Source organism: Astatotilapia calliptera, chromosome 9, assembly GCF_964374335.1.
Source record: "Astatotilapia calliptera chromosome 9, fAstCal68.1, whole genome shotgun sequence".
Lineage (NCBI taxonomy): Eukaryota > Metazoa > Chordata > Actinopteri > Cichliformes > Cichlidae > Astatotilapia > Astatotilapia calliptera.
Genome location: NC_137430.1, coordinates 3,093,496 through 3,165,584, shown reverse-complemented (window position 1 = coordinate 3,165,584; position 72,089 = coordinate 3,093,496). Strand labels below are relative to the sequence as shown.

The 72,089-nt window shown below is 40.4% G+C and overlaps 4 long non-coding RNA genes across 4 annotated transcripts; all 4 read left to right on the top strand.

Moving 5' to 3' along the window:
* The first annotated feature begins 20,520 nt into the window (after positions 1-20,520).
* On the top strand, positions 20,521-22,079 carry LOC145431025 (uncharacterized). Its single transcript, XR_013911403.1, has 3 exons — positions 20,521-21,754; positions 21,850-21,906; positions 22,032-22,079. It is a non-coding gene; the product is annotated as an uncharacterized LOC145431025 (long non-coding RNA).
* A 10,675-nt stretch (positions 22,080-32,754) lies between these two features.
* Positions 32,755-34,003, top strand: LOC145431022 (uncharacterized). The gene is made up of 3 exons (XR_013911399.1): positions 32,755-32,875; positions 33,016-33,244; positions 33,458-34,003. It is a non-coding gene; the product is annotated as an uncharacterized LOC145431022 (long non-coding RNA).
* Positions 34,004-34,628: 625 nt separating this feature from the next.
* On the top strand, positions 34,629-35,439 carry LOC145431026 (uncharacterized). Its single transcript, XR_013911404.1, has 2 exons — positions 34,629-34,725; positions 34,818-35,439. It is a non-coding gene; the product is annotated as an uncharacterized LOC145431026 (long non-coding RNA).
* Positions 35,440-36,245: 806 nt separating this feature from the next.
* On the top strand, positions 36,246-38,943 carry LOC145431017 (uncharacterized). The gene is made up of 6 exons (XR_013911392.1): positions 36,246-36,314; positions 36,403-36,497; positions 36,853-36,979; positions 37,918-38,035; positions 38,277-38,353; positions 38,451-38,943. It is a non-coding gene; the product is annotated as an uncharacterized LOC145431017 (long non-coding RNA).
* Positions 38,944-72,089: the final 33,146 nt, after the last annotated feature.

Genomic DNA, 72,089 nt, shown 5'->3' with positions numbered 1-72,089 from the left:
GAGTTGATTTGCTTCTGTTGGTTTGTGAACACTCTTGTTGTGCTGAAGCTGTTTTCCTGAAACAATTATAACCAGATTTTTAAGCATGAATTTATTTTGCATTTTAAATATTTGCTTCCATTTTCAGACCAACATTGACATTTAGCCTCAGCTCTATTAAACTGCATATTAGAGAAAAGCAGTTCATTATGATGGAGTCACTGATTCTCACTGGTCTGACATAACCAGGCAGCAATCAAACATAACCTTTGATCAGCTTTGCAGTGTCACACCTGATCTGTGTGTTTATACACTGTAACTTATGCTGTTTAACGGTAAAAATAAAGCTATACTGTATATCCTACAGAAATATTTCCACAGTTTTTATGAACAAAGCTGCAGAGATGTCTGATGAGGGTCCAACTTTATAATAATTGGTTCTTTAAAAGCGTTTAGATGGAGCAGGACTGAAATGTACTTTACTCACAAGGTGGAGACAATGGTTCCAACATTTTATTTCCACTCTGACATTTATTTTAAGTAAATCATTAAATGTTAGAAATTACTTGACTTACCAAGTAAAGTAGAACATTTAGACTGTTGTCAGTGCAGCTGTAAGCATAGCAAATAAACAGTAACAGCTTATATCCCCTATGCAGGTTTATTTAAGAGAAAAACTTATTTTATTTATTTGAGATGATGGGTAGTTAATTAAAAAATCGTTATTTATTCACTTTTCAGTCCTGAACACAGACCTGCTGACATGTTGAGAAGCAACTGATAAATTTGTAAAAGTTTACTTTGCTTTTTTTTTTAGTCGGCTAAAACACCTGAAGCTTAACCTACTTTGTGACACGTTTTATTGTTTTATTTGTTTATATATTTGTTCACGATTTAATTTATTTCTGTATTGACCACAACTGATGACGTTCTATCAGCGCCATCTGGTGGAGACTAATAACAAGCAAAGGTTCCTTCTTGTTCTTAAACATGAGTGTTTCCTAAAGTAGCGCCCCTACAGGTGGCAAGAGACAACACAGGAAGATAACATGAGATTGCCTAAAAGTCACTATTTTGATGGAGCTCAAAACATCTATAGGTGAAGGAGCATTTCTCTGGAAAAAAAAGACTGAAATTACAATTTCTGACCCGTGTCTATGTTGAGGAGACAAATTTTCTTACTTGTTGAGATCAAGTAATTTAAAATAAAGCCTTTGTTGGATAGGAACACGTTTGGAATGAGCACAAGGATGACCTGTTACACCTACTCTCCTAAGTGAAAGTATTTAAGATTCCTAAGAGTTTCTCCAGGACAGCAAGAGTAGTAGCTGAATGAAAACAGTGATTGAGTGAGTAAAATGAGTGGAAGACTGATCAACAGGAACGCCCTGTGGTAGCTGGGATTGGATAAGTTAAAGAAATTGTCTGTATGGATAGATGGAAGCTAGCATGAAGCCAGGTTAGTCTGGCTAGTTTTTTTTATTTATTTTTTGTTATTTATTTATTTTTTAAATGTAGTCTTTGCACAAATGTAAAGACTCTCAATGGGAGATAACATTGGTGCAATAACATCTGGAGAAAAAAACCCCATTTACAATATAAATATGTGAAGGCCATTCTAATGCCTTTTTTTCATTTTCTTTTCTGGCAACACTTTAACATACATGAGGCTTGCTTGGTACAAAAAAACAAAACACATTCATAAAAGGATAGAAACTGGGTCACATTTTCACATAACAAAGCAGCATCTTTACATGAAGCATTCAGTAGTTCTAAAGATGAGGAAAAAGATGGTTCCTCAAGCCATTTACACTTATGGATGTGCTATTTGCCCATAATTATTAGAACGTTGTAAAGCATGACAAGTTCCTTAGAGTCAGTGGGGTCATCCCAACTATTCTTACGCTCATCCAGTTTACCAAATCCTGCAGGAAGCTAGTCATTACTGAACAGGAAAAAAACACCTGGTCAATACTTTCTTCTTCTTGTAAACAAAATGGGTCCACCTCAAACCCAAACCTTTCTTTAAGCCTTTCTGCTGCTGGGTAATATCCATTGATTATTTTAAATGACATTTCTTTAACTTTGGGGGGGGGGATAGGATAGGTTTCAAAAATGTGTTTATTTGTTTGTTATTTTAATATTACTCCATTTTTATATTGTGTTATTGTTAAAATTGTAAAATTTTCAAACATTTTATTTATGATTTTATAACCACACTTTAGTTTAATGAATCTTATTTAACTGTAAAGAGGGTAAACTGGTTTGTCCTTTAGAGTGATTTAAATGATTTTGTATCAAACTCAACAGAGATAAAGGGATTGCATTAAAAACTTTATTATATTCTCTACGGGAACACTGAATATTAAACTGGACAGTAAAGTAAAGTAAATCTGTTATAAAGATGTTGTTTTGTTTTTTTTGTTTTTTCCCATTCGACTCTTTAATGAATAATGACTTCCTATTAATTGTAATGGTCCTGTTATTCCACAAGGTGGAGCCATGTGGCGTGAAGTTATGGGCTTATGAAATCCTGACAGGATATCATAAGCAAAGCATAAGGATATCTTGACAGGCAACTTTAATATATCAAAATGATTAGTCTGGCTAGTTAGCTTATTGAGAATGTTAACTGGTTACATTAGTATAGCTAGTCGTGTGGCGTAATAAGTTTTATTGTGAAAGGTTTAACACGAAGTGAACGTCGGGTGAAGCGGCAGCTAAAGAGAGAAATAGTTCGTGGGGATTAGTGATGGTAAATTTGATTCTTTTTACTGAATCGAGTTTTAAAGAGTCACTCACCAAAGTGAATCGGGTTTTTTGAGTCATTTGATTCACTGAGTCAGTCGACCAGAGTGTGCAAAAAATTTACATTTTCACTCAAACTTAATTTGTTTCTCTTTTCATGTAAATCCTACTGCTAAGATGAATGATTCTAAAAGAAAACAACTATTTTATAGAGCAAAAAAGAGCAAAAACATTTATAAAATTAAGCAATTTTCTATCAAAATTTTATTTTAATATATTTTTATTTATTTATTTTATTAGTATTTTCCTTAAATGTGTTAAATATACATTTTCTCATCTAAATGTCCACTGAGCTGTGAGCCAGGGGGCGGTAATGCGCCTTAACATTGGTTGCCAACCAAGAAGAAGAAGAAGCTGTGAGCCAGGAGGGAGGGGGTGAGCGAGCGAGTGAGTGAGTGATTCGTTCGTTCTATGATTCAGCACAGGAGGGAGGGGGTGAGCAAGTCCTGAGTGATTCGCACACGCTTACGAATCAGCACAGGAGGGAGGGGGTTAGTGAGTCCTGAGTGATTCGTTCGCTCTATGATTCAGCACAGGAGGGAGGGGCTGAGTAGCTCAAATGTGCTGTTAGCATGTTAGCAGAGCGATGCTACTGTGAACCGAGGAGCTATTTTCTTGATGTGAGCTTCTACTCAGGGTTTTTTCTTCCAGTTCAGAGCAGAATTTTTTTTTTTGTTACGATACTGGATGTTGTGTTTTTCTCCACAATTTTAATTATAAGCTAGATCATTGCTGCTAACAGCAACAGGGATGAGTCAGTGAGTCAGTTGGGCTTGTGAATCACGAGTTAGTAAAGTGATTCTCGAGTATTGAACGATTCGTTCATGATTCGCGCGTCACTAGCGGGGATTTTGAAAGTACCAGTTTGAGTTGCTCTACAACAATAAGATGTCTGACGAAGAAGCGGAAGCTAGCGCGACAGCTACACAGCCTCGCACGCCACCGCCCCAAGCAAACACCGGGGGACAGGGGAAGAGGCCATACGGCTAGAGAGTCGGCTACGAGATTAGCTAAACTAAGCTAGTGAGACAGTAAAGACACGGTGAGTTAATACTTTGGTTATAAATTAGCGTGTGAGTACACAGAGTGTGCAAGTGAAGATTACACTATGACATAAGAAGATATGTACAACTTTTTCATTAAATTGCTATGCAGATAAGCTACACAGAAACACCACTGTGTGTTGGAACAAGAAACAGGAAGTGACACTCAACTGCAGAGAGAGCGAACACCAAATGACAGCGCCACCCAACTACAGAAAAAAACCAAAACAATCATAAAGTATGTGTAGTCATTACTAAAATGTCTGTCGAAAATATGTGGTGTGACCTCTTAATTCAGAATGAATTCGGGTATGAATTCCATGTCTATTAGTGGCATCACACTGGATCCACTGGTGCGGCTGATCCTGTCATCTTCACAGGCCTGCAGGAGGTTGTTGTTGCGGTGTTTATACGGGCACTTAATTTCCACACATCCTTTACCACAACATTCACATTTTACGAGCGCATCAGGGGTGGCACCCAATTCTGGGAATGAGGGGTTGATTATGAAACCACACTTATCCACTTTAAGTTCTCTATGCCGCACCTGTGTACCACTCTCGTGCTGTGTTTTCACTGTCTCTTCCCCACTTGAATTGTTGCGGTTCGTGGTCGGAGAGCTGATGTGACAGTTTTTGTGGGTAGCACACTTTCTTAACAGTTGACAATGCAGGAGTGGCAATGGAGGTGGACACAACTGCATGTATGTTTGACGCAGTGATTCTTCCTGCTCGTGCTGTGTGCCAAAGGTCACATTTGTGCTGCTCCCTGGTTTTCTCTTCCAGTGCCTCTGCCTTTGAGACAACAACACAGTGCTTCAGACGATCGCAGTGCTGCAGAAGGACAGATAGCTGACATGCATGAGATCTGTGAGAGGCTTTAAATCGGCCAGTGTACGCACTTGTAGCGAACTGCCACCAGTGCGAGTCCGGATTTTGGGATTTGGAGAACAGTCACTTTGTCCAGCACTGAAGGATTGGTCGAGTGCCCTTTTTCTTGCTGCACTGGTGGTGTAGTCAATTGTGTGTCCAGGTACTCCTTGCCCTCTCTTGATGTTGGAGGGCATTATCCAGTAAGCTTGGACATCTGTTGGCGTGATATTCCCTCGTAGACGCACAGCTGTGTCAACTTTGTAAAGGAGAGCCGCTACATGCACACACTTCTCTGCCACACTTCCCATGCATGTGCAATGTGCACTTTCAACATCCCCATTAGATTGCTGAATAATCCAGGGCTGAAGAGGCTTCTGTTTGAGGTGCATGGAGTGATTTACCTGAAACAGTCAGTGCAGAAAAACGTGTTTGTGAGGACAGAATGTACAGTAAATATTAGGCTTGGCATAAATTGTGAATTGTCCTGACACAATATTGCGTTTCGCTTCTGTTATTACCATGGTACATTGACAAAAACATATACTTTTATTCACAGGATATATGACAGATTTTTGTATCACTAATTGCCCTGTACAATTACAGCATATAATATTATGCACTCACTCCAAGAACCGTATAATTATAAATCTGAGCGTGGTGAAAGTTGGGCAGCACGCTAACGTCTTTTGTTCATTCTGTCTGCTCATAAGGGTCTAACCCTTTCACTCCTTTGATTTTTTTTTTTCTTGTATCTTTTCTTTGCCTTTTCGTCGAGTCTGTCTTTGTACGGACCGACATTGTTCTCCTTCGTTTTGTACCTACCTTTTTTGGGGAGCAAAGAAAAACCAAGAAGGTATTGGAACCGGAGAATGAACATTTTGTGGTGCTGCAAATGCTTACATTTGATGCGGCGCTTGGATTGTTTTGCCACGAGTTCCCGGCATGCAATGCGCAAAAGTCACATGGTCTGTCAATCGCTATACTCAACCAAGTAGGAGAGGGACTAAGGCTACGTTCACACTGCAGGTCTTAATGCTCAATTCCGATTTTTGATCAAATCCGATTTTTTTGTCTCCTCGTTCACACTACAAATAAAATGCGACAGAAAACGCGCTCTAGTGTGAACGCTCAAAGCGGCCCGCATGCGCAAAAGAAGATGTCACACACAACGCGCTCTGTTTAGACCAAGAACAAACAGTATTGTTTGACTGATGGCCGTTAATATAAAGACTTCGGACTTTACGTTTCCCAATTTTTGCTTTAAGTTATTTACATAATAATGTAAATAACCTAATAATGATCCTTATTGCTGTTTAAGAGAGGAGCGGTGCTTCAAAGGATAGCTGCAGATTTCTGTCAGAATCTGCAGATTATACAGTACAAATAAAATGTTTACGTTGTCTTCCCAACAGTTTCACTGACATCTACACTGGATGGCTAGGAAGCGTTCGCGATGTCTTCTCGGGCGCTGATAATTGGCTTCAGTCTTGTGTCGGTGACGTAAAAGGCGGATTTAATGCGACTTGACCGTTCAAACAGCAGTCGCTTTCTAAAACATCGGATATGTATCGGATTCAGTACCACATACGAAAGTGACCCAGATCGGATTTGAAAATATCGGATTTGCGCCGTTCACACTGTCATAGCATGATCGGATATGGGTCGCATAGGGTCAAAAAATCGGATTTGATGCGCTTTCGCCTGCAGTGTGAACGTAGCCTAAAGCTCTGTGGTTTAGATGAGGTGTGGGCACCCCCTCACCAGATGTGCCAGCAGCTCTTACAAAGGATGTAAGTAAAGTTGTAAAAGAGGCTCACACTCGTTCTAAAAATATATATATTTTTAGTTATGGTATCTGTTTCTTGTGGACGAAAGAACCCCACTTTTTGTAGATATGCAATAAGCCATAGACACATTTGCAGTGTGCAAAGATTACTGCATCAGCAACTTTGGTTATGTGCATTGTTACTTTTATCATAAAAGCATTTTGTATAATTATTTGATGTGTTTCTTTTTTCCAGGTGGATGCAGACTTCCTTGTGTTTGCCTTGTTACCTCCCTTCAGTAAGGAAACTCCAATCAGAAGACACTGAGAGATGCGTGTCGTCAATTTTCTTCAGGGTTTCTTGCTTAAGTTGGAAGATGACGATAAAAGCACATAAATATCCACCTTCTCTGGAAGTACAGGAGTCGGGATCTGAGAATGTAGGAGGGTCCCTGCAGGCAGCAGTGTCAAACCAGCTGGTGAGTCTGGTGTAGTGATGGGATTTCCGGCTCTTTTTAGAGATCCGGCTCTTTCGGTTCGGCTCACTAAAAAGAGCCGGCTCTTTCGGCTCCGAACCGGCTCTTCAGGTTGTTTTGTTGCTTTAATTAATTTATTATTAACAACAATATAAAATTATGCACAAAAGTAATTACTAATGTAAAAAAAAAGGTGGTTTTATTTATATATGTTTATATATAAATATATGTGGTGGCCCCTAGAGACAAAACACGTACAAACTCCAAAACACATTTCTAGCATGAACTGAACTTCCAAAGCAGAGCTACCTACATCACTTAAATTACACAATTGAAAGCATGTGTGTATTGTTTGTGTATTTATACATAGGCACTCATATACAGTGGGGCAAAAAAGTATTTAGTCAGCCACTGATTGTGCAAGTTCCCCCACTAAAATGATGACCTCTGTCACAGAGGTCATCACTAAAATGATGACCTCTGTCATCATTTTAGAGATGGGTTAATCTGTGGGAGAAACAAACCGAAAAGACAAGACACAGATGCCTCAGTCCAATGGGTGAGACACGGTGTTGGGCCAAGCATGATGCCCTCCAAAAAATCTTTGGACATTTTGGAAAACCAGATGATGGCCTCTTCGTTGATGTAGTGCTGACGATGGAAGCCATTGAAAAGAGGGAAAAAGAAAAGCCAGCTGTTCGTGCCAAAGCACGAGGCTCTAAAGAGTGTCTCTTGAAGCATGAAACTGTGTTAACAGGACAGATATTTCTTAGAGTGTTTGAGCAAACAACTCCTCTGTCGAAGTACCTCCAGTCAAAGGGGATGGACATTCTCTCTGCCCATCATATGGTGACTGCCACACAAGATGGCCTCAAAAGTATCGCCAGGAACTTTCCAACTGTGAAGACAGCTGCAGACACATTTGTGAAACAGACAAATCAAAAACTAGAGGAGAGGGAGAACAATACAGACATGGAAGTGGAGGCTGAACTACCTAAAAAGAGAGCCAAAAAGAGAAAAGTTATGGCCGGAGAGATGCCTGAAGATGAGTTGCAAATCAATGCAGAGAAATCATATGAGGTGAAACTGCACAACATCATCCTGGACACAGTTATTTAAGCAATCCACATACGATTTGTTATACATGGCCCTCTTCTTGCCGATTTGGCATGGTTGGACCCCAGAAAGTTTAGCCAGGTCAGAACAGTTTCTCTTCCAAGTAATGCATTTCAGAACCTCAGCGCCTGTCTACTTAAATTTGACAGCAGGGCTACAGTTAATAACCTTCAGTCAGAACACAAACGTTTTGCTGAACAGTGGGAAAGGCTTAAGACATCACATGTAGATGAGTACACGACCAGAACAGCAAAGGACAGATCTGAAGAATGGGACGAAGAAAGTGAAATTGTGACCAAAAGCTGTGGTTCTTGCAAAAATTGCCCACTGTGCTGCTATCAAATACTCAGGCGGTTCAACGTGCTGTCTGATGCCTATCGTCTCCTTGGGCTGGCATACAAGTACCTGCTGACCCTCTCCCTCACTCAGGTTGCCTGTGAAAGAACATTCTCTACACTCAAGTTCATTAAAAGCAGACTCCGAAGCAGCCTGCCTGCAAACAAGCTGGAGATGTTTATGCTGATGGCCACTGAAAAGGACATTCTCATGTCATTGGACTCTGACATGGTCATTGACAGGGTAGCTGAGAAGAGTGACCTGCTGAGAAAGCTCCTTTTGTAACCTGGTGAGGTGAAATAAAAATGAGCAAAACATTCCTAATTATCTATTGTTAATATTAAATTCAGCTTTATTGTTATTGCCTAAATGAATACGTTTAGTATCTACCTTCACTTCAAACAAGTCAAGTGATTGGTAAATGCTTAGAATTTGTCCATCTTAATAGATAGAATAAATATGAGATTGGAGTATTAGGCATTTATAAACATATATTCTTACAGTCTTAATCTGTCATTGTTTCATTTCAGATGCTGTCAGTCATTTTAGGAGGACTGAAGTGTGTTCATTTTAAGTAAGTACTATATGGAATATGATTCAACCATTTTTCTAGAGTAAGCATACCAGTGCTGTCATCCTCTGAAAAAATCTATTAAGTACAATTCTTTCTCAACCTTCACTGTCTGTCCTTTCACTTCTTAAAGGTTTCCATGTCTTAAGATATGTTCAGTGTTGCTGCTGTGGAAGTGTTGTAGGTGACCTTTTATTGATGAGTGAATAGTCTTTGGTGATACAATTCAATCATAATCTGTCCTTTATAGATTTTAATATTCATCTAATCTTTATTCCTTTCTGTCCTGTTTGTCAGGGTCTGATCATACATTGTTTGTTTGTTTGTTTAAGAGGTTCGAGACCATTCAACTTTTTAAGTTCATCAACGTAAGTACTAGTGTATATGATTCCTCTAATTCCTTTGTGGAATAAAGATGCCAGTACTGTGATCATCTGAGCAAGTCCATCAATTGCCATTCACAGATCTTTGTCCTTTCACTTGTGTCCTCTTTTTCAGGGTCCCATATAATTTCTTCAGAAGTCCATCCATCCATCCATCTTCATCCGCTTTGTCCGGGGCCGGGTCGCGGGGGCAGCAGCCTAAGCAAAGAGGCCCAGACCTCCCTCTCCCCAGCCACCTCCTCCAGCTTATCCGGGGGAATACCAAGGCGTTCCCAGGCCAGCCGAGAGATATAATCTCTCCAGCGTGTTCTGGGTCTGCCTCGGGGCCTCCTCCCGGTGGGACATGCCTGGAACACCTCACCCAGGAGGCGCCCAGGGGGCATCCTTGTCAGATGCCCGAACCACCTCAGCTGGCTCCTTTCGATGTGGAGCAACAGCTGCTCTACTCTGAGCCCCTCCCGGATGGCCGAACTTCTCACCCTATCTCTAAGGGAGAGGCCAGCCACCCTTCGGAGGAAGCTCATTTCTGCCGCTTGTATCCGCGATCTCGTTCTTTCGGTCACTACCCACAGCTCGTGGCCATAGGTGAGGGTAGGGACGTAGATCGACCGGTAAATCGAGAGCTTCGCTTTTACACTCAGCTCCCTCTTCACCACGACGGACCGGTGCAGCGTCCGCATTACTGCAGCTGCAGCCCCAATCCGTCTGTCGATCTCCGGCTCCCTTCTCCCATCACTCGAGAACAAGACCCCGAGATACTTGATGTGATGGATGCATGCAACCACACAACTGAGATACTTAGGTAATATTCATGTGGTCTTTTGTATTATGTTTACGTTAAGCTCTAAAGCTTCTGTGATCATAAGTTAACTAATTTGATATTTTGAGTTACCTGTAATGCATGACAGCACTAGCTATAGCCCAAATGGTGGCATAGACTTTGCTTTGCATTGTTTGTTATTTTATATAGGTATATGTTATATTGATTATATTTCTGCTCTTTCTGAGTTACCTGACCTCCGCTCCAGTCCTTCCTGGTTTGGCTGAAAGAGGAGGCTGAGGGTGGAGCTGGTTTAAATGCAGAAGCCAATAAAGTGGACTGAACCATCTATTGTGATCATGCAGGGGGAATGGGGTTCTTCTTGAATGATGGTTGGCTGTTATCTCTTTAGTTTTCACCTTTGGTGTATATAATGGTTTATTCATTTGCTATATAACTGGAGCTGTTTCTCATTTGAGCAGGTCAGTTTGTTGAGTTATGTTTTTGTTAAGTGACTTTTGAGTAGCGTTATGTTATGTTAACCTCTTTTACGGGCCCACTTGGTTCTTAAAAACTTTATTGTTGATATCTTGAATTTTTGTAATCATCTTGTCCTTTTTGGGGGTATAATAAAACCCATTTTTTGAAGATTACATTTGTGCCTGTGTGTTCCTGGCTGCTTGGATCATGACACTTGAACTCCTCCACTTGGGGCAGGAACTCATCCCCGACCCGGAGTGGGCACTCCACCCTTTTCCGGCTGAGAACCATGGCCTCAGATTTGGAGGTGCTGATCCTCATTCCCGCTGCTTGACACTCGGCTGCGAACCGTTCCAGTGCGAGCTGGAGGCCCTCACCCGATGAAGCCAACAGAACCACATCATCTGCAAAAATCAGAGATGAGATTCTGAGGCCACCAAAGTGAAAGCCCTCCGCCACTTGGCTGCGCCTAGAAATCCTGTCCATAAAAATTATGAACAGAACCGGAGACAAAGGGCAGCCCTGGCGGAGCCCATCACCCACCGGGAACGAGTCCGACTTATTGCCGGCAATGCAAACCAAGCTCTTGCAACGGTTATATAGGGATCGAATGGCCTGTAGCAATGGGCCAGACACCCCATATTTCCGCAACACCTCCCACAGGACACCCCGAGGGACACGGTCGAATGCCTTCTCCAAGTCCACAAAACACATGTAGACTGGTTGGGCAAACTCCCATGCACCCTCAAGTATCCTGGAGAGGATAAAGAGCTGGTCCAGGGTTCCGCGACCAGGACGAAAACCGCATTGTTCCTCCTGTATCCGAGGTTCGACTAACGGACGAACTCTCCTTTCCAGCACCCTGGCATAGACTTTCCCAGGGAGGCTGAGGAGTGTGATCCCCCTGTAGTTGGAACACAGAAGTAAGTACTGTATATGATGCCAGTATTTTCCCATATTTTCTAGATACTGTATTAGTACTGTGTGTAAAATGCCATCAAAAACTCAATTAAGTGTTATTCTTATTCTTCTTTCTCACCTTTCTTTCTCTGTCTCCTTTCATATTTAAAGGTTGCTGTGTTAAAAAATATATTGTGCTACCATGCTGTTTTGTATTGTTTTGGTAAATAAATACTTTATGAAAATATCCCTAAATCTGTCATTTATTAATTTTAATATTAATTAATGATCATGTCTCACCTCTAGTGTTCTTGGTCTTAATTTCAGGTTTCCACCATGTGTTGTAGATAGTTCAGGAGGTTAACTCTACCAAGCAGTCTTTTTGTTTCCGCTATGTACTGTTTAAAATCCAGAATAGGGAGAATGGTGTAGGTTTTGTCACGGCGGGGCGCGCCGCCGTGAGGAATGAGGTAGACCCAAGAGCAGACACGGTGGAGACAGAACTAGGTTTCCAAAATAAGGCAAGCCTTTATTGTGGCTGCAGGCATAACAAAAACACTAGGGGACACTGAAACTGGGAAAACTAAGAAGACAGAGAACACTGTGTAAACTAAGAAGGCTAAGGCACTCTGTGAAGGAACTATGGAAAAAACTATAAACACAGAGTAACTAAGCAGGCTATGAACACAGTGTCACAATAAGGGAAAATACGAGGTGAGGATAACAGACGATCTGACACTGACACAAAGACACACTGGGCTTAAATACACTGAGGCAGTCATCAAGAAATTAGAGACAGAAGGGGAACACAGCTGGGAGGAATAAGACCTGATAAGACAGAAGGAACAAAGCTAGAAACACTGACATAAGACGGGAACATGAGCCTTCAGAGTAAAACAGGAAACAAGACACCACTAAACAAACACGCAGACACGACACAGAGAGATAGACTAGACACTGAACTAAACCTGCAATAAACATGAGAACACAAAAACCTACGAACTAATCCCTAAACAAGAATAACCGAAACAGAGTCATAATCATCATTATCATCATAATAAGAAAAGAATCCAAAATGCAAAACACACCAAAAGCATAACTCAAAATACTGGGTCAAACTGACCCAGAACCATGACAGGTTTAAGTTTATTAGATTGATACATATATACCAACAAGGCAGTGTACACCAAAGCAGTTGTTTTCATGCAAAGGCTTTATGGTTTTTCCTATAGCAATTGACAGACCACGTGACTTTTGCGCATTGCATGCCGGGAACTCGTGGCAAAACAATCCAAGTACCGCATCAAATGCAAGCATTTGCAGCACCGCAAAACGTTCATTCTCCGGTTCCAATACCTTCTTGGTTTTTCTTTGCCCCCCAAAAAAGTAATGTACAAAACGAAGGAGAACAATGCCGGTCCGTACAAAGACAGACTCGACGAAAAGGCAAAGAAAAGATACGAGGAAAAACCAAAGGAGTGAAAGGGTCAGACCCTTACGAGCACACAGAGTGGACAAAAGACGTTAGCGTGCTGCCCAACTTTCACCACGCTCAGATTTATAATTATACGCTTCTTGGAGTGAGTGCATACACTCATGAAGTTTAGTAACTTCAGGTCACTGCAACAAGCCCAGGTACAGTTTGCCAACGGATGGGTACAGGACCTTGAAATGCACCGTGCAGATCGAAAGACCATCGTACGAACAAAGGTAAGTTTACCAGTCTCACAAATCGTCTTCATAAATACACATTCGTTAACCGTTTATTAATAGGACCTTTGAGCTCAACGGTAATTAATTAGTAGTGGAAATAATTTCTGGTTCGCATTACAGAAATGTAGCAGTGACAATAATATTGTATGCTGTAATCGTACTGGGCAATTAGTGATACAAAACAACTGTTTTATCCTGTGAATAAAAGTATATGTTTTTGTCAGTGTACCATAATAACAGAAGCGAAACGCAATATTGTGTCAGGACAATTCACTATTTATGCACAATAAACAAAGGAGCATAGCGCGACAATTTCTGTTCAGCGCCAGACTTGCTTGTAACCTATATCACCAATTATGTTATGAAAATGACGTATTAACTACTAAAAAACACTGACCTTCGTGTAAATGCTTGGAGCAGACTAACCTGTGAGCTGGAGTGTTCTGGGACGTTATATTTGGTATATCCAGGCAATCCGTCGCCTCTTTGTTACTTCGGAAACATGGCTTAAAAAATTTCTCTTCCACGACGTAATCCGATAACAACCGATCTCTTTACCTGTCGGCTTCCCGTGGCTCTCATGCAACAGGTGTTGTGCCAAAAAGTGATTGCCTGCCAAAAACTGATTTCCAATGTTTGCTTGTATTTTTTATGTGTAATATCTTTACGTGTGTTGGTAAATAGACTTTAGTGAACAGCGTTTACAAAGGGACTATATATGGAATTTAAAAAATTATGTTTTTTCAAGTATCTTTACAACTCTGTGTTATTGTACTTACATTATAACCAATCCGGTCCTTTATCCCCACTTTAAATATTTTTACAGAACTATTGTAATATTTGAGCCATTTCTGCTGTCCAACTACTTCTTACAAAAGACATTTTTAATGTTAATTAGATTTTTTTAACGGCATAAATAACGGTTATATAAAAGTCACTGCCAAAGACTGATTGCGGCTTCTACCTTGTTACACTAATGTTGTTTATAGCTCAATATGACTTTATGTCATCCATGAGGGATGCATTTGACATATGTTTCACATATTATAGCCCAACAAGTTACTTATAGCAATTTAAATACCAGCAATCAGTTTTTGGCAAATACCGGAAATCAGTTTTTGGCAGACAATCACTTTTTGGCACAACACCGGCTATTGCAGTTAATAATACAACAGCTTCTTGCCATTTTTTGTGTTTCTTTTTATCCAACACGTTCTCACTCCCAACTCGTCAAACGTGTGACGCATGGTCAGGCTCCCTCTGCTTTACTTATGGACGCGCAGGGTACCCCCCTTGCGTCGGGAATTGACGTGAAGGGTCCTCCGATTGAAGAGATTGCTGCGGAAGTGCCTGTTGTCGGTATATTTAGACATTTTCCAAATCACATTGTAGTGACGTATACAGAACACAATAAATTATATAATGTAAGCAACTACCTGAGAAACAGCAGATACAGCAGATATATTAATTATAGGCTATTACTTTTGTATCGTTTATTGCATTTATGGAGGGAGTGGTGTATGCTGGGTAATGGCACAGCTAGCGACTGGGTGACTTTATTCACCCGCTTCGGCTGTTATTAGTCCATACAATGGGCGTTATTAGCACAAATCAGTCCCATAGATATAGGCCATCTCCTGCTAGATTGTTCAGAAGGTTGTTCTCATCCATCCAGATGGAGGATCACTAACAGGAGCGTGGAAGACTCCAGAATCCACTCTGGCTGGAATCCGGTGGATATGCAGTGTGTACAGGTAAGACCATTTAAACGGACAGCATTTATAGAATGACTATTAAAAGTCAGCTAGTGTCAATAATGTGGTTATCTTAGTAATACACAGAGTGCTAATATAACAGCTTTAAGATGCATTTGTAGATATTATTACGTGTTTTACCGTCTTTATGGTGCTAGCTTAAAGTTACGGTGTAAACGCTAGCTTATATTACTGGTGTCAAGCCAGCCTCCAATTCGAGACTTACAGTCAAGCCAGCCTCCAGTTTGTTTTACGTTCCCTGTGTATTCAAAGTATTACGGGAATGGATGTGGAAACCGGATTTCAAAATAAAAGCCAACTTCGAGTGAATTAACAGATGTTTTTTTTTGTTTCGTTTTTCTTTTCTACTTTCTTTTCTTTCTATTTTTACTGCACTTTACATACGTCAACATGTCAAATTGTTTGCAATCTATCTAAAAAGAAACCAATTCAAAGCACGGGCATGGAGGACTTCCTGGAAAGTTAGCTGGGAATTTTTTGGCTTCAATTTCACACATATTTGAAGTGCTTTGAGGAAGTTGTGCATTTACTGTCTTTTAAGTAACTCACTCTTGGGATCCGCTTGAATGTATGCTAGTTTCTTTCCTAATTAAATCATGTGAATGTCACCTTGTGGCTTGGTATTCTCAGCAAAACCATGAAGGTAGGTGTTGTGGAAAGGACAGAGAGGAGCAGCATTATAAACAGTAGGTGCTGTAATAGGTGGTGTTTGGCAGGTGAGTCAGTGGCTCCTAATATAGAGCCAAGTAGTAGTTGTGGGTGTTAAGTGTTGGAGGTGTGACTGGACTTTTTTTTTTTTTTTTTTTGCCTGTCCCGTTTGGCTCTTTTGCCATCAGAATTGTCTAAAGGCAAAGAAAGATGCCCAACGGATTTACTTTACCAAATTGACCATCCCAGCCTTGCCGTAATGGTCCATTTGATTCACCTTTTATTGTTTATTTTATTTTTACTTGCTGAATACGGGACAGACTTGACTGGGGGAAAGAAGGGGAGAAAGAAAGAGGGAAAGAGAAACAGCTGAGAAGAGGGACGGGGAGAAGGGCAAAAAAACAAAAACCAACAGAATGAGCAGAAAGAAAAAAAATTCATCTAATTAACAATTAACAGGTATGTTAAGAACATAATAACATATAATTTAGGCTTTTTTATTTTATTTTACAAACTCTAATGAACAATCTATATGACACAGCCTTGTACCCTAATTGTGCCCTGTCACTATCAAGGCCATCTTATTTTGGATTTCAAAGTAAAAGCCCTGTGAATCTTCATTTTTGAACTACTCTTTCAATGACTTCATAATGCTCTTAAAAGCAAAAGTCGTATTTCCAAATACTATTTGAACTTTGTATCAACACTTTCCAACCGCAGTCTTTTCACAGTAATACCATATCAATATCAAGTCAGTCTGGTTTTGCCTTTCATAGTAATGGCCCTTTCAAATTGCCGATATTTGACTTAATCTTCTAACGATTCAAAATGCTCTAAAATGGAAAATTCCTGGTTCCACAGGGTAATTCCACTTTAGATCAACAGTATACAACCCCACAGTGATACCATATCAATATCAAGTAATTCTGATTTTGCTTTCAAAAATAAAAGCCCTTTCAAATTGTCCATAATTGACCTACCTTTCAGTGATTTCAAAATGCTCTAAAATGGAAAATTCCTGGTTCCGCAGGGTAATTCCACGTTAGATCAACAGTATACAACCCCACAGTGATACCATATCAATATCAAGTCATTCTGATTTTGCTTTCAAAAATAAAAGCCCTTTCAAATTGTCCATAATTGACCTAACTTTCAGTGATTTCAAAATGCTCTAAAATGGAAAATTCCTGTTTCCACAGGGTGATTCTACTTTAGAATTATTCTGAAATGTTTTTTTTATTCTTTCTGTTACTCACATTTATGTTTTGATGTGCAGTGGTGTTAGTTTGAATGACATCTCCAAGGCCCTTTAATTTATAATTGTCTTTTTGGTTTTTTCTTTTTACTTTGTTTGTCAAGTATTCACCACATTTAAAACCCACAAAAAAAAGACAATAGTTAACTTTAAAATTAGTACAGAGGTGGACAATAAACTCAGCCGTGGTGTCTTTTGTCTTATGCAGTCAGAGAGATTATTGAATGTTTGGGTGGATGTACACTCAACAAAAATATAAACGCAACACCTTTGTTACTGCTCCCATTCCCCATGGGATGGACGTAGAGACCTAAAATTCATTCCAGATACACAATATAACCATCCCTCCCAAACAGTGGTCACAAATCAGTCCAAATGTGTGGTAGTGGGCACATCTGCTATATTGAGATAATCCATCCCACCTCACAGGTGTGCCACATCAGGATGCTGATCTGACATCATGAGTAGTGCACAGGTGTACCCCAGACTGCCCACAACAAAAGGCCACCCTGGAATGTGCAGTTTTGTCTCACAGCAAAATGCCACAGATACCACAAGCAATGAGGGAGCGTGCAATTGGCATGCTGACAGCAGGAATGTCAACCAGATCTGTCGCCCGTGCATTGAATGTTCATTTCTCAACCATAAGCCGTCTCCACAGGCGTTTCAGAGAATATGGCAGCACATCCAACCGGCCTCACAACCGCAGACCTCGTGTAACCACACCAGCCCAGGACCTCCACATCCAGCAGGTTCACCTCCAAGATCGTCTGAGACCAGCCACCCAGACAGCTGCTGGAACAATTGGTTTGCACAACCAAACAATTTCTGCACAAACTGTCAGAAACCGTCTCAGGGACGCTCAACTGCATGCCCGTCGTCCTCATCGGGGTCTTGACCTAACTCCAGCTCATCGCCGTAACAGACTTGTGTGGGCAAATGCTCACATTCGATGGCGTCTGGCACGTTGGAGAGGTGTGCGCTTCACGGATGAATCATGGTTCACATTGTTCAGGGCAGATGGCAGCTGAGAATGTCCCAGTTCTTGCATGGCCAGCATACTCACCGGACATGTCACCCATTGAGCATGTTCGGGATGTGCTTGACCGGCGTATACGACAGCGTGTACCAGTTCCCACGAATATCCAACAACCTCGCACAGCCATTGAAGTGGAGTGGACCAACATTCCACAGGCCACAATTGACAATCTGATAGACTGCATGCGACGATGTGTTGCACTGCATGAGGCAAATGGTGGTCACACCAGATACTGACCGGTTCTGGGTCCCCAGACCCCCAATAGCGCAAAAAACTGCACATTCCAGGGTGGCCTTTTGTTGTGGGCAGTCTGAGGTACACCTGTGCACTACTCATGATGTCAGATCAGCATCCTGATGTGGCACACCTGTGAGGTGGGATGGATTATCTCAATATGGCAGATGTGCCCACTACCACACATTTGGACTGATTTGTGACCACTGTTTGGGAGGGATGGTTATATTGTGTATCTGGAATGAATTTTAGGTCTCTACGTCCATCCCATGGGGAATGGGAGCAGTAACAAAGGTGTTGCGTTTATATTTTTGTTGAGTGTATTTTCCTCTGTGGTGGGTTACGATGTGCGCCCACCACCCAAGGCTCCGTGGGGCTTGGTGGTGGTGCTAATGTAGGCCCCCGTCCGGATGGGCCTTTGTGGCTTCCAGGGGTGCCTACTTGGGTCAGCGGGGGACTTGGCCCCACGAGAGAGTACTTTGCCTTCACTTCCCTCCCCTCCTCATCCCCACTCCATCACACCGCCACACATGCAGGGCTTTGGCGTACAGTTGTTTCACTGAGGTGGGTGTGAGACATTCCTGCTGTGTCCCCTTCCGACCACCTGTACCTCAATTTTATTCCACAATCTATACATCAACATCACTTGTGCTGGGCATGCTGAATGCCGTCCAAGGGATGGTCTGTGTATTCAACCTCTCCTAAGTTGCCGGTGCCCACGTCTCAATTTTAAATACATGTTATTAGATTATTCTGTTATTATATGTTACCTTATATATGTAGTCAAAGTAGTTGAATTATGTTAACTGCTGTAGGACACTTATTATCCTTTAATTTAGATGGTGCTGTGTATGTAGTTTAGTTCTTATTATACTTTTGAGTTAAAAGAACATATTCACTTATTAGTTTATTAGATAAGTGTGCATCACTCTGTATCCTTGATCTGCTGTGAATGTCTCACACTGTGATTCTTGACATGTTTTATTGCTGAATCATGAAGAGAGAGGAGACTCTGAGTCTAGGGCAGAAGAGATAAACTACATTCCATACCCCCACCTTACAGAAAGCAGAGAAACAACTGCCGAGGTCATAACTTAGGCGCTGTAACAGAGAAAGAATGTGATGTTTAGGCTTTTACGACTAGGTGGGGGCCGCTAGGAGCTATAAAAGGCTGTGTAATCCGTCACCATTTTGAGACTGCTGTGACCCTCTTCAGGCATGTCTCCCCATCATGATGGTCCTTATGCTCTTAAGTGTTGAATTGTATGGAAATAAATGATTGAGCATAAATACACCAAGTATTGTCCTTCCTTCAGCCCAAAGATTCAAAGAATTGGGAGATTTCAACAATGTAGATGGTAATGTTTCTTGGCAGGGGCCGTGCTGACACCAATATTTATTATCTACTGTTACTTATACTTATCTAGGTTGTGGATGTGATACTTGCTGTTGTGTACTGTGTTATATTTTTGCTTGTTTTCTTTTCTGTTTTTTTCTTCCAGTAGGTATCCAATGGAATTTACTGTCTTGTGTCACCGTCCCACATCCCCTCTGTTTTTTCCCATCTTTTGAACGTCTCTTGTCTAAGTCTTAATATTTCCTATCAACCACTTATGTGTATTCCTTTGATAATAACTGCAAATTTAAATTTTACAATAAAACGATTGAATAAATAGAGATATTTTAAAATTTTAATCAAGTGGAGCAATATTGCAAAGCCATAATTGTCCACTTGAAAAAAACAAAATCTGTTGGAGAGCCTATACCGCCCACTACCGGACATGCGAGCTTTGAGTGTCTGACTCTGTCGACATTCCAAAAACTAGAGGTGAAAACATGTCATTTTGAACATAAAAGTCTTGTGCAGAAAAAATGCCGAAGAAGGAGAAGGGGTGAGTTCGTTTTTTAAGTATAAACTTTAAATATTAACTTTTAAAATTTGCTAACAAAGTAGTTCATCTCCAATTACATGTAACTGAGTAATCAAGTCTTGTAGCTAGGGATGGGTACCGGTGTCCGGTGCCAGTTCTGACATAAACGGTAGTAACCAGACCGAAAAGCAGCGCACATTTCGGTGCTTTTTTTTCCTGAGCTGTGATACACTTCTAGCCAATCATTTTATGTTCCCGAGGACAGTAGGCGGGTCCAGGTACGTACGTTCTTTTAGAGCAGAGCTACAGATTAAAAATGCCCAAGACGAAGCGGTCAAAAGTCTGGCTGCGAGACCCCACACCGTGCACATCTACTGCGGGTGTGGTGCCTGTTATCAGACCCGGATTTAGCAACATCCCCAAAAACCCGAAGAGGAGAATCCTGGCCCCTAGCCCTGCCAGTGTAGCAGAGGATGATGATGCAGCAGCAGCCGCTCTTCTCTGCGTGAGTAGCTTCATGTTGTTCGTGTGTAATTTACGTTTAGTAGGCTAACCACGTTATTACATTAATGCATGTAAGGTGAACTAGCAAACACCGTCGTAGTTACATGCGGCTGTCTTCTTGTTTGATGGCAGATACTCCCTTCACCCTGGCCAAAAAGGCTAAAATGACCAAAGAAAAAGAGGGAAACAGCTGAACATGAGAGGTTTTTGGACAAAGTTTGTGTTTTTTCCATTGTTTAAGCACTGCTTCCAGCTAAGAGTGATACCATATATGCCCCATAGCTGCAGAAAAGGCTAACATTGTTATCTTTTTACAAAAAACCAGCTGAACATGAGAGGTTTTTGGACCAATTTTGTGTTCTCCATTCTTTAAGCACCGGTTTGAGCACCGTTTGAGCACCGGCACCGTTTCAAAAGTACCGATTTGGCACCGGTATCGGATAAAACCTAAACTATACCCATCCCTACTTGTAGCCTAGCCTAAGATATTAGCTAGTTTATTTCTGATTGTAAAAATTTCATTTTTCTTATGTGTAACACTTAAAATTACATTTATTTCACCATATTATTACTGGGGTTTTTTTCGATAACAGGCTTCGCTATGAGCAAAAACAAAAAAAGATTTGCGCACAGGACTCAGGCAAAGTTGTAGCATACGGCAGAAATTAATTAACACGTGTTCTATAACAGGCACATCTGTTGCTAACAGGCAATGGCTTTTTAACATCAAGTGCTGCACATTTTCTTCAGGGGCATTGCATTTCACAAAAACATGTTCAAATAGTACTTGAATAGAAACAAAGTTGATAGTTTTGTAATTAGTGGCACCGATTTAAAATTGTTCTCAATTCATTGAGAATATTATACATATTCTTTATAAAATGTTATGATTTCAATGATATAAATGACAATGTAATGATTTCTTTTTTTACACTTAGAGTCTACCGCTTCTGCTTATTTGGGGTATGTATTTTTTTCTTCTTTTCTTTCATATACATTTTCCACGAAAAATAAAACTGAAAATGCTATATCTTCTGTTTTAGAACAAAAATAAAACGATTACAATCAATGAAATTATTGAAACTGTGGAACAGCTGAAAAAACATGGCATCCAACTGGAGGACCATGCACTTCATAAAGAAGGCCCCTGGGGTCAAGTTTGCCTGACACTTGGTATTCAGAATAATCAAAATAACCGCTACAGAATTTGTGATGCATTTCGTCAGGTTAGTTCTTTTCACTTATTTTTAAAAAATATATATTGTATTAAATTATTTAGTTAAAATCAAATTTATTAAAAATGTATGCCTGTTCTCTACAGAACTTGTCTATACCAGTCAAAGGGGATTCAGATAATGGACAAAAGCCACCAGAGCAGGTTCCATAAATAAAATTCTATGTGTTTGATATCAAATATGTTGGTATACCAAATTTTAGTCAATGTGTTACTGTTGAAATTATCCCTCAAATTAATATTGTTACGGGTAATGTCATTTTCAACAGGAAGAACTATCAGCTGCCGCTTCTCTGTCACCGGACATCTCCTCGCAGGAAGATGGACAGATGTCTCCTGCGCAGGTCAGTCTGTCTGTACTATCATAATGTCTTCTTAACACTTCCATGTAATTACACTAAAGTTACACCTCTCAACTCATGTAATAGCAACCAGAAGAACTATCAGCTGCCGCTTCTCTGTCACCGGACATCTCCTTGCAGGAGGATGGACAGCTGTCTCCTGAGCAGGTCAGTCATTAAAAATGCTTTCACATAAGTTATGATTGGCACTAGGATCATTGTTTAAATGACCACTTTATATTACATAAAAAATATTTTTAAAAACACAATATACAATTAAATAAAGAATTTTATCAAATGTTGTAACATAGAATGAAATTTATATTTCATGACACTTCTCAACATGAATTTTTGCTATATATTCTGACATTAGAAACACTGGTTGTTAATATACTTAAAATACACAAGTATTTCAAGTATATTTACTGATATTACGGTAGTTATGTAACATGGACAAAATGTTTTCTCACAAAATAAATTTTTCCTCTTTTTTAGCCTAACAGCAACTCATCTGATGATGGATTCATAAGAATCAGGGTCCCACTTGCAACAAATTTTTTTTTCCTGAAAAGGAAAGAATGGACTAATATAAAAAATAAGAGATCCCAAAGAGGATACAAGGGACTACAGTGGACAAATCTGATTTCAGATGGAATACGGACAGTGTTTCCATATTGTTCCTTTGCCTTCAAAAGGCACAGAGTCAAGGCTTTGGACTCAGTAAGAAAGGGCCCTTTCTTCTGGTGTCTGGGTTACTGCAGTTTTGAGGATTGTCCAGTCACTGTCACTGTCACTGTAGATAATGAAGACGATCTAAAGACAAAAGTCAATTTTCAAGGTCTCGAGTGTGTGCACAACCAGTATGAACTAAGAAGAAGACCTGTAAGAGCTCATAAGAGAGATAAAATTGGCCATGAATTGGAAAAGCAATTACCTAGAGCCATGTATCTGGAAACAATGAGCAAAATGGATGATGATGTTGTGCAATCGGGGTGTAGAGATGAAGTTCCAACTCCTCAAGTGTTGAGAAACATAGCCTTGGAAATCCGAAAGAAAAGTCGTCTTCATCATAATGAGATTATGAGTCTCCAGTTAATGGTGGCAAACAAGAAGAACAACCCAGAGGATGTATTGCAGAAAGTGATGTTACATCCAAAAGGTGGTTTTTTTTTTTATGGTCTTCCAGGTAGTGATGGGACGTTCTGTATCGAGGCTTCGGAGCGTGTGTCGAGTAATGGAGGGGGCGTTTCCGCGAAGCGCGTATCGAGGCTTGCTTCATTTATGGGAGGAGCTGAAAATGATGACGTCCGAAGCCTCGCTGCCCGGCTGTACCACGTGACTGGTTCATGAAGTGGTTCGAACTTTGCCGCGAGATATGACAGCGATATAAACCCTCAGACTTCAATCAAAATGTAGGTGTTTGATGGAGAGTTGCGGTTAGTGAGAGTTTGGAGACAGTTTGGAGGTTTATGAGAGTGAGGAGAGAAAGTCAGGAGAGAATGGAGCCAGCTAAGAAGAGGAGGATGTCCTCCCCTGTGTGGGAACATTTTGATTTTATTCCTCCCAACAAGGTATGTACATTTCTACAGAAGATGTATTTTCATGATACTGATGGTGCAATACAATTTATGTTAAGCTGTCTGTACTTTTGTACAAGGTGAAGTGTTTGCTATGTGCCAGGGAGCTGGGATATAACAACAACACCTCATCCATGCTTAGGCACTACAGAGCTTTGCATGAGAATAAGGGGAACACCGATTGTGGAGCAAGACCAGGTGAGCCATCAAATGCAATGATAATATAGCATGCAGTAATGTTACTAAATGATATAACAATATTATACAACTGTTATAAGTTACGTGTGTGATATTTATATTTGTGCTTTATCTTTATTGTCTTTCCTCAGGAGAACAATCTCTAATAGATGAAGACCTGGTCAGCATGGTGATTGAGGACTCCCAGCCATTTAGCATTGTGGAGGACAAAGGATTTAAAAGATTTGTTAAATTATTAAATCCTAGCTATGTTCTCCCCACTAAAAAGGTTATAAAAGCAGTGAAAATTTAGTTTTTACAGAATAAAATGTGAACAGGCAGGACTGAGGCTCAAAGCCTCAGTGTGTAGCTGTCCATACCTCAACGTTACAAAAGCACAACTACTGTCCACACCCCAACAACACCTCACCTCACAGTAAATGATCGTTTCCATTTTAAGCATTTCCAAATAATCATTTCCCATACTGCCAGTATAAATATACACAGTATACTGCATCACTACAATATACATGTTTTACACACTCCTTTTGTTGTTGACATTTACAGGCTGTGTGCAAAATGCCACACTCTTCAAATTCATGCCAGCTATTATTTTTACGTCCAGTAGGTGTCCTACTAGAGCAAATGAAGCTTCATGAAGCTTCGCATTGGGGTGAACCAATTGGATGAAAAGCTTCAGTGCTTCATGGGGCTTCATCTGCCCATCACTACTTCCAGGAGCATTGAGATTTTCCAGAGCCGCTGTCGGGAGTGTCACAGTACGGCTGTGTGCAGGCAGGAGAGGACCCAAACGCAAACTCACAGAGACAAAACGTAAACTCAAAAAACACAGCTTTATTGCTGGCGTGGGACACGAAAAACAATACAAAATAAACTAAACTGGGAAAACTAAAGCACAGGGAAAAATCACACAGCTATGATGGAGACTACGACACTGACAAAGAGAAACACAGGGCTTAAATACACAGAGGGATAACGAGGGAATGAGACACAGAAGGAGGGCACAGCTGGGAGAAATCAGGACTGGACGAGACAGAGACGCAAAACTAGAAACACTCACATGAGGCATGGACCTTCAAAGTAAAACAGGAAGTATCACACAGAGACGCGAACTAGACACAGTGGAGACAGCAACTAAGAAACAGAGACAAACCATAAGGCAGAGGTCTAAGAACCAAAATACACAGAGGGAAATACTCAGCTTTGAACACAAGAGACTAGACTAGAGGGAGTAACAAAAGACCAACCATGAGAACATAATGCACAATGCAGGGTGACAGAAAACAAGAAACTCAAACATGCAAAGACACACCATAAACAGAACAGAGGGGGCACAGAGAGACATGAAGGGCAGGGGAGACTTAACATGGGTTGAAACACAAGGGGGAACTAATAAGCAAATCAACATAGGAGGCCTAATGAGCTAAACATACTATAAACATCAAAATGAACTAAAACGCAAAACACTGGGTCCTAAGACCCAGGATCGTGACAGGGAGGACATACTTTATTTGGATGCTACAGGAAGTATCATGAAAAAAAGAAAGGGTTCGCCTCCTTTCTATGTTTACGAACTTGTAGTAAGAAATCCACGGAAAACATCCTCTCCCCTACCAGTGGCTACATATTTAACATGTGACCATACCACTGCCTCAGTTACATATTTTTTGGAAGCATTTCTGACTGATGTTGCAAGGGCCTGTGGAGCAGGGAAATTATTTTACTGCTATTGTTAAAGAATAATCATCATCACCATTGCATTAATAATATAATCTGTAGTTTATATTGCATTCAGAGGTTGAACAGTGTGTGTCTTTCAGAAAGACTAAGTCACAGGCTGACAGGAAACAGGCTTGCAGAGAGTTTGCAGAAGTGAAACCAGTCTTAGGTTATTTTGAGCAGCAGGCTAAGACGATCATTGCTTTAACAATGTAACAGATAGCTTTAAGATGGCCTTAAGATGTTTATGATAATGTTAACTTTGTATTCCAGGTGCAGTTATAACTATTTTATACACAATGCATATCTGTGCTTATTTGAGTTGATGTTCAGGTTCATTAAGGGTCCAAAGCTTCACTAGTGAGAGTGTCTAGATGATCCATGCTGAGGGAAAACTAGAACATAGAAGGAATTGCAATACATGCTTACACAACAGTTCATTTTAATATCTTTTATATGTTCATATTCTTGTATTAAGCTTTTAGTAGGGGTTCTTGATTAAAACATTTATTTAGTAGATGACACATATCTATAGTTTCAGTTCGGTTATTACAGAGTGGCTTCTGTCTCTCTGTCTAGAGGTCAGGAGCTAGTCGGCGAGGTGAAACAGGGTGCAATTGTGGTTAGCACACAGACACACACACACTCAGTTAGAGAGAATCATTTATAGGGGAAGTTTAATTATGTTTTGCTTGGGGTTGCAAAAAGAGCAGTTTGTAGCAGAACTGCTGCTGAGGTGTCAAGATGACAAGCGAGCATCCGGCAGTGACAGGAAGCACCTGTTATGAAGATAGAAGACAATTGTTCTTTTAAATTGTGTCAAAAGTCGTTGTGGTTTTGATATTGACGTATGTATATATCCTGTCTGTGACGCATGAAGGGGCGTCAGTAAATCAAGACCTGACGGTATAAAATCTGTGTATGCTTTGAGGAAGTCGAAGACCACTTGCTGTCTGCGCACAGAGTGTCTTCCCACACGTGTGTAGTCATTAAAATCATTGTTTGACCAAGAGCTTCTGGACCATGGGTGGTTTGTACTCTCCTTCCTCAATTTTTGAACCTTAACATTTGGGGGCTTCGTCCGGTAATTGAGGAGGGAGGATTGGAGGTGTAAACGGTGAAATTCGGTGGTCCGTTGTGGTCAGACAGGCAGGCGTGACCCGGCAACCAAACTGAGGGGACAGGCGCCTTTAAAAAGAGGTAGGCACAGGCCTGTTGATTTTATCCGAAGTGTGCTGAATTGGATGATAAAATTAAATGTCTATTCAGTAAAAGTTGCCGGTAAATGTCTGCTTTGATTTTGATGAGAATCTCATGACAGTACTGAGGATTTAAAAGCAGTTGGACTGCTGGAAATGATTTAATACGGTTGGACCGTAAAAAGCAGTTGGACTGCTGGTAATGATTGAATGCGGTTGGACCGCTAAAAGGATTTAATACGGTTGGACCGTGGAAAGCAGTTGGACTGCTCAATGATTTTAGTATGTTAGGGAATTTGGTTATTTTTTGGTTATAAGGTTGGACCTGCTTCAGTCTTACACTTTGTTGGGTGTTTTACTGTTGTTCCAAAGTATTATAAATTACTCAAGAACGCCAGTTGGACTGGTAGGAAGTGCAGTTCTCGGAGGTAATGCTCCCTCCCGGCCAAGGACGCTTGGCCCTGACCTATCGGCGAATAGGGTTAGTACGGTTGGCAACCGGGGAGAACTTGGGAACCTCCAAAATAGCTAGTGGTTGGACCACTCTACCGTTTGGAACGGTAATGTGCGCTTTTTTTGGTTAGCAGAAGTTGGACTTCGGGCGTGTAACTTTAACTTAACACTTCGGGGTAAGCCTTGGCTGGGAAACGCCAAAAAATAGAGCTTCAGGCAAAGTTTGGGTTGGTTGACGCTTTTAAATTGAGTTAGGGACTTTAGAGATGAGGCCAGAAACTGTTGGACAGATACTGGTTAATTGATTACAAAAAAGTTGGACTTTTTCGGTGGGACCGTTAACTTAAATTTGTCGAAATTGTGTAGGCGCTAAAGCTGACAGATCTGGCAGTAGTTGTAAATATAAGACGTCTTTGTAATATAAAGTGAAAGGAGTCTGAGGCAAGGCTGGAGCTATTTTTAGACTGTGTGTGTGTGAGTGAAAAGGCAAATGAGTAAGCAGTGAACTGTTTAAGCCACAGTTGGTTTTACAAATACTGCTGCAAACATTGTTGAGTGTGTTTAAAATGCCATTTATGTTTATTAGAGGACTATAAATAAAGTTTTGAGTTGCCGTAGTGGATGTATAGTAATTGACTGAGTTTGGATGTAGATATATAAACATATTGAGCGCATTGTATATACTTAAGATTAACATATTACTTTAAGTAGCAACTTCTTTCCAGCAATAGTTGCTGGTGTGTTTTATTTTTTCAATTTCTTGTGTGCGCGGTGAGAATTAATGGAGGTTTCAATTTTTCGTGTGTTTGTTGTTGACTTGCTCTTTCTGATTATGACAAGCATGTCTAAAATACTCTTAGGAAAGCGTATTTTGAGTATATTCCTGAACTCCTGTCACAGTTTAAGGGTGAATGCTGTGAGTAGGAGGCTTTGAGGGATTGGGTGTGAGGTGTACAAAATACTAAATAATAATAACACTATGAAAGTTGATAGTAGAGTGAGTGCAAGGCGGTGTGTGAACAGAGGAAGTCTGAGAGAGAAGTGTGTGCGTAGGCAAAATGCAGAGTGTGTGCGTGAAATAAGGGAGTATTGTTTTTACATCAAGGTTTAGTAGAACTAAAGTAGAACGTCACAAACAAACAAAAGAAGGTAAAATGAAGAGAGAAAATAACTGACAATTACATTAATGAATAGAAAACACACATACACAAAGTGTCATATGTGAAATTATTCGAGGAAAGAATCAGAAGTGAGATAGTTTAATATAAGATGCAATGAAGGAAGCAGCTTATACTCCTTTAATTTCCAGAGCCAGTGTGTTCCCTATGCTCATAGCACCCCTGCCCACTTGGCCCCCGTATCAGGCGAGTATGGAAGGCTGGATAGCCCATGACGGGTAAGATCCCACCTCGAAACCCTGGGACAACCTAAGGCAGGCACAGTCACGATTACTCGGCCTCCTGTGACCTCAGACTCACTGGTGAGATGAAGTGAAGAAGACGGGACTTCACGGGTAAAGCCGCTGGGCTGAGGCAGAGGGGGTAAGTGGCAAGTGGAGCCCTAACTTCTGGCTGAGGACAAGGAATGCTGTTATTCAAGGTGGGAAATCAAAATTTGGGTTAGTAAATTTGGGAAAGAAACTGACGGCTTAAGTGGAGAATTATGAAGGAGTCTGACATACTGCAAAAGCAACATATGCAAATTCACATACACAAACAGAAAATGCATTAACCTTATAAAGACAAGACAAGCCCATGATGATTCATGTATAGACACTGATTAAACCTGGCTTAGAACACAAAGATACGCAATGAAGATCAGCTTGCTACTTGTATGAGTGGTGGAATGGTGTGAATGGTTAATAAAATACATTTGAGTTTGTGATTGAGGAATAGAAGAAGCCATATGACAAAGGGAGTTATGAAAAAAGTGATTAAAGTAGTTTTAAAAGAGTGACTTAGGAGTGCTCTCTCGTACTGAGTGATCAAAACCAGTGATCACTGTAGAAAGAAATAAAATAATTTAATAAGGTGGTAATGTTTATACATATGTTTCTGTTGTTACAGCAACTCATTGAGATATGACTCAGTATGCAAATTAGCTGGAGTGAGTGGTGACGAAGGAACTTCCTGTGTGTGTGTGTGTGTGTGTGACTGAGGCTTTCAGAAGAGGAAGCATAGCAGAGAAGAGAAGTGCAGATTGGGGTAGGAAATTTATAGTTTAGTGATATGTTGTTGTAAGGGGGGTTGTGTTTTATGTTGAATCCAAGTATGTTGAAGTGCATAAAGGGGGTGATTTTTGTGTGCAAATTGTGTGGTTTTAACGAGACTTTCGGTGTATTGAGGAGGTGACATTATGTGGTGGCAAAACTTGTGTGTTTAAGGTTGTTGGGGTGATGGGTTGATTTTGTCAGTTAGGTTTGGGTTGTTTTTGTTTTTAATAGAGGGGTTTTGGAAACATGGACATGTTTGAGGGGCCCATTATTTTGTAACAGTGCACTTAAAGAAAACCTGTCAGGCGATTTTGTTTTGTGTTTTGTGAGCTAATAATCAGCTCTATTTTTTCTCATTTTTGTTTTAAGCAGGACTGCAACAGTGAATAATGGCGCTGAAAATTTTCGGGAAGAGCAAATGTAAGGGGGGCTTTCCAGATTACAACTGGCTAAGGAGAAAGCTACCTGTGAACAGGTCTAAATCCCTGTAAAAAGGATTGTAGCAAGTCAATCCAGTCCAAAAGCATAAAGAAATATTTTCCTATGGAAAATAAAAATGAGCTCATTTTGCTGAGGGTGGAGAATCTGATCTGAAGCTCCACTATTAGCAAATATATGGTGTGACTGCATGTGAGTGAATGTGTGTGACTGGATGAAGGTGAGGATGAATAAATGTGGACAAACAATTGGCTTTTACCAGAGAAAATTTCTGTTTTGTTGACTGGGGTTAGATTATGGGATTATAGTATATTGTTGGGAGAATGCCAAATGTTAAAGGGGAAACATTTTTTGATATAACTCAGTTACCATTAATTGTAGAAACACATGACTGATAATTGTTCTGTGTTAAGTTTATTTGTATGACATAGATTGGAGCATGAGTGGGGAAAACTGAGCATTTTAAGTTTTGTATAGTATTGTGGATGTATAGTATTTTTGACACATGAAATGTGTCAAAAATAAAAGGGGGAATTTAGAGTTTAATAATTTAGGATTATTTTAGGACTTTTTGGGGTTTTTGGTCATTTGGATATGGTAAGACTGAAACTGTTATTTTTATGTTAAGGTTAAAGGATTAAATCCTGTTTAGAAGATACAATGCCGGTTTTTCAAAGCTGTGAATAAATCTTAGGGGGAAAAATTAGTGAGGGTTGAAGGAGGAGAACAGGTTTGATTTCTTTTGATAAAGGGGAGAGCTTATAAATAGAAATGATTTTTATACATATTGCATTTTTTGATATGAGTTATTGAAGGATTGCACACACTTACAGACACAGATATTACACAGAAACACACATAACAGTATTGATTCCAGGCAAAAGGCCTCAAATTCATTTAGCTTTTAACTGAACTTAAAGAAGGACCAAAGAGGAAGGAAAGCATATATTTTGGTTAAGTCTGATAAACTAGAATTGGAAGGTATTGTTACATTAAAAGGAGCAAATGAAATAAAAAGGCTATACCAAAAACGGGTTATAACATAGGAAATGTGAGGTTAAAGTGAAGTTAGTGTTAACACACAGGAGTTGTTTCTAGGCAGCATTTAGCTATGATGAAATGTATACAGGAGTAATTGCTTATATGCTTAAACTTAATTGATTAAAGTGGTTGTTTTCTTTTGGAGCTTTTAGTAGAATAGGCGCTTATAATGATTTTCTTGTTAAAAAGGTGACTTAAGATTAGAGTGGGGGCACTTGCAGCAGCGACAGTTTGTGTGTACAGGATGTTGATGATCAGATAAGGGAAAATAGAGCAAGCAACCGGACGTGAAAGCAGCGCTTTAAGAGTTTCAAAGTGATGAGTAACGTTGAAGAATATATAAATACAAGTCAATAAGTTAAGAAGATAATTAGGATCAGGCTTTTGATTAAAGAGTCCCAAATAGGATAAGTTAGGGAGGTGCAGGAAAAGGTGTTTTGTTTCCTTTGCAGAAGATCTCGACGACCACAGGGAGGTCCGAGGCCTGATGAACCACCAGAGAGGGACCGAGAAAACCTAAGCTTACACATGGAGTGTTATCGAAGGGGAGCTGGTGTTTATTACTGGACCAATTAGATGACATGAGGTTGTCTGATTTGCTGAGCCAGGACACAATGTATTGCGACCTCTGGTGTTCCAGAGGTCGAGAGAGGGAGTGTGGAGCAGGGAAATTATTTTACTGCTATTGTTAAAGAATAATCATCATCACCATTGCATTAATAATATAATCTGTAGTTTATATTGCATTCAGAGGTTGAACAGTGTGTGTCTTTCAGAAAGACTAAGTCACAGGCTGACAGGAAACAGGCTTGCAGAGAGTTTGCAGAAGTGAAACCAGTCTTAGGTTATTTTGAGCAGCAGGCTAAGACGATCATTGCTTTAACAATGTAACAGATAGCTTTAAGATGGCCTTAAGATGTTTATGATAATGTTAACTTTGTATTCCAGGTGCAGTTATAACTATTTTATACACAATGCATATCTGTGCTTATTTGAGTTGATGTTCAGGTTCATTAAGGGTCCAAAGCTTCACTAGTGAGAGTGTCTAGATGATCCATGCTGAGGGAAAACTAGAACATAGAAGGAATTGCAATACATGCTTACACAACAGTTCATTTTAATATCTTTTATATGTTCATATTCTTGTATTAAGCTTTTAGTAGGGGTTCTTGATTAAAACATTTATTTAGTAGATGACACATATCTATAGTTTCAGTTCGGTTATTACAGAGTGGCTTCTGTCTCTCTGTCTAGAGGTCAGGAGCTAGTCGGCGAGGTGAAACAGGGTGCAATTGTGGTTAGCACACAGACACACACACACTCAGTTAGAGAGAATCATTTATAGGGGAAGTTTAATTATGTTTTGCTTGGGGTTGCAAAAAGAGCAGTTTGTAGCAGAACTGCTGCTGAGGTGTCAAGATGACAAGCGAGCATCCGGCAGTGACAGGAAGCACCTGTTATGAAGATAGAAGACAATTGTTCTTTTAAATTGTGTCAAAAGTCGTTGTGGTTTTGATATTGACGTATGTATATATCCTGTCTGTGACGCATGAAGGGGCGTCAGTAAATCAAGCCCTGACGGTATAAAATCTGTGTATGCTTTGAGGAAGTCGAAGACCACTTGCTGTCTGCGCACAGAGTGTCTTCCCACACGTGTGTAGTCATTAAAATCAGTGTTTGACCAAGAGCTTCTGGACCATGGGTGGTTTGTACTCTCCTTCCTCAATTTTTGAACCTTAACAGGCCTTTGGGCGCAAAGCCATGCGTTCACCTTTAATGCTTATGTGTGATGGATCTATGCATTAGGATAGACACAATAAATGATTATTATAACATCGCTTCGGGGAAAGGAAACAAGGAAGACTTCGAGGTTCCAATTCTTCACAGATGCCTTAGTCATGTTATGAAGAATGCCAAGGAGATCTGTAAAAAGTAGTAAGTGTAGTCCTTTTAATACGGTATTCACTTGTTTGTTTTTTTATTGTGACATGTGACATGGCATTTCATTTTTCAATTTGGGAAAACATTATTACTGTTTTGGAAACACTTAAAGACAATTTTTTCTTTAACTGCAGTGCACCAAAGAACTACCATCTTGCAATGCACACTTTTGGAGTCTTCACTACTGCAACTTCCTTAAAAGACCTCACTGACATGGTTCAAAGTGCTGCAGTTGTTTTTGGGAGTCCGTGTAGTGGTGAGAATGTCGAAAAACATTTTCACAACCTTCAGTTGTTGATGCAGAAAGCCAATGTTGATGTTGATGGCAATGCCAGAAACTCAAAAGCTGATGAGGACCTGAAGGTAAACTGAAGTCAATTTTTATTAAAACTAAAGGCTAAACTTTTGCCTCTTATATATCTTTTTAAATACTTTGGAATAGCATAATAATCACAAGTCACAAGTAATTTTAAATGTTTTATACAACATAATGTTGGGTTTTTAGATTATAGATATGAAAGATGAGTGCACACAATGTTCAAATCACATAATTATTCTGTTTTGTCTGTTGGCTAGGGAGTCAAGGGAAACAACCTCTTTGGGAGACATTTTAAGAAGCTCATTTCCAACACATCATTGGAGATGGATGGTGAGGCAAACCCTTACTACAGCAAGGGGCTCATGGAGCACATTAGCAAATATCTTCTTCCTTTTTCTGGATTATGGTCTGCAATAATGTTAGGTAAGCCATTTTAAAGTAGACAAGTAATTAGTTTATAAAATGAAATTACACACATCAATATTATTCTAATCTTCAAAATCCAAAGGTGACCTTGGAAGACATGGCACTGGGAAAATGTATGAGCAGTACCACAACAAATACAATGCCTTGGGGGCAGGGATAGCTCAGTAGGTAAAGTGGTCGCCCCATGATCGGAAGGTCGGCGGTTCGAATCCACTTAACGGCTACCCTGAGGTACCCCTGAGCAAGGTACCGTCCCTACACACTGCTCCCCGGGCGCCTGCTTAGTGGGCTGCCCACTGCTTCACTGAGTGAATGGGTCAAATGCAGAGAAAAACAAGTAATTTCCCCATGGGGATCAATAAAGTATCCATTATTATTATTATTATTATTAAGAAAGATCAAGAGACAAGTAAGACACATGATTTTTAGTATATATACATATTTGTGTGGTGTGATTGAGAAACGGCGGGTCCAGAGGAGTCATCTGTATTGCAGATCATACAACATTGCACACAACAACAATGTGTATCTTTAAAAAAAAATCACATTTAATGATTTCTTAATTTGATTTTTCAGAATATTACTGAGAATAATAAAACGCAGGGGATAATGGAGAAGAGCCAGTGGGATCTGAAACATATCCGTCTACATTCGGGAAGGCTCACCAGGCTGGATGACTTTGTTGTCCAGTATCAAATCAGTCACACAGCGCTGCTGAAGGAGTACGAAGACTCAAAAAGAATGCTTCAAAGAAAGGTTTGCAAAATGACTGGCTGATGTCCATCAATGCTTTGCCGTTTCAAAATGGAACATTAAAAAAAAGTCTTCTTGATGTGGTGGGATATTGAGGTGCCCCACATTGTGATGTTATAGCTTGGTTGCACCTGTGTGTCTTACTGGACATTTTTGTGTGTTTTGGTTTATTGTAAATTAAGGAAAATGTTGTCACAGCATTTCACTTGTAATTCCTAAACAATGTTCAATGACTCATATTTTTGGTTCAGAAATTTAGAGTGGACGAAGACGTCGCCAAAAAAAGAAGGGGAGATATGTAACAGTACTACGCAAGCCATTTCCTTTCAGGAGATCTTCAAAGATGGTATAAAATGTTGCGCAAATTTATCGTTCATATATAAAGACCAATATCTTGCATAACATTTTTTGTATTTCTTGTACACAATATTTATATAGGTTGCTTCCTCTATGGCCCCGAGTTCCCCTGTGCAGACTGGTAGAGTTGAGGATGTTACCTTGGAAACTCCAGAATTCCAGGTAGGATTGACAACTGCTAACATAAAGGATTCATCAAAGTAATAGTAATGCCTTCTTTTTCCATAGAAGATCCTTTCCATGACACAGTAATCAGTCATGGACACGTGTATGAAGGGCAAATCTTATTTATTTACATGTTGATATTCATGTTCAACTCATTCGATGTGAATATCCAGGATTTTGGTTGACTAGTTGTAACCTTAACTTAAGTGGGAGGCACCAAAATTCAAAATGAATGCAGTGATTACATGGTAAATTTTGGGAATAACTAAATAAATAAATATTTTTTCCTCAGTAGAAACTGAATGGGAAAAAGCATTCGGGAACATAGTTAGAGTATGGGAAAATTAACTTTGCAAGTGTTGCCATTACAGCTTTGAGTTTATATAGTTACCAGTGCTCAAGGGTGGCTGTAGCTCAGGTGGTAGAGCAGGTCATCTACTGATTTGAAGGTTGCTGGTTTGATTACTGGCTTCTCCTAGTCTGCATACCAAAAATCCAAGATACTAACCATAAATTGCTCTCCAGTGCATCCATTGATTGTGTGTGAATGTTACTTAGAACACACTTAGAAAAATCTGCTTGGGTGAATGCACAGTTGTGTAAATCGCTTTGAGTGCTCAGAAGAGTAGAAAAGCGCTTTATAAGAACCAGTTCATTTACCATTCAAGACTTGGAGTGATACATTTTGAATTAATTTTCCAAAGACATATTGTTAATAACAGTCCATAAACCTTTGTTAGAAATAACAAAATCATGTTCAATAGCTGGTAAGATCGTATGTTAAGTGTGTTTTTCTTTAATGAGGAGGTCCTGTCTTTGTGGAAGAAAAGAGACACAGAGGTTGTGGTTTCTGTGCTTCCCTCAACAAACCATGGTACGTCCATAATTATACGCCACAGTGATTTGCGAACCCTTCGACCACACCTGTGGCTAACAGGCGAGGTATATCAATGATTAATTTAAGCACTCATAACCACAATAATTCGACTGTGTAATGTAATTCAATTAAAAGGACATTATCATGTAATTATTTATCATTAACACAATTTAAATTATATAAATTACATAGCTTTGTGTTTATGAAAATTCTTTACGTAGGTAATTGAAAGGCTTTTTCATTGTCTGGCAAAAAAGGAGCAAAAGGGGATCTACATTATGAACCATTACACAGCGGGCTTGATTTTCTTTGGTGATCGGACACAGCTTTCTCGCCAAAGCTTGCGGAACATAAGATGACTGTCCAATGTCCATATAATTATGTTCAAATACATTTAGAAAGAATTACTGATTGAATGCTAATAGAATTCCACAAACTGTAAGAAATACATAAATGTTTTCTGACAGGTAAACTTCGATCAGTAGCAGGCCATTGTCACGTTTGTTAACATTAAAAATGTACACTGGAAGTTTCTGGTAAGCAACAAGATTATAACTTTAAAGCCTGTGTATTTTTTTAATGACGATATATTAATATTGTTTTAATGATTTATCTTTGCTACAGTTCATCAATGCAGTGAATCACACTGTTTATCTCCTTGATCCTGCCCCAAGTTCATCAGAGGAGGAAGACTCTAAACTCGCTGCACGTAAATTCAGGTACTTAGGCTTCAACACATTTTGTTATATGCAAATAGGCTTTACAAGTTAGTTTACTACAACTGCATTTTTGTAGAAGCTTTTTGTACCTGGCCCCACAATGCGTGTTTCTCTGTTGGCATCCTCTTGGCCAGGTCTCATTTGCAAAATAAATCAGTACGGTTAAATAAAAATTATCAGGTGAACAAATTATTAAGACAATAATTCTGATGGCAAAAGAGCCAAACGAGACAGGCCAAAAGATAAATAAATAAAAAATAAATAAAATTCTCTTTAATTCTGTAAAATATCTTTTTTTTTAAATTAGGAAATATGACATATACCAAATTGTATTCTGCTTTGTAATAATGTGCAGTGATTACTTAAAAATGAGGAGAACCCGCCACGCAAAAACAGAATGGGTCGACATTAAATGGAAGGGAGGTGTCTTGACCCATCCAGTGCTGAAGGATGGCTTCAGCTGTGGAGTATTAGTGGTGATGGTAAGTGATGATAATATACATTTGTATATAATTTCTTACTTGTTTGCCATGCCATCATGCCATGGTCAGAAGAATATCCACATCCATAACAGTAGCTGTAATAGATATGAATACATCTTAATTCTAAATTTCACAGTATACTGCACAAATTAAGTATATGGTTAATACTTTGGTGCCCTAAGTCATGCAGATTTTGTGACATACTCTTTTTAGGATTTGCAAATATTAAGGCTGCACAGCGATTGCAGATAGTACTTATACTTTAAAGAGAGCAAGTCACCGTAAGCAATTATTTCCTGTGTCATAATGGTGCATTATCAGTAATCTCATTCTCTCACTGAGCACCCTCTGGTGAATGGCTAGCACATCATGATGCAGGTGGTATGTATTGTCCAGCATTGTGGTTAACTTGGAAAACATCCACATCTCTGACAGAACCTTACGAGACTGTAGGGCCACCCTGTGGACTCACTTTATTGAGTCTCTGTGGCACTAGCATAACACAGGTTGCGACTCTCCACAACATTTTTATAGAATGTACTGAGTATTGCCCAACAGATGTTAAAAGAAGTCAGCTGCCCACACATTGGAAGCAGACTATATCTAATAACTAGTAACTAGAGATGTTCCCTATTTCAGTTATTCATCAGCTTAAAAGAATATACATGGCTCTGGCCCTTACTGTAGAGTGGAGTGTTATTTTTAACCCTGTCCATTTTGTTCTCTATGTTTACAAGGTATATCACATAGTTATTCATCCACGATGTCCATTTCAACAACTGAGTGTTAGAAGTTACCTGGTGTTCATAAAGACTTAAATCTATTTATTGCTCTTTGTTTTTCATACTGTTTATGCAAGATTATAAACATCAGAAATTTTATATTGAGCAGAATTGTGTTTTTTTTTCACAATTAAAATTTTGAGTATTTCTCGGTAGATGGCACGGGCAGTGATGAAAGTATTTCCAGATTTTCCCGTCATGAAATTTAAAACATCAAAAGAGAAAATGGCAGAGTAAAGAAAATTGATGGCTGTGGAGATACTACAAGCATCAGGTTGGTTTGGGGGTGAATAAGAGAGAAAATGTGTGTGTGTATATATATGTATTTGAATGTATATGTGTGCGTGTGTGTAGATTGAAATGTATTATTCTGTTAGTAGTATTATTATAGTGCACAATGGCACTTTATGCTGTGGTCTAATCGATAGAAATTTTTAAGTACACAGTTTAACATATGCATGAATTGGCCTTCAATTAAAAATGTCTATCTAATGTGTTTTGATCCTGTATTTTAGTTTTTGACACTAACAGCAACTGTGCCATGTGTTCGCTGACCAAGCCACATGGATCAGGACCTTCAATGATGAACTGGGTGAGTTGGAGGGTATTTGAATTTCTCAAAAATGTGTAAAAGTCTTTGAGTATAAATGGGTTTTTTTTTTTTGCTTTGTCTGTTTAATTTTAAATAGATACAATGTGACGCCTGTCAAAGATGGTACCATGAACAGTGCCTTGACATGACCAACAATGACTTTAAAAAAGCAAAGGAAGAAGCGTGGAATTGTCTCCTGTGCTGTTAAACCACAGACTTATTGGATGCTTGTGTCAAAATATTTGAAGACGTACTCTGTTGTCTCCACCAAAGTGATAATTTGAGCAACATAATACGGTGAAATGTTTTCATACATATTTCATTCACATTTCCCTGATGTTTTCATTTACCTTTAAAGCACCTTTAATGTTATCATGACTGCACCTTTTGGAATTTACAATTTACTCTCCTTGTATTGAGCTGTTTTCTGGGTTTTGTTTTCCAAGATAAACAGATTTACCTATGCTACTTTTATGAAAATAGTTATATTTCATAACATTACAAATACAAAGAAAAGATTGTGTCATTAATATGTAATGACAAGAAATCCACTTCAGTAAATTTTAATAAATAAAATCAGAATGACTTGATATTTATATGGTATCACTGTGGGGCTGTATACTGTTGGTCTAAAGTGTAATTACCCTGTGGAAACAGGAATTTTTCATTTTAGAGCATTTTGAAATCACTGAAAGGTAGGTCAATTATGGACAATTTGAAAGGGCTTTTATTTTTGAAAGCAAAATCAGAATGACTTGATATTGATATGGTATCACTGTGGGGCTGTATACTGTTGATCTAAGGTGGAATTACCCTGTGGAAACAGGAATCTTCCATTTTGGAGCATTTCGAAATCACTGAAAGGTAGGTCAATTATGGACAATTTGAAAAGTCTTTTATTTTGGAAGGCATAATCAGAATGACTTGATATTGATATGGTATCACTGTGGGGCTGTATACTGTTGATCTAAGGTGGAATTACCCTGTGGAAACAGGAATTTTCCATTTTAGAGCATTTTGAAATCACTGAAAGTTAGGTCAATTATGGACAATTTGAAAGGGCTTTTATTTTTGAAAGCAAAATCAGAATGACTTGATATTGATATGGTATCACCGTGGGGCTGTATACTGTTGATCTAAGGTGGAATTACCCTGTGGAAACAGGAATTTTCCATTTTAGAGCATTTTGAAATCACTGAAAGGTAGGTCAATTATGGACAATTTGAAAGGGCTTTTATTTTTGAAAGAAAAATCAGAATGACTTGATATTGATATGGTATCACTGTGGGGTTGTATACTGTTGATGTAAAGTGGAATTACCCTGTGGAAACAAGAATTTTTCATTTTAGAGCAAGTCAAATATCGGCAATTTCAAAGGGCCATTACTATGAAAGGCAAAACCAGACTGACTTGATATTGATATGGTATTACTGTGAAAAAGACTGCGGTTGGAAAGTGTTGATACAAAGTTCAAATAGTATTTGGAAATACGACTTCTGCTTTTAAGAGCATTATGAAGTCATTGAAAGAGTAGTTCAAAAATGAAGATTCACAGGGCTTTTACTTTGAAATCCAAAATAAGATGGCCTTGATAGTGACAGGGCACAATTAGGGTACAAGGCTGTGTCATATAGATTGTTCATTAGAGTTTGTAAAATAAAATAAAAAAGCCTAAATTATATGTTATTATGTTCTTAACATATCTGTTAATTGTTAATTAGATGCATTTTTTTTCTTTCTGCTCATTCTGTTGGTTTTTGGGTTTTTTTGCCCTTCTCCCCGTCCCTCTTCTCAGCTGTTTCTCTTTCCCTCTTTCTTTCTCCCCTTCTTTCCCCCAGTCAAGTCTGTCCCGTTTTCAGCAAGTGAAAATAAAATAAACAATAAAAGGTGAATCAAATGGACCATTACGGCAAGGCTGGGATGGTCAGTTTGGTAAAGTAAATCCGTTGGGCATCTTTCTTTGCCTTTAGACAATTCTGATGGCAAAAGAGCCAAACGGGACAGGCAAAAAAAAAAGAAGAAAAAAAAAAAAGTCCAGTCACACCTCCAACACTTAACACCCACAACTACTACTTGGCTCTATATTAGGAGCCACTGACTCACCTGCCAAACACCACCTATTACAGCACCTACTGTTTATAATGCTGCTCCTCTCTGTCCTTTCCACAACACCTACCTTCATGGTTTTGCTGAGAATACCAAGCCACAAGGTGACATTCACATGATTTAATTAGGAAAGAAACTAGCATACATTCAAGCGGATCCCAAGAGTGAGTTACTTAAAAGACAGTAAATGCACAACTTCCTCAAAGCACTTCAAATATGTGTGAAATTGAAGCCAAAAAATTCCCAGCTAACTTTCCAGGAAGTCCTCCATGCCCGTGCTTTGAATTGGTTTCTTTTTAGATAGATTGCAAACAATTTGACATGTTGACGTATGTAAAGTGCAGTAAAAATAGAACGAAAAGAAAGTAGAAAAGAAAAAACAAAACAAAAAAACATCTGTTAATTCACTCGAAGTTGGCTTTTATTTTGAAATCCGGTTTCCACATCCATTCCCGTAATACTTTGAATACACAGGGAACGTAAAACAAACTGGAGGCTGGCTTGACTGCAAGTCTCGAATTGGAGGCTGGCTTGACACCAGTAATATAAGCTAGCGTTTACACCGTAACTTTAAGCTAGCACCATAAAGACGGTAAAACACGTAATAATATCTACAAATGCATCTTAAAGCTGTTATATTAGCACTCTGTGTATTACTAAGATAACCACATTATTGACACTAGCTGACTTTTAATAGTCATTCTATAAATGCTGTCCGTTTAAATGGTCTTACACACTGCATATCCACCGGATTCCAGCCAGAGTGGATTCTGGAGTCTTCCACGCTCCTGTTAGTGATCCATCTGGATGGATGAGAACAACCTTCTGAACAATCTAGCAGGAGATGGCCCATATCTATGGGACTGATTTGTGCTAATAACGCCCATTGTATGGACCAATAACAGCCGAAACGGGTGAATAAAGTCACCCAGTCGCTAGCTGTGCCATTACCCAGCATACACCACTCCCTCCATAAATGCAATAAACGATACAAAAGTAATAGCCTATAATTAATATATCTGCTGTATCTGCTGTTTCTCAGGTAGTTGCTTACATTATATAATTTATTGTGTTCTGTATACGTCACTACAATGTGATTTGGAAAATGTCTAAATATACCGACAACAGGCACTTCCGCGGCAATCTCTTCAATCGGATGACCCTTCACGTCAATTCCCGACGCGAGGGGGGTACCCTGCGCGTCCATAAGTAAAGCAGAGGGAGCCTGACCATGCGTCACACGTTGGCCGAGTTGGGAGTGAGAACGTGTTGTTTTATCACTGTGTAACTGAGCTCAATTGAAAGCCTGCATGCGCTAGTACCTCTTGCCACAAGTTCCCAGAATCCTTTGCGGTTTTACCCCTGAATGATGTCACATTTTTGGTGGGCCGGTCTCTAGTCAAAATGCCCGGGCCGATTTTTTGTCCCAGTCCAGCCCTGTGTGTACTGCCTTTTGTTCCTGGAGAAGGTATTTAACTGAGAGCCATGCTAGGCTCAGGGAGACTCTGCTGACCGTCTGTCCCGCGGTCATGCAGGGACTTCATCAAGCTTGGTTGTCTGTTCTTTGTGTGTTTGATTAAAGAATGTTAGCTACCGCTCACCGCTCGTCTGCAGGCTTTATTTAAATGCAAAACTTCCACAACAGGCAAAAAAAAAGCTTTTTGCTAAAAAAAAAAAGATTTAGAGCAGAAGATTTTTGCACTGCATCTTAAAATGAAAACATTGCATTTATTTACAATTAAAGACACAGAGCAGGAAGTGTGTTACTGTTTTACATCCACAGACACACAAGAAAAGAAGCAGGCAACATGAGGTCAAGTAATGGCAATTTTATTTGTGTATTTCAGTACATGTATTTAGATTAGAGTTTTTAAAAAACAAACAAACGTCCCAAGAAGAAGGATGGGGAGAAAGAAAGGTGGAGAGAGGAGGAAGAAACTATTGATGTCCTCAAACTTGATGCTGTTGGGTCACTTCTTTCTCAGCAGTCTGCTCCAGAATCCCCTCCTGTCCTCGGCTTGCTCTTCTTTTACCTTCAGTTCTTTTAGGGTTTTGTTGAGCTGCTCCTCAGCATCTTTAAATTTTTCTTTCAGCTGCTGTTTGGCCAGTTTCCCTTTGTGTTTGAGGAGCTCTTTAGCTTCCTTTTTGTGCTTGCGTATTTCTTTCAGTGCGTCTTTGCAGCCTTTCTTGGTCACCGTCATTTCTTTCTTCAATACCTTCACCTCAATTTTCTCTTCTGCAAGTTCTTCTTGCACTTTCATCAGTTCCTTCTTCATGTTTTGAGTGTAACTCTTTGTATCTTCCATTTCTTTCTTTGCTCCCTGTATTTTAATTTTCTCTTCCTCCAACACTTTTTGAGCTTCCAACAATTCTTTCTTCAAATTTTCAATCTCATTTACTGCCTCGTGTTTACGTTTTTTCTCCTCTTCAAGTTGTTGCTTTACATGCAGTAATTTCTTCCTTAGTATTTCAGCTTCAGCCATTACATTTGCAGCTTCTTGTGTTGCCAACTGCATTTTCTTTTTTTCCTCTTCAAAAGCTTCCTGCACCTCCTGTAATTCCTGCATCGCATTTTCTGCCTCCTTCTTTGCAGTTTGATATTTATTTTTGGCTTCTTGTGCTGTGCTTTTCTCTTCCTCCAATGCTTTTTGAGCTTCCAACAGTTCTTTCTTCATGTTTTCATTCTCGTTTTCTGCCTGTTATCAGGTGGAATATTATTTCAGTGTCTCTGTGGTATTATTCACACTTAGTATTATTGCTTTTGCATCACTTATGGTTTATCATTTATCATTTATGGTTATAGAAGAATCCTGCATTCCAGGTTTAATTATATCCTTGTTAATCTGAGCAAGATATTAATGTATATAGATTATCATCACTTTAATTCAGTCTATTGTTGGTCTGTATTATTCTTTCTATCTGCTTAAGCTGTTGTCCATTAGTGTATTTACACCTCTCGATCTGGTGGGTCCAGCAGGGCCTGTTCCAGTCACTTGGACATATTCAGGCGAATAACAACATGCACGTAGTTATGTAAAACACGCACGTTCACAAACACACTTATGGAGAACTGTGAGGGCGTCTCAGGACATGCTCCCTGTTTGACACACACACACACTCACAATCGACACGAATAGATATACACACCACACACCCTGGTTTTCTCTGAGTGCTGGACTGAGTGGAAACATCTGGAGGCCATATAAGGGGAACTTCCTGAGTTCTGAGAACTGACTGATACTTATCATGTGTCTTGACGTCATCATTGCAATAAAAGCCTTGTGATAGGGTTGTTCGGGGGAGATCAGCTCTAAAAGGCTTGTGATGCTCATCTTCCCCATATGTACATATGTATAATAAAAAACCACTATTTTGACATCTACTGAGGACCATGCAGTCGTTTGTCTCTTCCTCAAATTCGAATCATGACATTTTTGGTGCCGAAACCGGTTTGAGGAGGAAACTAATGGAGCTTGGCTGACGTTCTAGTGGTGTCAGACGGACAGCCAGGAGGTCGACTGAGTGATGGGCCCCGGAATAGGAGAGGTAAGCACCGCCTGTTAACGTCCAAAGGTGCTAAATTGGAAATTAAGATAAATTAAATGTTCACTCAGTGGAGCTTCTGTTCTGTCCGTGGTGATCTTGGTAATTAGTGTTAAAAACAGGGAATATTGAATATTGCTCTGTCTAAATTTATTGCTGTTTATTTTGGGGGTGAATTTTGAGCTAAGAGGTTATATATGTTTAAGACAATACGGTTTAAAGTGTTTAATGCCAGACAGTAAATCGGTAGTGTAGGGAATTTGGTTTTATTGATCAGCAGAAACGCGGTTTCGGGCGTCAGGTAATTAAACTGGGGGCGGAGACCTCGCAGTGATGCTTATAATATATAGAGTAAATTTGTTTAGGACGGGGGCGCGGCCCCTAGGAATGCAGTTTTCGTTCAGCAGGTGGCACTGACCCCTAATCGCGGACGCGTGGTTAGGTTTTAGCCCGGAGTTGGCCTTCCGTGGGGCACTTGGGACGCCTCGTTAACAGGCTAGGCAATCTATGGGTGATTGCCTTATACTGCATTGATTGATTGACAGAGTCAGACTCGCCTGCCCCTGTTAACGTCAGGGACTTGTGAACTTTAAGTAAAGCCAAAAGCGTGATCTGTGATATGTCACGTGGCTGGTGGAGCTCCTGGTTTCCTGACGGGGAGCAGGTATAAATTAATTAGTGTTTAGAAATCTGACCGCGGCCGGCGAGGGCGTTCCCGACGCGGGGTATTGACCAGCAAGGCGCGGCCTGGGCTTAGAGCTTTTAAATTGGTCTAAAAGTCAGGAATACCGGTATAGAAATAGAGAGAAATAAAGAAGATAAGCTGTTCTGGCATACGGTGTTTTCTTACGTTTATACGGGCCCGTGTGTAAATAGAATATAAATTACGTGGGTGTGTAATTAAAGTGTAAATTAGTTCTATAGACTGTCATCCTGTTAAACCTGGAACTTCCTCTCTACAAACTCTTTTCTTTTCTCTCCCTCTTTCTCTCAGAAGGGATTCTGTGTGTGTATGTGTGCTGGAGAAAAAAGGAAAAGGGTCTCTCTCTCTGTCTGTGAGAGAAAAAAGGTGGGGGCCGAGCGGGTCCGCGGGAGCGAGCGTGCATGGGGAAAGAATGAGGAAGAAGGGAGTGAGAAAGAGCGGGTGAAAAGAGTAACCGAGTGTTTGGTGATTTTTATTATTTCAGAGGCTGTGTGTAAGAGTTTTGACTATATTGATTGGTTTCTGTGGTTTTGGAGTTGGTGACTTTAGGTGTGAGAGCTGTGAAAAGAGCAGGTTTTTCTCTTGTTGTGATGTTAAGTATAAATTGAATAGACTGTGATTAATCGGTGATTTTCTGCCTGTTGTGCAGTGTGGAAGACACAGAAGTGTAGAAATGTCTGTGGTTTATCTTTGTTTGACGTTGTATATAGAAGGGAGTTGGTTGGGTGATTTCTCCCGTTTGAGGGAGGAGTTGGATTATTGTTATGTTAAAGCTTTGCTGTAGGTGTATGAGTGTGAATTTTTGCTGGCTTCCCATGTTTGAATTGATGCATAGGAGTTTGTGAGTGAGAAATTGTCTCCAAGAAGGGGAGCAGTGATAGTGGAGGTCACCTTCTTCCCCTGCTGGACACAAGAGAAAACATGATTTGGAGTGTTGTGGAGGAAAATAATTAGTAACAACATCAAGCAGTTTTTGTGTTTGCAGTCAAGAACATATAAAATTTTTACTTGTGGGGTTTAAAGTTAGTAAAGAGTTAAATCAACCCTCCTCAAGAGTAGGAGTGAGTGATAAATACGGGAAATGAAGCAGGATCTAGAGATCTCAGACCTACCATTTATCAGCTCAAACATCCAACGACATGAATGCTTTAAAAGCATCAACATCAGCTCTTCTCTGACAGCATGGTGGGAGTTTCTAAAATTGACGGCGTCTTCATTAATCCCATGCAAACGTACACCTATCTGGAACAACCCTGACATATTACAAAACAATAATATGATAAACTTTTCAGATTGGAGTGATAAAGGAATCAAATATTTAGAACATATACTAGAAGGAACAGAATTTATTTCATTTGACGGACTAGTTACACAATATGGGATCAACAAGAAAAGATTTTTAGAATATCAACAAATTAAATCCATAGTAAAAAAGAAATTTAAACCGGGTCAAGTTGAACTACAAACACCACCAAGTGTGGTTCAATTTCTTACTCTTAAACCCCCCAAATTACTATCCAAAATATACAGAATGCTTTCTAAAACAGATGAATCAATATCACTTCCTATTGCAAAATGGGAAGCGGATTTATCAGTTAACTTAGACCTAAACTTCTGGTCTCAGATTTGCTTAAAAACCTTTCATCTAATTAGAAATCCCAGTCTTCAATTAATTCAATACAAAATATTACATAGAGTGCACTATACAGGTCATCGGATGTTCAAGATGGGCTTTACGTCTACCAACAACTGCTCACACTGCCAAACCAATTCACCGGACAATTATATCCACGCTCTTTGGTTCTGTCCACCAGTTCAGAAGTTTTGGCGCGAGATATGTGAAGACTTATCGAAGTGTCTGAAATGTAACATTCCAACTTCCCCCTTAGTGTGTTTGTTGGGCAGCTTAGATAATGTCACTTCAGAAAAGAATATCGCCCATATGGTTTTCACTGCCCTATGCATAGCCAAGAAAACAGTCCTCATGAACTGGAAAAATAAAAATAATCTTAATTCTAACCAATATAGAAATTATCTATTAGATTACATTAGTCTTGATACAGCCTCTGCCACCACATCAGATCAATTGCTCTGGGCTCCTTTGATCAGCTCCATCACCTAGTGGGGGTGGGGGGTCATAGTTTGGTCCCGCCTTCACTGTTGTGATTGGTGTGGGGGTAGGGACAGGCTTAGGGCGTCGGGGGGTTCCCCGGAGGCATCTTCCTTGGGGGGCTCAACCCGGGGTAGCGGTCATGTCCGGTTAGGGGCTCTGTTGGCTCTCTGGTGACTGTTTCCTCGCGGCTGCGTGCAGCGGGGCTAGGGGAGGGTCTGTGCTGACGGACGTGGGTTACTGACCTGGTAGCCTGGCTGCCCCTGGGTGGGTCCGGGATGGGCGTGAGGTTCTGGGGGCGCTCCGTCTCTGGGCTGGGACCCGGACCGGGCCTCGGGGGCTTGGGTCCTGGTTGGTGTGTTGCCGGGGTTGTGGGCGGGTGGGTGCATGGGGGCCCAGCCCTGGAGCAGGGTGCCGCCGGTGCGTCGAGCCACCTGGGGGGCTCTTCAACTGGTGGGGGAGATTGTCACATCTTGCAGGAGCTTTCCTCTCCTCAGGAGCTGCCTCTGCAGGAGGGGGAGATACAGGAGAGGTGGAGGAAGATCTCAGCCTGGGTGTTTATTGTCTTATGTAGTCTGGAAGATGAGTGGATGGTGGGGTGGGTGCAGTTTTCTCTGTGGTGGGGTTGGGTGGACTGTCCCGGGCTCTGTGGGGCCGGGCGGCGCTGCTGCACTGGGCCCGGTCTGGATGGGCCTGGGCCCCCTTTCCCTGGCGGGTCGCGGAGTATGGGGGTGCCTACTGGGGTCAGCGGGGGAGCTGGCCCCAGGGAGGGGTCACTTGCCCCTCCCTTCCTTCCCTCCCCATCTCCAGCTGCCTCCCTCTTCCCGCTCCACCACAACCACCCACACATGCAGGGCCTTGGAGTAGGGGTATGTCACCAGGGTGCAGAGGAGGCTACCCCCCCCCCCCCCTGTCCCCTTCTGGCTGCCTCTGCCTCAATTTTATCCCACAACTTAGACATTCACATTACTCACACTCTCATTACACATACATATAGGATCTTGGGGGTGGGCACGATACACGGAGTCCAAAGTACCATCAGGGTGTACACCCCACCCCTGGCATCGTTGCCCACCTCTCAATTTTAAATACACGTAGACATTGAGGGCTAGCAGGAGGGACCATGCGCTTACCTGCTGCTCTCTGGCAGGTAGCTCCATGCCCTCCTGGGTTTTAAATGCACCTTAGAACACACATGCATCAACATTACAATGAGCGGGTGGAGGGAGGTTCGGAGTCTTCTCTCACCCCCGTTCTCTGCGACCTGCTGGAGCAGGGGGGCTAGGACTAGGAGGAGGAGTTGGCCGTCCGACTGCGGTCTGGAGTGTGGAGCCTTCCTGCTGCTGCGGAGTCGGGGCGGTCTGCCTCCCCCCACTGCAGGGAAAAGGGAAACACCACCTGGGTCTGGGTGCAGTTCCCCCCTCCAGGGGCGGGGGCACCTAGACCCGGTTTGTAGAGTACGCTTGGGGAGTGTGATCGTGTGTACAACGTCTCTTTATGTCTGTCTCCACGTTGGTTGAGTGTGGAGTAAGTGCATATGAGAGCATGAGGGTGGGAATGGATGTTTGTATCTGTGTGTGCCTGTATGTCTGTGTCTATATGTCAGGTTGGGTGTCAGGCGCCACCTCTCTGGGGACATCTCAGGCCCTCCAAGGTTTGGAGGCCTATCTCCCCCTACCACCACTTCCCCTGCCAGTGGCGGACCCCCTCAGACATCGGTGCGTTGGTGGTTCTTTGTGTCCGGGGATGGGCGTCCAGGTACACACCGGCTCACTCCTTGGCGGCCGCTTATCGGGGCCTGGAGCCTGGGGCTCGCTCGGGCCACTTCGGAGGTGGGGTGCCCCCGGCCTCTCGGCCTGGGGCTCGGTCACTCAGGCGCAGCTGGCTGCCGGCGGAGCTCACGGGCGCGTCACTGCAACTCCCCCTGGCTTCTGCTCCGCGGCTGCTGAGTGAGCCCTCATCTGGGACTCTCCTCAGCTCTTTCCGGGACAGTGGCGCAGCTGCCCCTCTGTTGGTCTTCCTTGGTCTCTTGTGTTCTGGGGGCCTCTGGATGTCTGGAGTTTTGATCTCCTCCACACCTGCTTCACGCCCTGGAGGACGGGGCTGTGGCCCCCCCACACCCTCTAGCAGATTATTACATGAAGGAACCTTTTAAAAAAACAAAAAACAAGCGCGTCCATGCTCACAGGTGTACACACGGGTGATCACACCCACAAACTACACCCTTTTTGGCTCCTACCTCAAAGCACACTGTGTTCTGTTGATCTTATGTGCTGCACAATAATGTTTAACATTTAGTATTTACTGTCATATTCCCATATATCATTGTGATGTTGTTTATTCTATTACTCTTGTTCTCTTCTGCTTGCTTTCTTTTTTCTTTCTCAGCATCCAGGTGATTGATATATGCATTTTTTTTCTCTGCCCGTTCTGTTGGTTTTTGTCTTTTGCCCTTCTCCCCCGTCCCTCTTCTCAGCTGTTTCTCTTTCCCTCTTTCTTTCTCCCCTTTTTTCCCCCAGTCAAGTCTGTCCCGTATTCAGTAAGTGAAAATAAAATAAACAATAAAAGGTGAATCAAATGGACCATTACGGCAAGGCTGGGATGGTCAGTTTGGTAAAGTAAATCCGTTGGGCATCTTTCTTTGCCTTTAGACAACAATTCTGATGGCAAAAGAGCCAAACGGGACAGGCCAAAAAAAAAAAAAAAAAAAAAAAGGAAATGAAGCAGGATTTATAAGGTCTTCAACTGACCCTTGGTTCAGTTCAATAATATAGGCAGTTATGTTTATACAAATACTAAATGTATGTTTAGTGTCTTCATACAGGTGGTTTTTTCTTAACCTGGAAACCTGAGTATGGCAGCAGGAGACAAGCCAAGCTTTGGCTCAAAAATTCACGGCTGGACACCAGAGTTGTCCCCACCCCACCCGGGAAAAAGAGAGAATGAAGTTTTAGGCAAGTTTTTCTCGCTGAACTGCTCCTGGTGCTGTGTTCCTGGATCTCACCAGTGTTAACCTCTGGCGGAAGACATGGAGAAAAGGAAAAGATGTTCCTGGTAAATGACTGAAACAAATAAAACCACACACAACCAGATAAAGGTATGAGAAGTGTGTGGAACAGACACAGGTGCGTGTTAGAGAAATGCCTCGTTTGAGAAAAAGTTAAATTAACCCACATACAGACGCACCCACACATGCAATGAAGAAACAGCTTACATACATGTGCACGTACAAGCAAGGTTAAAGTAGCGACACTTAACATACACCTGTTTTTAAATGATATAGTTTATCCACTACTGACAAATTAACTCTCTGGGTTGCAGGACAACAGCTTAACTTCGAAAGAAAAGACACTGGTCTGACCATCCAGTGATGACATGACAAAGTTAGTGGTTAAAGGAGTCAAATTGTGATATGTTTTTGTTGATTGCTTAAGACAAATGATTACTGAATGACAGAAAATTCCTTTTTAGGTTTTTAGGCATGATTGTAAGAATTTTAACACGTACCTGTGTTGTCCTGCCAACTTCAAATTCAAATTCAAATTCAAATTTTATTTGTCACGTACACAGTCATACACAGTACGATATGTAGTGAAATGCTTGGACAACTGCTCGTGACCTAAAGAGAACAAAAAAGGAAAAGGCTATGAATAAGATAGGAAATAAATATGAAAAATTAAAAAGGGTAAATTTAACTAGGAAGGAATAAAATATAAATTAAGGTTAAAAATGAAATAACTGTACAACACAAATTAGAATGAAAGGTAAATTTAACTGGGAAGAATAAGATAAATATATAAATTAAAGTTGAAAATAAAATAACTGTACAACAAAATACACAATACACAATATAGAACTATATAAGAATGTATGAAGAAATCTAAATATAAATAAATATATACACAATAACAGCAGCTGTACAAGTATTAACCGGAAATGAAGAATATAGTGACCAGTGTTGTGCAAAACCAAAGTCCAGAAAGTCCAGTGTGTGTAAGAACCATATGTGTGGGTCAGTACTGTGTGGTGGTGTGATTGAGAGACCGTATCGCCTGCGGGAAGAAGCTCCTCCTCAGTCTCTCTGTGTTGGTCTTCAGGGAGCGGAATCGCTTTCCTGACCTCAACAGAGAGAACAGTCTGTTGTTGGGATGGCTGAGGTCCTTCACGATCTTCCTGGCCTTGGTCCAGCACCGCCTGCTGTAGATTGAGTGCAGGTCAGGGAGCTCGGAGCGGATGGTGCGCTCAGCTGACCGCACAACCCTCTGTAGAGCTCGTCTTGGGGGGTTATGAGTTGATTATATGGTGAGAAAAAACAAAAAGGGGGGGTGAGGAGGCCCCGTTGTTTCTCCCCTCTCTGGATAACACAGCCAACATCATCATTGTTTTACAACACAACATCATTTTCCTGTTCGCCTGTGGTTGTTTTGTTTTTGTTTTTTCTGAAAGCCGAAGCTGACCTGGACTCCTACCCTCCCCTCTACCATCGTTGCCCTCTCCACTACCATCTTTGACCCTTTGACCCCTGAAGGCCACAGCAGCTGGACTCACAACAACAACTTGAAGATGTCAACAGTGCTGCAGAAAGCAATCTCATGCAGCGGAGAATGCTAAAGCTTCAGCTGACAGAGCTGTGACGAGACGCGCATTAAGCCCGGAGGAAAAGGGAGGGTGAGCAAAAGAATGCTGACCTCTGAGAAGAGCCGAACAGCAGAGCTGCAGAAGGCCGTGGACCAAAGTAAGGACAACATCAATAGACTCCAATCTGACGTGGAAGGAAAAGACTCTGAGGTTTTTGCCCTCAGTAAGAGCTCAAGGCATCAGAACAGAAATTGAGCATGGCTCCGGAGGAGCTGGCTGCTAATTGAACTCATCAGTCAGACTTGGAGTTTCACGTACAGGACTTGAAATCAGGCGGAAGCTTGCTAGAGCAGGAGGTCGCCAGACCTGACGCAAAGCTCCAACAGCAGGAGCAAGCCCTGAAGGAGCTACAGAAGCAAAAGGGTCAAGTTACAAGGAGAAGATGCAGGCAGCTGCAACAACGGATGCAAACAGACCCAAAGAGGAGGGCAGGACCCCAGGGCAGGCTTCAGGCCGCTGGTTTACCTAAACAACAGAACAGGAAGGTGATGAACACAAACATACACCAACACACAAACACACACTTCTGCATGCGCCGACTTAGAATGAAGAGAAACACACACATGAACACTTATGCACTCGTTGAGTGAGTGAAAACTGATACACACCCATGCACCAAAATCAAAATGTTGATTAAATTCACTAAGAAGTGACACACAATGCTCCAGCTGCTGCAATGAAGAATGCTTTACTGACAAAGGCTTAATGCTGCACACAACAAATTCAAATACAGAATCTGCTACAATAATAAGCCCAGAGGGCATTTGTGTGGTCTGGGGAGCAGACTCAGGAGCGGTTTGGGTATGAAAACGATGCCTGTGTGAGATATCTGGGGCTTAAGGCCTCAACTTAATTGTTTGCTGTACACTAAAAAAGAAGAAAAGAAAACAGCCTGAGCAGTGGTGCAGAGTGAAAAAGATGAATTAACAGTGTGAGTCTTATTTCAGAGCGCCACATCATTGTGATGGAGATTTAATAAAAGGAGGAACACACGGACAAAGAAGAAGAGAAAGGGGGGGCAGCCTTTGACCACGATTGCCTGAGGTATTAAAGATATATACTAAATTCTGGTTTCCAGTGTGAGAAAAGTCACGCAGTGCCAGTAGTAGAGCTAGGTTGAGTGATGATTCTATATTATTGTAAGTAAATCATTGTAGACCCGTTCAAGTTTCATGATAACTGGGATCTAGACTTTGGTGAACCCTAGGCAATTTGAACAGGTAAGATTTGAGTGACCAAGTAGCAGTTGAATAAAAGTTATTGAATAAGTGTTGAGACAAACTGGCAGAATTAAGAGAACTAAAACATTTCAAGAGCTCAAATTACTTAATATGGAAACGGTTCAATTTTGTTTCACGAACGCAAAATATCTAGGTTTATGAATATGAAAAGGTTGAGGTGGTGTTGATTTGACTCTGTGTAGGTTTAGGTTTGGCTTTTTATTGATAGGAGGAATATTCAGTGACAAGTCCTAAGACCCGGGCATCTGCATTTTTGTTTTTGTTATCTTTCATTTTATTTTGTTCTATATTTTGAACAGTGCACTGATTTTTGTTTCTGAATCTTTTCTTTAAGCAGATCTGCACATCGGAAATTACAAGCATTACACGTCGGCGAGAAGATTGTTGTAAGTGAGTTTCTCCGCATTGAAATGGGCTCTGGAGGAAACACTTATGGGGACAATTAGAAATGAGAGTCCCTGCCTAAAAAAGGATTCAGCGAGGTAATCCGATCTCAAGTTCTTGTTTTTCTTTTTGAGATGATGTCATCTTGCTGAGGGCGGAAATCTAAATGCGGCGATGGTTTCCACTATCAGCAAAGAAAAGAATGAATGAATGAATGGATGAAAGACTGGAAATAAAAACAAACGGACTGACTGGTAAAGGATGACAAGACTTGACTACGACTCAAGGTTAACCTCCACCTAGATAGAACAAGAGGGTGGATGAATTTATGTGTGTTTCTTTTTACAGGAGTAGAAGGATGACAAAATATTCGAGGATGAGTGAACTTTTAATTGCCATTTTTGTGTCGTGTGTTGCTTACAGAGGTAACTGCGCAGTGTTAGCATTTACATTTTCTTCTCTACAGCGTTACAGTTCTTAATGTTTTCTTTTTATAGCACCTCTGGAATGTGGATGGCTGACTGCGGTCAGTGTGCTGCTAATGTTTGCTTTGCTTTGGTAAGGACGCGTGAGGAGGGTGCAGTAGAAAACCGACAAGTGACATGAAAACAAAGAATAATAATAAAACAAGTAATAATAACAAATAACAAATTTGGGGACAGTTTGACGTAGAGCTCACTAACTGGCCATTAGGGGGCTCTTAGTGATAAACAAGTGGAGTAACATTGCCCAAGTGTGAATAAAACAAATTGCGGCAATAATAGTGATTTAATGATCGGAGAAAACCTGAACTTGATACTTGTCTGTTGTGCTGAATCTTTTATTACTCTATGATGTACAGGTGGTTGTAAATAAGCTGTTTGATTTAACAGATTTGCTTTTTAGGTGAATTGGGAGTTAAAGGAGCTTAACATGTAACTGCTGACTAATGTTTTTTACACAGGGTTACAGGTTGGCGGGAGAGTGTTTTAGAGGGGATGTGTAATGTTCTTGTGCAGTTTTCAGTGGGGAGATTGCAAATACAACTAGAACTATTAATTGAGACTAATCAAAACTAACCTGAAACTGAGGAGGTTTTAGATAAGGAAGAATTAAAACGGATATAAAATGCATCTGATCTTTAATTGCAGGGGTAACCATGAAGATTTTTGGTACAGATTGCAGGTTGTTGCTCATTATAGAATTGTGCTCATAAAGGCAACAAGCTATATAAAGGGTCTATGATTTCGTTTGTGTTTTAATAATTTAGGTATGGCAAAATTAAAGGTTTCTAGACAATTTAGAGAACCAGTGAGAAGCATAATTAGATGATCAGAAACTGAGTACTACATTTAAATGGAAGTTAGAATTAAGAATGCCCAATTTGTTTTGATGTCTGTTGTTCACTTTTATACACACACACTGCAAATGTGCTTATAAGGAGCTGGCACTTAGTCTCTCAAGGTCAAAAGCTTCATCCGACAACGGATCGGATTGATATATTGGAGGTATTGACTTCAAGTGCAGAGGGTTAAATGCATGCACTCTTACACACATAGGCATAGCATAGGATTGGAATACATAAAGTCAACAACATTAGGTTAGGAGAGCCAGCGAGGGAGATGGGTTGGCTTCTGTCTCTTGCAGAGAAAGGAGTAGACACCAGAACAATGAGGTCTCGAGGAGTGCGTGGATGAGACGTGAGCGGAAATGGCACCGAGAGCTGTGCTACTGAGCTTCCAGGGGATGGAGAGGAGTAACCTGCTCTGCCTCAAACCTTCAGCAGCATTGGAACGTGAAAACCGGAAGGATGGAGGGAGCGTGCCAAGCTCCGGAAGTAATAGCTCTGCTTCCAGTGGTCTCAAGGTGAATGAGCAGAGGGGAGCTCAGGGAAAGGCGCATTCCAAGTCACAACACGGGTGGTAAACAGAGGCAGGATAATCCTCTGCAACGTGGCTGGCTCACTCAGTAGTCCACCTGGGCGAGTTGAAGAAAGAAGAATCTGAGGGCGTTTCTTCACTCCAAGAGGAGGTGGCAAGGAGGCCTGAAGCGTGACAGGCTGAAACTCGAGTCTGAAGCTAAAAGGACAGCTGGGTTGTGGGGAAATTGGAAAATAAAGGGGGTGTTGACATGTATGAGTGTTATTACATGTTTGTTTGTTTTTTGACAGACGGGTGAATTGCCCAGACGCAGAGGTCTACCCGCTCGAGAGTCCAAATTGATTGAGTCGCTGGATGGGATGGCTCAAATTGCTAAGGGAGAGCAAGTAGATGATTGTGTTGCTTGTGCTATTCTCAGGCCTCGTCTGTTTACTGAGCCTGCGGCTCTGTATCCAGAGGATGACTGGGGTTATCAGTGCATTTTGAAATTAACTAGAGAGGCTGTGGACACAGGTAACTGCACCACCTTATCAGGTTTATATCCGCAAATTGACAAACGTACGTAAACACGTCGATCCACGCCTAAACGAAATATTTACACGTCTTGAATTTGCGACGGACGTGATGAAAAACACTTTAACAATGCATGTACATTCAGGTGTGAACACGGCGCTGGAGGATTGGATGACGTCTGTTTTTGGGCAATGGAAGGGTGTTTATGTCTGCCATGTTTCCTTTTGTTACTCTTATAGGTATATTGATGAGACACACCTGGAGAATGTTGGCCTTTTTCAAGGCCAAGAGGAGGGATTATCAGGTGGAATATTATTTCAGTGTCTCTGTGGTGTTATTCACACTTAGTATTATTGCTTTTGCATCACTTATGGTTTATCATTTATGGTTATAGAAGAATCCTGCATTCCAGGTTTAATTATGTCCTTGTTAATCTGAGCAAGATATTAATGTATATAGATTATCATCACTTTAATTCAGTCTATTGTTGGTCTGTATTATTCTTTCTATCTGCTTAAGCTGTTGTCCATTAGTGTATTTACACCTCTCGATCTGGTGGGTCCAGCAGGGCCTGTTCCAGTCACTTGGACATATTCAGGCGAATAACAACATGCACGTAGTTATGTAAAACACGCACGTTCACAAACACACTTATGGAGAACTGTGAGGGCGTCTCAGGACATGCTCCCTGTTTGACACACACACACACTCACAATCGACACGAATAGATATACACACCACACACCCTGGTTTTCTCTGAGTGCTGGACTGAGTGGAAACATCTGGAGGCCATATAAGGGGAACTTCCTGAGTTCTGAGAACTGACTGATACTTATCATGTGTCTTGACGTCATCATTGCAATAAAAGCCTTGTGATAGGGTTGTTCGGGGGAGATCAGCTCTAAAAGGCTTGTGATGCTCATCTTCCCCATATGTACATATGTATAATAAAAAACCACTATTTTGACATCTACTGAGGACCATGCAGTCGTTTGTCTCTTCCTCAAATTCGAATCATGACACTGTTGTTTTCCCATTTTCTCTCCTTTAAGTTTGAGACCCACATGCAGTAATTCCTGGAATACTACTTCAGTTTCATCCATCCATCCATCCATCTTCATCCGCTTTATCCGAGGCCGGGTCGCGGGGGCAGCAGCCTAAGCAAAGAGGCCCAGACCTCCCTCTCCCCAGCCACCTCCTCCAGCTTATCCGGGGGAATACCAGGCGTTCCCAGGCCAGCTGAGAGATATAATCTCTCCAGCGTGTCCTGGGTCTGCCCCGGGGCCTCCTCCCGGTGGGACATGCCTGGAACACCTCACCCAGGAGGCGCCCAGGGGGCATCCTTGTCAGATGCCCGAACCACCTCAGCTGGCTCCTTTCGATGTGGAGCAGCAGGTGCTCTACTCTGAGCCCCTCCCGGATGGCCGAACTTCTCACCCTATCTCTAAGGGAGAGGCCAGCCACCCTTCGGAGGAAGCTCATTTCTGCCGCTTGTATCCGCGATCTCGTTCTTTCGGTCACTACCCACAGCTTGTGGCCATAGGTGAGGGTAGGGACGTAGATCGACCGGTAAATTGAGAGCTTCGCTTTTACACTCAGCTCCCTCTTCACCACGACGGACCGGTGCAGCGTCCGCATTACTGCAGCTGCAGCCCCAATCCGTCCGTCGATCTCCGGCTCCCTTCTCCCATCACTCGCGAACAAGACCCCGAGATACTTGAACTCCTCCACTTGGGGCAGGAACTCATCCCCGACCCGGAGTGGGCACTCCACCCTTTTCCGGCTGGGAACCATGGCCTCAGATTTGGAGGTGCTGATCCTCATTCCTGCTGCTTCACACTCGGCTGCGAACCGTTCCAGTGCGAGCTGGAGGCCCTCACCCGATGAAGCCAACAGAACCACATCATCCGCAAAAATCAGAGATGAGATTCTGAGGCCACCAAAGCGAAAGCCCTCTGCTACTCGGCTGCACCTAGAAATCCTATCCATAAAAATTATGAACAGAACCGGAGACAAAGGGCATCCCTGGCGAAGCCCATCACCCACCGGGAATGAGTCAGACTTATTGCCGGCAATGCGAAACAAGCTCTTGCAACGGTTGTATAGGGATCGAATGGGCCTGACACCCCATACTCCCGCAACACCTCCCACAGGACACCCCGAGGGACACGGTCGAATGCCTTCTCCAAGTCCACAAAACACATGATTACAGTTCTTGCTAGATGACAAAACCACTTATTAGGTTTAGAAGGAAATGACTTTTTCTACATGAGGTAAAGTTGGAGCTGTTTCCCCAAACTAAATGAAATCATCATTTAAAAAACTACAATCTGTATTTACTCTGAACATCTGTGTTAACATTTGAAATTGGAAACATGTAAGTGTAACAAACACGTTAAAACATAAGAAATCAGGAAGGGGCATGTATAGGAACTTCTTTTACTTATGTATTAATCACATTATTTTATTGTATGATACCTTGGTGCCACTGGATTTTAACATGTCTCACACTCATACAGTAAGACAAATGGTTGGGGTCTAGTAAGGAAGTTGGGGGAAGCAGACAGCTCCACAGGAAGAGTCTTTTGTCTCTTTGAGGACTCTGGGAGGTAGCAAGGGGGTGTGAACCTTCTTCTTATCCTTAGCGGGCGACCAGCGGCGGTGGTCTGCCACGCAACCAGTACGCTGCTGTAGGTGCCGCAGGTTCTCTTGCTTGACCAACGATTATCTTCCACGCTTTTCGATCTAAGGCGATGATTCTTGCCTGCTCGAGGTCAAGTCGAAGGGCCTTCAAATCATCCTGGATTTGTTTCATCCATGTCTTCTTTGGTGCATTTCGATGCACCCTCCAATCGGTGGGGCGGGTCAACCAGAGTAGGCCATGGGGGTAGCGGCTCGGGTCCATTTGACAAATGTGGCCAAACCAACGGAGTCGACGGCGCTGGATTAGGTCGCTGATCGTCGGTTGGCTGCCGCAGCTGGTGAGGATGGTGTCATTCGAATGACGGTCGCGAAGGGAAACCCCGAGCATGCATCTAAGGCAACGCATTTGGAAAACTTCGAGCTTGCTCAGGTCGTGTTTGAGCATTGTCCACGTCTCTGCACTGTAAAGTAGAACGAGCAGGATCAGGGTTCGGTAAAGGCGGATCTTTGTCGCTAATTAAGTGTGCCTATGCCAAAAGGCACACTTATTACTATTGCTCGGATTTATTATTCTTATTATTCTTATTATTCTTATTAAGTGTGCCTATGCCAAAAGGCACACTTATTACTATTGCTCGGATTTATTATTAAGTGTGCCTATGCCAAAAGGCACACTTATTACTATTGCTCGGATTTATTAAGTGTGCCTATGCCAAAAGGCACACTTATTACTATTGCTCGGATTTATTATTATTATTATTAATTAAGTGTGCCTATGCCAAAAGGCACACTTATTACTATTGCTCGGATTTATTATTCTTATTAAGTGTGCCTATGCCAAAAGGCACACTTATTACTATTGCTCGGATTTATTATTCTTATTAAGTGTGCCTATGCCAAAAGGCACACTTATTACTATTGCTCGGATTTATTATTCTTCTTATTATTATTATTTTCCTTTTTCAGCCTGAAATTTCCGCGCGTAACTCGCCCCACAGTTTTGAGACAAGAAACACCGATCGACCGGTGGTGGCTAACGCGGAGCTCAATCGTGGATAAGGGAAACCCAATGCAGGAGAAGCAGGCGGCTGGTGAACTGAATTTCAGGTAAGACGTTATTAACTGCACTCTATTTGGGTCAGATATAAACCGAGTTTAGGTGTAGTTTATTTTCGTTGTGCTGACAGTTACAATAACTGTACTGCGTGCTAGCTAGCACGACGGAGTTTCTATACAGCTGTGCGCGCTAAGTTACTGATGTTGAACTTTATGACAGCCTCCCCTATTTTCAGGCGAGAATGTAGGGGTGTAAACTTCAAATATCTGCTCGTTTTATCAAGAAGTCCCATATTTTATCAAGAAGTCCCATATCTCTCACGATGTTACTGCTAGCGCCGCATGGCAGCTAGCTGGCTAGGGCGGCTTGGCTGACACCAAGGCCGGGCTGACTGATACCCAGGCCGGCTCACGCTCTCGTTTCACCGCCGCATGGCAGCTAGCCGGCTAGCGCGGCTTGGCTGCCACCCAGGTCGGGCTGGCTGACACCCAGGCTGGGCTGGCTGACACCCAGGCCCGCTCACGCTGTCGTGTCACCCCTAGTCTTTCGTGATGACTCTTGGTTGGCTGCTGGACTTATTTTTCATTTATATGGGCTGGTGATTCAGTATGAGTGTCCGGTGAACTGAATGTCAGGTAAGACGTTATGTATATGTAAGGTAGTGACTGGAATAAGTCACAAGGTGTCGCTGTTGAGCTGCATATATGTTGTAAATTTTAGCAATTTTGACCATTTGTCCTCTGCAGGACACCGTAGTTCAGATTTCTCGTTCGCGTGGGCACCATCTTGGTTCAGTGTTTACTGTGATGTGCAAAGGTAAGCACTGTCAGTGGCGAACTGCATTGGTTTTGTTTAAAAATAAGTGTTCCACTGTGTAAAATAGCGGTTTGTCATTTAAGCCGAGCATATATTTTGTTTATTGAGAGGTTCATGTATTGTCTGATGAGAGTATGAGACAAAGATATACTTTTCTTTCTTACTCTCATATAAAATATTTAGCTTTTATTAAATAGTTATCTGAATCTTACAACCAAAGTTTGTATAATAATACACAAGATTGGCTGTAGACCATTGTTAATCATTCAGAACACTGTGTAAAAATAACAAAAAACAAAAAGTGAATGAAAAGTGCATAAATATTTATTTTACGTGTTTGATGTGTGTGGCAGGGCGTGGTCTGCAGTGCCGCTGCAGGGGAGGTGGACCCACCTCAGCGGCATCTGCAATCACGCCTCTCAGGTGTAAAGTCTGTGCTCTCTCTGCTTTTTTTTTTTTTGTGTATGTGTCGGGCTATGAGATGAAAAGCTACAGCCGGCTGTGTGGGTACAGCAACTATGTGTGAAAAGTGGTCCATAACGTAATGCTTCAAAGTGTGTTCATGCAAACATTGTCGGGTCTGCTTATGAACCTCTGCGCACAGCGTCTACAAATTGGGGCTGTACGAAGTCACCTCATCTTTACACAAAACCATAAGCTGTCATCTGTGAGGCGCGAGCGGTGTTTGGTTTTACCATAGTTCATGGTGGAGAATGGCTGCTCTGCTGAGTTTTGCTCTCTGTGGCCGTTTGAATGGCAAACTATACTGATTAGCGGCGGCATAGGCACACTTAAAATTTCTTCAGAAATTTTCGCTTTCTAGTTATTATTATTATTATTTTCCTTTTTCAGCCTGAAATTTTCACACGTAACTCATCCCACAGTTTTGACACAAGCTTCATATATGTTATATCATTTTGTGCGGCTGGATCAGGAATGGTGTGCTATGACTTTTGGTGTTTATTACTTCTATAGTTTTTTAAATATGAATATTTTAATGCAAGTTTTTGCCCATTGAAATGAATGGGAGTTGAAAGTGAAACTTTGCAAACTCCATATCCCAGAGTCAAACAATGGCGGCTGCCACTTGGTTTAATATATTCCTCTTATTCGTGTTTCTAGGTCACAAAGTAAACTTTTAAGATATTTTCAGGTGAGAATGTAGGTGTGTAAACGTTAAATATCTTCTCGTTTTGTCAAAACATCCCATATTAGCAAGAGATTTCTCACGATGTTGCTGCTAGCCGGCTAGCTAGCCGCCGGCTAGCGACCCTTCGCTAAAAAACACCTTTTCAGTAAGGCGTCTCTCCTTTCAACCACGATCGCTCGCCGCCGATCGACCGGTGGTGGCTAACGATAACTCGTACTGCGTGCTAGCTAGCACGACGGAGTTTCTATACAGCTGTGGGCGCTGTTACTTGTAGTATCAGCTAAATGTTAAACGGTAGGAACGTTTCTGCTGGGTTGTTGTTGTGGGGGGGGGGATGAAAAATAATACAGGACACTCATTGGAGTAATGGCGCGTCTCGTGTGTCTGTCAGTTATGCCTCCAGTCAAATAACATCCATAACCTCAAATAACGGAACATGGTGTCAGAAGACAACTGGAAACGTTAGTTGGGCATAAGTGTAAGGTTTCGGCGTCGGTGCCAGGTTAAAGGTCGGCCAGAGAGGAGCTGCGCGAAAAGAGACGTCATGAGTCAGTTTCAAGTCACCCCGCAAGCGGACGAAAATCAAGTGAACGCCCTTATCTACACTATGGGCGAGGAGGCAGAGGAAATATTGGTATCCCTGCACCTGACTCCTGAAGAGGCAAGCGATTATGAGACCGTTAAAAGGAGGTTGGATGCTCACTTCGTAGCCCGAAGAAACATCATAGCACGGTCCGAGCCACAAATTGAACGCCTGGTTGAATTGAACTACCTGGGGCCAGGTAGGGCATTAACAGGGAGAGGGGGACACAAAGATATACTTTTCTTTCTTACTCTCATATAAAATATTTAGCTTTTATTAAATAGTTATCTGAATCTTACAACCAAAGTTTGTAAAATAATACACAAGATTGGCTGTAGACCATAGGTGTCAAACTCTGGCCCGTGGGCCAAATTTGGCTCGCAGCCTAATTACATTTGGCCCGCGAAGCCATACCAAATTACTATTAGAGCTGGCCTACTGGTATTATACAGCTAATATATATATTGTTTAGTATTAAGCTTTGCTTGTTCCATATTCAGTTTTCCAGCAAAACGTGTTTGAGTCCATAAGAAAAGATTCATTCTTATATCTGGGGGAAGATTTTTTTTTTCAATAAATATTAATGTTAGCCCGCGACTTTGTTCCAGTTTTGAATTTTGGCCCACTGTGTATTTGAGTTTGACACCCCTGCTGTAGACCATTGTTAATCATTCAGAACACTGTGTAAAAATAACAAAAAACAAAAAGTGAATGCAAAAGTGCATAAATATTTATTTTACGTGTTTGATGTGTGTGGCAGGGCGTGGTCTGCAGTGCCGCTGCAGGGGAGGTGGACCCACCTCAACGGCATCTGCAATCACGCCTCTCAGGTGTAAAGTCTGTGCTCTCTCTTTGCTTTTTGCTTTTTTGTATGTGTCGGGCTGTGAGATGAAAAGCTACAGCCAGCTGTGTGGGTACAGCAACTATGTGTGAAAAGTGGTCCATAACGTAATGCTTCAAAGCGTGTTCATGCAAACATTGTCGGGTCTGCTTATGAACCTCTGCGCACAGCGTCTACAAATCGGGGCTGTACGAAGTCACCTCATCTTTACACAAAACTGTAAGCTGTCATCTGTGAGGCGCGAGCGGTGTTTGGTTTTATCATAGTTCATGGTGGAGAATGGCTGCTCTGCTGAGTTTTGCTCTCTGTAGCCGTTTGAATGGCAAACTATACTGATTAGCGGCGGCATAGGCACACTTAAAATTTCTTCAGAAATTTTCGCTTTCTAGTTAAGTGTACCTATGCGAAGGCACACTTATTACTATTGCTCGGATTTATTATTGTGTGGATGCTTTAAGCATCCACACTATTGAGTTCCTTTTTCTCTTTATTCTTTATTATTGTGTGGATGCTTTAAGCATCCACACTATTGAGTTCCTCTTGGGACTTCCGTACACTTTTTGGCACTTAACTACTTCCACAATTTTCAGCCGATTTTCACCGTTCAAATTTTAAAATATTCTGCTATTTCTGCTAATTCCTGCTATGTCTTTTGGTATTTTTCACTATTATACTTTTTAAAATATTAAGCTTAATTTGTCCCATTGAAATGAATGGGAAACTTCTGCAATTCTGCTAAAATTTGCTTGTTTCTGAAACTTAACTACTTCCTCATATTTTCACGTAGAACAACCATTCAAACTTTAAAATGTTCTCAAATTATTGGGCTATTCAGGTATAAATCAGCTTTTTCAAATCTTTTACCGTTTTACTTTTATGCCTCTTAAAGTTTTCAGTTGCAAAATTGTGATTTTTCACAAAATACATGCGTTGTTATGGTTGCTATGCACTTGGCTTCCAGTGTGCCACTGAAGGTTTTGCAGTCTTCTCTTCATGTCCGAACAACTTCTTGCTACTTGCTCAATTTTCACTCAACTTCCACAAATTATACATCAAAACGTAGGTATTTTTGCTGGGTTTCCGAAAATGTCACTATCATTGTTGTGGGATTTATAGAATTTTGGCAAATCTCCTCAGACCAACACAAAGTCGCAAAACTCTCCATAGAAAGTCAATGGAGAGCTTGTTCAAAATCACCGCTTGATTTCTGTAATGAGAGGCATATTCGAATCGTCATATCTCCTTAACGAAGCAAAGTTAAGACATAAGGCTTGTCCCAGTATATCTTCAGACACTCCTGACGCTCACAATTCAAGAATTATTTTCTCACCTATTACCGTTCTGAAATGAGTTGGACTTGTTTGAGGGTAGGAAATTCGTCCTTCGCTCAGATTTCTTCAGATTTCAAACTCTGGAAATGAACCACTTTTTTCTCTCGTCATATCTTTTTAATGGATTTCCACAGAGACCTGAAAATTTCCATGATTGTTCACCAAAGCCTGCTGTCTCTTACGGTGAAAGAATGATATCGATACTCCAAATAGATTTAGAGTTACAAAGCGTTGTTTGATCGCAAGTCAAGGCAGTTTTTGCTTCGCTCTACTCAGTTATGGTGCATTACAAGTCAAATATCTTTAATAATTCATATTTTAATGATAAATTGTAAACACTGGAAGATTCCCCCATCTCTTCTGAACAAAACGGTGTAAGAATGACGGCTCTAGCCCCTACGGTTAGGAAATTATGGTCATTTGTTTGAGGGGAGTCGTCACTATGAGAAATAGGCTGCAATAATCCTGTGCCTCTCTGTGCTGCGTGTGTAAAAAGGATGCACCTGTTTTGGCGGGAAAACGTAAACAGCCACTCTGATTGGTGGATTTAAATTAGGCAGCTCTCTCCCTCTGTGTGTGTGTGTGTGTGTGTGTGTGTGTGTGTGTGTGTGTGTGTGTGTGTGTGTGTGTGTGTGTGTGTGTGTGTGTTTAGTGGGAGAGAGAGGACCCTGCCCTTATTTGGCAGCATGTCATTGTAGGATTTAAATTGAATATAGTTAGACTGGTTGACTGGATTAGAGCCTGTGTTTGTGTGTCCCTCTGTGCATTTGTGTTTCAATATGCCTCCATATTTGTAATTTTGTAAGTTATTACTATTCTGCTAAATCGTAGTATTTCTGGTACTTTTCGGTACTTGTGCTAAATACAGTATTTCTGCTAAATCATACTATTTCTGCTTTTCATAAGATTTGTGCCTAATATAGTATTTCTGCTAAATTATAGTATTTATTCTTTTTATAGGATTTGTGCCTAACATAGTATTTCTGCTAAATTATAGTATTTCTGCTTTTTATACTATTTGTGCCTAATATAGTATTTCTGCTTTTTATAGGATTTGTGCCTAATATAGTATTTCTGCTTTTTATAGGATTTGTGCTTAATATAGTATTTCTGCTAAATTATAGTATTTCTGCTTTTTATAGTATTTGTGCTAAAACATAGTATTTCTACTAAATGTAGTATTTATGCTTAATCATAGTATTTCTATATATTTCTGCCAGGTCCCCAGGCAGCCAATCCTCTGTGAGGACTTAGACATTCAAATTTTCAAATCAGGGCCTGCACGGTTTCCCAGCCAATCATATATGTGGCCTCAGGCATTCAAATTTGCATATTGGGGGAATTCGTGGCTTCTAAGTCAACAAGTCATCCATGTCGTATATCTCTAAAAATTCACATTTTAATGATAAATTGTTAACACTGGAAGATTCCCCCATCTCTTCTGAACAAAACGGTGTAAGAATGACCGCTCTAGCCCCTACGGTTAGGAAATTATGGTCATTTGTTTGAGGGGAGTCGTCACTATGAGAAATAGGCTGCAATAATCCTGTGCCTCTCTCTGCTGCGTGTGTAAAAAGATGCACCTGTTTTGGCGGGAAAAAGTACACAGGCTCTCTGATTGGTGGATTCAAATTCAGCAGCTCCCAGGCTGACCTAGAAACTTACTTCTCTCTCCCTGTGTGTGTGTGTGTGTCTGTGTGTGACAGGGAGAGAGAGAGAGAGAAAGCCTTTTAATGGGATGATCTCATTGTAAGATTCAAATTCAATATATTTAGACTGGTTGACTGAATTTGATCTTGTGTGTGTGTCTCTCTGTGCATGTGTGTTTCCTTATGTGTACATATTTGTGATTGTGTGGCTGTTTTAGATTTTTTTTGCTGATTTTTTTCATTTAACAAGTATAGTTGAGGGACCTTCAGCATGTTCAGCATTTTTTCAGCTGTCCATTTTGCTTTTCCAATTTTTCTGTTTAAGTTATTACTATTGTGCTAAATCATACTATTTCTGCTATTTCATAAGATTTCTGCTTAATATACTAGTTATGCTTTTTATAGGATTTGTGCTTAATATACTATTTCTGCTTTTTATAGGATTTGTGCTTAATATACTATTTCTGCTTTTTATAGGATTTATGCTTAATCATACTATTTCTATATATTTCTGCCAGGTCCCCAGGCAGCCAATCCTCTGTGAGGACTGAGACATTCAAATTTTCAAATCAGGGCCTGCACGGCTTCCCAGCCAATCATATATTGGTCCTGAGTCATTCAAATTTGCATATTGGGGCCTTCATGGCTTCTAAGTCAACAAGTCATCCATGTCATATATCTCTAAAAATTCACATTTTCATGATAAATTGTCAACACTTGAAGATTCCCCCATCTCTTCTGATCAAAACGGTGTAAGAATGACCGCTCTAGCCCCTACAGTTAGGAAATTATGGTCATTTGTTTGAGGGGAGTCCTCACTATGAGAAATAGACTGCAATAATCCAGTGTCTCTCTGTGCCGCGTGTGTAAAAAGATGCACCTGTTTTGGCGGGAAAACATAAACAGCCACTCTGATTGGTGGATTCAAATTCGGCAGCTCCCAGGCTGACCTAGAAACTTACTTCTCTCTCCCTGTGTGTGTGTGTGTGTGTGTGTGTGTGTGTGTGTGTGTGTGTGTGTGTGTGTGTGTGAGACAGAGAGAGAGAGAGAGAGAGAAAGCCTTTTAATGGGATGATCCCATTGTAAGATTCAAATTCAATATATTTAGACTGGTTGACTGAATTGGATCTTGTGTGTGTGTCTCTCTGTGCATGTGTGTTTCCTCATGTGTACATATTTGTAATTGTGTGGCTGTCATAAATTTTTTTGCAGATTTTTGTCATTTAACAAGTATATTTGAGGGACCCTCAGCATGTTCAGCATTTTTTCAGCTGTCCATTTTGCTTTTCCAATTTTTCTGTTTAACTTATTACTATTGTGCTAAATCATAGCATTTCTGCTATTTTATAAGATTTGTGCTTAATATACTATTTCTGCTTTTATAGGATTTGTGCTTAATATAGTATTTCTGCTTTTTATAAGATTTGTGCTTAATATAGTATTTCTGCTAAATGTAGTATTTATTCTTAATCATACTATTTCTGCTTTTCATAGGATTTGTGCTTAATATAGTATTTCTGCTAAATTTAGTATTTCTGATTAATTATAGTCTTTCTACTAAATCATAGTACAGTATTTCTGCTTTTTATGGGATTTGTGCTAAAACAAAGTATTTCTACTAAATGTAGTATTTATGCTTAATCATACCATTTCTGCTTTTTATAGGATTTGTGCTTAATATAGTATTTCTGCTAAATTATAGTATTTCTGCCAAATTATAACATTTGTGCTAAAACATAGTCTCAATTTAAAATTACAATATTCATAGTTCATCACAGTGTCTCTGGTAAATCACAATATTTCTGCTCTGTTGTACTATTTTTCTAAATCATAGTGTTTCTGTAATGTTTAAGTATTTTTGGCTAAATATATTCTTTCTGTTATCTTATACTATTTCTCCTAAATTCTTGTATTTTTGAGAAGTTATCATGTTCCTGGTAAGTTACAATATTTCTGCTAAATTCTGCTATGCTATTGTTTTTCTGCCAAGTATTATGTTTCCTCTAAGATATTGCAGTTCTGCTAAGTTATTCCATTTTAGCAAACTTCTTTTGCTTCTGCAAAGTTTTTACAATTTCTGCAACTTTTCAGCTTTTTCAGCTACTTTTTGCATACAGCTTCAGCTTTAAGCATCCACACTGCATTTTCGCAGGAAATGCAAATTTTTCTAGTTATTATTATTATTGTGTGGATGCTTTAAGCATCCACACTATTGAGTTCCTGTTTCTCTTTATTCTTTATTGTGTGGATGCTTAAGCATCAACACTATTGAGTTCCTGTTTCTCTTTATTGTGTGGATGCTTTAAGCATCCACACTATTGAGTTCCTCTTGGGACTTCCGTACACTTTTTGGCACTTAACTACTTCCACAATTTTCAGCCGATTTTCACCGTTCAAATTTTAAAATATTCTGCTATTTCTGCTAATTCCTGCTATGTCTTTTGGTATTTTTCACTATTATACTTTTTAAAATATTAAGCTTAATTTGTCCCATTGAAATGAATGGGAAACTTCTGCAATTCTGCTAAAATTTGCTTGTTTCTGAAACTTAACTACTTCCTCATATTTTCACGTAGAACAACCATTCAAACTTTAAAATGTTCTCAAATTATTGGGCTATTCAGGTATGATTCAGCTTTTTCAAATCTTTTACCGTTTTACCTTTATGCCTCTTAAAGTTTTCAGTTGCAAAATTGTGATTTTTCACAAAATACATGCGTTGTTATGGTTGCTATGCACTTGGCTTCCAGTCTGCCACTGAAGGTTTTATAGTCTTCTCTTCATGTCCGAACAACTTCTTGCTACTTGCTCAATCTTCACTCAACTTCCACAAATTATACATCAAAACGTAGGTATTTTTGCTGGGTTTCCGAAAATGTCACTATCATTGTTGTGGGATTTATAGAATTTTGGCAAATCTCCTCAGACCAACACAAAGTCTCAAAACTCTCCATAGAAAGTCAATGGAGAGCTTGTTCAAAATCACCGCTTGATTTCTGTAATGAGAGGCATATTCGAATCGTCATATCTCCTTAACGAAGCAAAGTTAAGACATAAGGCTTGTCCCAGTATATCTTCAGACACTCCTGACGCTCACAATTCAAGAATTATTTTCTCACCTATTACCGTTCTGAAATGAGTTAGACTTGTTTGAGGGTAGGAAATTCGTCCTTCGCTCAGATTTCTTCAGATTTCAAACTCTGGAAATGAACCACTTTTTTCTCTCGTCATATCTTTTTAATGGATTTCCACAGAGACCTGAAAATTTCCATGATTGTTCACCAAAGCCTGCTGTCTCTTACGGTGAAAGAATGATATTGATACTCCAAATAGATTTAGAGTTAGAAAGCGTTGTTTGAGGGCAAGTCAAGGCAGTTTTTGCTTTGCTCTACTCAGTTATGGTGCATTAGAAGTCAATTATCTTTAATAATTCATATTTTAATGATAAATTGTCAACACTTTAAGATTCCCCCATCTCTTCTGAACAAAACGGTGTAAGAATGACCGTTCTAGCCCCTACGGTTAGGAAATTATGGTCATTTGTTTGAGGGGAGTCGTCATTATGAGAAATAGACTGCAAAAATCCTGTGTCTCTCTGTGCTGCATGCACCTGTTTTGGCGGGAAAAAGTGCACAGGCTCTCTGATTGGTGGATTCAAATTCAGCAGCTCCAAGGCTGCTTGACTGAGCTAGAAACTTACACACACACACACACACACAGAGAAGTGTGTGTGTGTGTGTGTGTGTGTGTGTGAGAGAGAGAGAGAGAGAGAGAGAGAGAGCCTTTTTATGGGATGATCTCATTGTAAGATTCAAATTCAATATATTTAGACTGGTTGACTGAATTGGATCTTGTGTGTGTCTCTCTCTGTGCATGTGTGTTTCCATATGTGTCCATATTTGTGATTGTGTGGCTGTTATATTTTTTTTTGCCAATTTTTTTTCATTTAACAAGTATATTTGAGGGACCCTTAGCATGTTCAGCATTTTTTCAGCTGTCCATTTTGCTTTTCCAATTTTTCTGTTTAAGTTATTACTATTGTGCTAAATCATACTATTTCTGCTATTTTATAAGATTTGTGCTAAATATAGTATTTCTGTCAAATTATAGTATTTGTGCTAAAACATAGTATTGATTTAAAATTACAATATTCATAGTTCATCACAGTGTCTCTGGTAAATCACAGTATTTCTGCTCTGTTGTACTATTTTTCTAAATCATAGTGTTTCTGTAATGCTTAAGTATTTTTGGCTAAATATATTCTTTCTGTTATCTTATACTATTTCTCCTAAATTCTTGTATTTTTGAGAAGTTATGTTTCTGGTAAGTTACAATATTTCTGCTAAGTTCTGCTATGCTATTGTATTTCTGCCAAGTATTATGTTTCCTCTAAGATATTGCAGTTCTGCTAAGTTATTCCATTTTAGCAAAGTTTTTACAATTTCTGCAACTTTTCAGCTTTTTCAGCTAGTTTTTGCATACAGCTTCAGCTTTAAAGCATCCACACTGCATTTTCGCAGGAAATGCAAATCTTTCTAGTTCTTTATTGTGTGGATGCATTAAGCATCCACACTATTGAGTTCCTGTTTCTCTTTATTCTTTATTGTGTGGATGCTTTAAGCATCCACACTATTGAGTTCCTGTTTCTCTTTATTCTTTATTATTATTATTATTATTATTCTAGTTGCTTCCGTACACTTTTTGGCACTTAACTACTTCCACAATTTTCAGCCGATTTTCACCGTTCAAATTTTAAACTATTCTGCTATTTCTGCTAATTTACGCTACGATTTTTGCTATTTTTAACTATTATACTTTTTAAAATATTAAGCTTTTTTCCTTTAATTTGTCCCATTGAAATGAATGGGAAACTTCTGCAATTCTGCTAAAATTTGCTTGTTTTTGAAACTTAACTACTTCCTCATATTTTCACCTAGAACAACCATTCAAACTTTAAAATGTTCACAAATTATTGGGCTATTCAGGTATGATTCAGCTTTTTCAAATGTTTTACTGTTTTACTTTTATGCCTCTTAAAGTTTTGAGTTGCAAAATTGTGATTTTTCACAAAATACATGCGTTGTTATGGTTGCTATGCTCTTGGCTTCCAGTGTGCCACTGAAGGTTTTGCAATTTTCACTTCATGTCCGAACAACTTCTTGCTACTTGCTCAATTTTCACTCAGCTTCCACAAATTATACATCAAAACGTAGGTATTTTTGCTGGCTTTCAGAAAATGTCACTATCATTGTTGTGGGATTTATAGAATTTTTGCAAATCTCCTCAGACCAACACAAGGTCTCAAAACTCTCCATATAAAGTCAATGGAGAGCTTGTTCAAAATCACCGCTGGATTTCTGTAATGAGAGGCATATTCGAATCGTCATATCTCCTTAACGAAGCGACTTTAAGACATGAGGCTTGTCCCCGAATATCTTCAGACACCCCTGACGCTCACAATTCAAGAATTTCTTTCTCACCTATTACCGTTCTGAAATGAGTTGGACTTGTTTGAGGGTAGGAAATTCGTCCTTCGCTCAGATTTCTTCAGATTTAAAACTCTGGAAATGAACCACTTTTTCCTCTCGTCATAATTTTTTTTTGGATTTCCACAGAGACCTGAAAATTTCCATGACTGTTCACCAAAGCCTGCTGTCTCTTACGGTGAAAGAATGATATCGATACTCCAAATAGATTTCGAGTTACAAAGCGTTGTTTGAGGGCAAGTCAAGGCAGTTTTTGCTTCGCTCTACTCAGTTATGGTGCATTACAAGTCAAATATCTTTAATAATTCATATTTTAATGATAAATTGTAAACACTGGAAGATTCCCCCATCTCTTCTGAACAAAACGGTGTAAGAATGACCGCTCTAGCCCCTACGGTTTGGGAATTATGGTCATTTGTTTGAGGGGAGTCCTCACTATGAGAAATAGACTGCAATAATCCTGTGCCTCTCTGTGCTGCGTGTGTAAAAAGAGGCACATGTTTTGGCGGGAAAAAGTACACAGGCTCTCTGATTGGTGGATTCAAATTCAGCAGCTCCCAGGCTGACCTAGAAACTTACTTCTCTCTCCCTGTGCATTTTTTTGCTGATTTTTTCATTTAACAAGTATATTTGAGGGACCCTCAGCATGTTCAGCATTTTTTCAGCTGTCCATTTTGCTTTTCCAATTTTTCTGTTTAACTGATTACTATTGTGCTAAATAATACTATTTCTGCTATTTTATAAGATTTGTGCCTAATATAGTATTTCTGCTAAATTACAATATTTCTGCTTTTTATACTATTTGTGCTAAAACATAGTATTTCTACTAAATGTAGTATTTATGCTTAATCATACTATTTCTGCTTTTTATGGGATTTGTGCTTAATATAGTATTTCTGCTTTTTATAGGATTTTTGCTCAAACATAGTATTTCTACTAAATGTAGTGTTTATGCTTAATCATCCTATTTCTGCTTTTTATAGGATTTGTGCTTAATATAGTATTTCTGCTAAATTATAGTATTTCTGCTTTTTATAGTATTTGTGCTAAAACATAGTATTTCTACTAAATGTAGTATTTATG